The following is a 72,089-nucleotide window of genomic DNA, read 5'->3' on the forward strand; positions in this document are numbered from 1 at the left end:
CAGTATGAAGCTCTAATAACATTAATATCCAGTATGAAGTTCCAATAACATTAATATCCAGTATGAAGCTCTAATAACATTAATATCCAGTATGAAGCTCTAATATCATTAATATCCAGTATGAAGCTCTAATAACACTAATATCCAATACTTTATACTTGTTTTGTATATCATTTAATCTTAGGCCAAAATCTAGGTGATGGGATCTCAACATCTCTGAAGCACCTTGAATCATTCTGCCTTCTGTTTCTGCCTTCTTTTTTCATTTATACACCATGAACATCATGAGAGAACACTCTTTTGATGACCAATAACTGACCAGGTCTCATCATCATCATTATGTTGAATGTCCTTAGCTATGATTACAAATTGTTAATGCATTATTATTTTAATCTCTAATTCTCCAACACTCATAACCTGCTTCTGCAGTGTTTCCAAGTTAAAACAATCTAAACAAACCCCCAAAGTTCCACTATACTTGCTTTTCTTTTTGTAACTGACCTCCTGTTGAATAAAAAGTCATGAGTCTGTTGGAATATTTGGAGGAAGTGCATCTTTGAAAAACAGCTGCAAAAAGAATGCAGTACAGTTTTGTTCCCTAATTAAAGGTACTGAAGACACACCCACAGTGTAGCTGCAGGTGTTAAAAAACACCTGAACTATTTACAAGTTTCTGCCCTGGAGCTCTAAAGCTTTGGAAATTATTAATCGAGATGATACTGGTCATACTGAAGAGACTATCAACACAGACTGGAAACTGAAATAAAAGTGTCTTTATTGTAATTATATTCAGGTATGAGTATTCTTAAATTTATATTCCAAATATATTTGGCACATATTGACATATATGACAACTAATTTTTGGTTATCCACACACTATAGTCAGCAAACTTCCCTTGACAGTAGATCTCTTTAATATCTGTATTTTAATTCATTTCTTTTAATAAATTATTGTAATGCTCTTGACACAGCTGATGAAGTATAGCATCTACGTGCAGAAAGAAACCATACACTATTCATGTGAGGTGAGTAAGGAGGAAACCCTTACTGTCAAAAAAGAAATAAGAACAAAACTAAAGAGTCCAGAGAACACCTTACCCAAGCCCAGGACATCTGGAACAATGTGCATACACCGCTCAAAGAATTCTGCATGAAAGAGTAGGGAACACTTTCCCAGTTGATTTCAGAGACTGGTAGATCATTAGGAAACATCGAACTATAAATTGCATTTCTATTAATGACATTTTATAAATGGTAATTAAAGACACTTCATCAGATTTATTGATTTAGCTTCACATGGAGCACCTCTGGCTTACTGAGTCATTTGATAAGTAAGATAAAATGTAGTGTTTAGAAACATGTAAGCATTTGGTTCAGTCCAGTTCAGTCTAGAGGGTTTAGTATGTTATCTCTCTAGGCCTAACAACACCCTCAAGGCTATCACAGCTTTATATTCTTATTTCCTCATTTCTGACAACAATGAAGACACAGTCCACCGTACTTTGTTCTGAAGCATCTGAAACATTTTTTCAGAAGCAGTTCCGGAACATTGAGGAAACTTCAGACTTTAATTTGTTTTATTTGCAAGCTCACTTGAAAAAAACCCACATAAAAACCTTCAGAATTCAAATGTCCAATACATGGCTGGTGGTACAACACCATACTTCTCAAGCTAACCCTAATAGAAACAGAGAGATGGCTAGTTATAGTGGCACAAACTATTCTCCATTACCCTGGTAGGGTCAGGTCACCCTTTACTTTATTAAATACAATTTAGTAGTTTATCAGGGATGTGTTCTTTGTTTAATAAATCCTGAATTAGACACTTCTAAACACTTTATTAATTACTGGAGGTCTGTAGTGTGAAAATGTATTAGTTAATAATACACAATAAACAATCTGAGCATTAATTATTACTTTGTGTTATCTGTGTTCTTTACGTTATGTTGTCACTACATGAGTTAGTTTGCCTGATTCAGAATCAGTCTCGATTAAGGGTGCTTTGGTAAAAAAAAAAAAAAAAAATCTCTTTGATATCAGTATGAGTTCAGTTGGTCAGGGTTGTTTAATGGACAGGTGCTGTAGGTTATACTAAACACTAATTACAGACTAAATGATCACCACCCCACCATTCCCTATCAACCTACTCATCCACAAAGTCGTCGGTGGAGCACCACCATCATTCCAGAGAGCACAATTCTTCCAATGCTCCACAGCTCCATGCTGGGGGGCGTTATACCCCTTTTGCCCACACCTGGCATTAGGCAGCATGGTGCCAATAGGTTCATATTGATCTGCTCAAGGACAGTGCAGATCCAACAGCCCAACAGTCCAACAGTCCAACAGTAGATCACAAGCCCTTTCTAATGATTCTTACAAAGGACCGTACAATGCCCATCCCCCATCCAGGATCACCAACATTATGACCACTCAGGTACGAGCTTTCAGGGGGGCTTGTCAGCCTAGGCTCCCTTTTAGACATGACACTGGCTGTCAAGCTGCCAAGGAATGTTTCCACACTGACTGGCTCTTTGACTCTCAGTCGTAGTGACATACATGGTGACAGAAGAGCAAGCAATTAAAACTGACAAGTAGGAACACGCCTAGCATTTCAGGTAAAGTCTCTTGATTGTAGAACAGATTGAAACGCTGCCAATGAGATCAAAGACGTAGATTGATATGGAGTAATGTTTTACATAAAAACAGAATGTAAACAAACATCAAACAAAGAATGGTATATAAACGGGCTTACTGATTAGTCAGAAATCTGTGGTTTTAAGCAGAAGTAGAATAAGTAATAATTATTAACAACTGCACAATACTCTTGAGCAAAGCCCTTAACCCTGCTCCAGGGGTGCTGTAGCATGGCTTTCTACGCTGGGATAGACAAAGAGATGATTTGGGGCAGTCATGGCCCAACAGATGTGGTCCCTGTGAATCCAGTTCTCTTATCTGTTCTCTCTGGAAACCTGGCTAGCTACCACATAAGACCAGCTGAATGCAACATATGAGAACGCCAGAATGGAACATTATGTTTCTAGGCAGGAAGATTGCTACCAAGTTTCTGCAACTTTCGGCCTTTGAGGTTCCTCTGTTTTGGAGGTTTGTTACAAAATGAAAAAGTGGTCATTTTTATATGGAGGTATGTGCTCAGTTTGTGAATATGTAGTTATGTATTTGTTTACTTTGTCATTGTTGTTATTTAGGCTACTTTATTTATTTATGTATGTATCATTTTCCAGAGACAATGCACAATCAACATTTTAGTTTCTTTGTCAATGTAAATGTGCCAGAGTAAGCTAAAATTGTGCAAAATGCATCTGCAGGTTATTACAGAATAAAGGCAATAAGCACTACAACAACAATAAAATAAAATAAATAAATAAATAAATAAATAAATAAATAAATAAATAAATAAATAAATTGTGTACCATTCAGTTGTTCTGTTACAAATATATGTGCATGGACATGGATTTGTAGCAGATGTATTTGTATACATGGACATTTGTGTTGTCTTTTTCAGGATCTAATATATTTAATAATGCATTCTGTATATACATAAACTATATGGAACCAGGATTTATGTCAGTGTAGCAGACTAATACAGTAAATACTAGAAATAATACTAGACTCCATGAGAAGAACTTTGGAGATGTTCTAATGATGAACACAGTGATGGAGAACCACCACCACTTTCTGTCAGAGTGTTATTATTAGTGTTTATTTCTAAAATCAGTGTTTTACTGAGCAGATAAACACTTACTGATCAGACAGGGGGTTACAACGTTTACTGTTTAGTACTGCATATTGTCAGTAAACAACTTTGCATAAGAAATCTGAACTGTATAGCAGACAATATTTTTTTTTCTGTCCATAAAGATGAATGTTTGACATTCTACCGTCTCACTCATATTTTAAATATGAAACCAAGTTGTTAAGCAACAGATATATTTTTCATGACTGACGGTATTCTCCCCAGGGCATGCTGTTCTGGATCTTCTGGAACATCAGCTTAGCCATTTTCAATTCACACTTCACACTCATGACTTCACAGATAATGCGAGCAGTACTGGGAGCGTGAAGGAATGTGCTTCCTTCATGTCATGTGAGGCTGTGTAAGCTGATCGTACCTCCACCTCATGCACACACACTTTTACTTACTGGAACTCTGCACTTACCAAAGACTTCTTCCCACCCACACTACACCTAAATTCACACATATCCAGTGTCTATGTGTGAACAGTAATCTATACATTTTAGATTACATATTAAACCTGTACATTTTAACCTGTGTCTAGTGCAGAGTGTGTGGAAAGTTTATGTATAGTGTGTGTATAGTGGGTGGGTAGTGTTAATACGTTAATGTGTGAATATTCTGTATTTCATTTTGTGCATATTATATTTTGTAAGGTAGATTTCCACTCACCTTTACATCTGTATTAATGTGATGTCATAATAAAACTGATTTGATTGATTTGTGTTTGGGGAACCGAACATATCAACCATTTCCTATCCCTGCTGTTCAGGGATAATGTTATTTAGGAGTTTGGAATTAAAGTAAAACGCAAGGATCTTTTATCAGAATGGGACACTCCACTGCTTAGATTTGGGCAGACACCAGCAACCACAAGCATGGATTTTTTAGTCACTTTAGAATCTTTTAAAACCCATTGTAATATTAATTTAATGTTGTTTCTATATTACACCTTTTCTATATTCCATTTTTTTTTTTTAAATATTATTGGAGGAAATTGTATGTTGCATGTAAATTTTATTTAGATCACATATGAAAAATTAATCAGGAATAAAATGTCTAATTGAGTATTGGATTAATTAAAGAATTAGAAAAAAATCTTCATGATCAAACATTAAGAAGCATCACAATAAAATAAATACTGATTATAAATTATAGATTATGAACTAGCAATTATTACTAAATAATTATGAACATACAGAAAACAGAAATTGGTTAAAAGTTCAAATCTAATGAGTATGGAAAATTGAAGTAAAATTAGAGTGCAATGTATTAATTCTTAAAGAACAGTGATATGTAATGAGTAATTATAATATTCTCGTGTTTACAGCATCCAGTATGAGTAATCACAACAAGAACCGGTGCTGTGTGTGTGTGTGTGTGTGTGTGTGTGTGTGTGTGTGTGTGTGTGTGTGTGTGTGTGTGTGATGGTTATCGTTGCAAGTGCAGTGTGATGGTCATCAGTCCTACACACACAGATATGAACCACAGTCCTGAACCACGATGAACACCTGATCCTGAAACACACACACACACACACACACACACACACACACACATTTGCATCATGTCAGTTGAATGGACTGCAGTCATTACAGTAGTGATACAGAGATGGTGTGTGCTGTAGTAAAGTGCTGAAGTTAAGCAGTGTTACAGTTCTGATAGGAGGAATATAATAACTGTTCCAGTAATGATGATGAGCAGAGAGAACAGTGTGGATCCAGTAATCTCAGTCATCAGCTTCTCAGACGGACTCTTTAGATGGACAGTGTCTTACCCTTTGATGTGGTGGCGACTGTTTGGCTGGTCTGTGTGGATGTGATGTCAGTGACGGCTGCAGAGGTGGTGGGGTCGTCTTTGCCCCCGATCAGTCCGAGGTTCAGGGTCGCCAATTGAGACTTGTACTGCTGATCCACCCAGGACCTAACCTCTGTGGAGTTCTCAAACAGCTTCAGATCAGGCAGATTCACCCCCAGTAGATTACGCACTGTGCTCACATTCAGAGCCTGAAACATACAGAGGTATATACAGTGTTACCCAATCCACAATACCAGCCACTATGTGTAACTGTCTCCAGGAATTCTAGTTCTCAGGTCCTGGACCCATCAGATCAAAACACCCACTGACTTCAGCTATTATACATATTACTGTATTCAGGGTGGAGTCACTGTAAGTTATCTGATTTTGCACTTGGCACTTAAAACCACTTAAACTAATGAGTTCTAGTGGGTTCCTGGCTCATGTTATCTGGAGATTGCAAGATCGATCCTTGTCACAGCTATTCATCATCCTGTAAGAATCTCATTCACCCTAACGGCGTCACTCAATTATTTCATTTCTAACCACCTCCACTCTACCTTTAACTGTTTTACTCTTATTTTATTTTATTTCTTTAAACATATAAAACATATTTATTTAATAATTATTATATGAGTAGGTAGGTGAAGTGTACCATCAAGGAATGTTCCAGTGATGCCAAAAGGCCATCACCAGTTCTGCAACCTTTTAAAATCTGATCAGCACCAGCTAACGTATGACTGCTCTGAGGTGTTCCCACCTAACGCTATCTTTTAGTATTTTTGAACAGATAAAGAACCAAGCAAAAGTCTCTGAATATCTCTTTTGATTTATGTTCTGCTTTTTACTGTCTGAGTGAAAGTTCAGACTAGGGAGTTCGACAGTCAAACAGGTGAGGCAGCTTCTTGGCTTAGCCAGCTACTACAGAAGATTTATCAAGGGTTATTCCAGAAGTGGTAGAACCACTGACTGCCCTGAATGTGTCTTCCACACAAAGAGCATTTGTTCATGACTGCTTTACTGGAATATCCTGACTTTGTCCCATTTGTAGAGAAATGTGCAATTATTTCATACCGTGAGCACAGCAGGATTCAAACTCCTGAAGGTGTTGATGTCCATGCTGATTTTCTTGTATATCCTCTAATGGTGCTCCACCTGAACACAGACAGATGCAGAAACACAGGGCTTTTTTCATTTGGGAAGATGTACATGAAAATGGACTTTAACAATACAATCCAATCCAGCCCAGGTCATTAGTGTTGGACCTCCTTCCGAGAGGCATACAAAGCCCTCCCTCAACCTCAGTTCGGCAAATCAGATCACTGCCAGCATGCTACAAACTGGCCACCATTGTCCCTGGGCCAAACACAGTCAGCATCACCTGCGTCAATGACTGACCCTATCATTAACAAGTGCTTTGGATTGAGAGGCTGGTTAGAGACTTCATCTGCTCCTCATTACCTGCCACCATGGACCCACTGCAGTTTGCATACAGACACCTTAAATACCAAAATGTGTAATTTATTAACGTTTATTAAATATGGTATGCCAGATGGCCAGTCCACCCCTGGGCGGAACAGATCCACTAATGATGCTACTGCCCTGACTCTGCATACTACCCTCTCCCACCTGGACCAGAACACCTATGTGAGGAAGCTGTTTGTGGACTACAGCTCAGTGTTCAACACCATCATTCCCCCAAGGCTTGATACCAAGCTCCGGGATCTGAGTCTGAACAGCTCTCTGTGCAGCTGGATACTGAACTTCTTCACGGGACGACAGCAGGTGGTAAGAATGGGCAGCATCACGTCCTCCTCACTGACCCTCAACACCAGAGCCCCCAGGGATGTGAGCTCAGCCCTCTACACCTATACTTCAGGAAACATGACAGAGAACACACCCCTATCTCTATCAATGGGACCACTGTGGAGAGCATAAGCAGCTTCAAGTTCCTTGGTGTTCACATTATTGAGGAACTAACATGGACAGAACACACCACATGGGTGGTGAAGAAAGCGTGTGAACTAGTTTTTGACCATTGCTGCCTGACAGCATAAGGCAATTTTTGGGTTTGTAGGCCAGCGTCAGGGTTTTCAGTCCGATAGGATGCCAGTGAAGGGAATGCAGCAGTGAAGTGACATTGCTGAAGTCCAGACAGGGCCTCATCCAGAGATGCGTCAAACTTTTGGAAGAAAAGCTTCCAAATTGCCCTGCTGTAGGTTATTTGGCTTGCCAGCTTACACGTCATCACTGTGACTAGATCACTGGAGGACAGAGCTTTGACCTTAAAACACAAGAGCATGTTAGCAAAGACACAAAGACAACTGTGAGTAATTACGCAGCTGACAACATGCTGTGTAACAGAGATGAATGCAAAGAGGCGTTTTGCAGCTGGTTCATAGAAGCCTTACCAATGAGCAGGCGTATTCAGAGATGCTGAAGTTGCAGAGCAGTGCAGAGGCATTTCCAAATGAGGCTTAAGTCTCAGGTGGAGGACTGTGGAGAATAAAATCCCATTATATCACCTGTTGTACATTTCAGACGGCTACACTTTGATATCCATTTAAAACATCAAGACTTACCGGGTAACACCTTGACAAACATCTTGTTCTGTAAAAAACAACAAACTCATCAGGAAAATAAACATCAGCCTACTGAGAAGTGTTTTTGCAACACATGATCTTGATGGTCAGAACTACAAAGGAAGTAATCTTTTTATGACTTACCATCAAAAACTGTCTCCTTGCACTGAAAAAACACAAACAGAGGGTTAGAAAGCATGTTAGCAAGCATTAGTAGTTTTCATGTACAGTCAGAAGACAAGGAAGTTCCTTCCAGAAGATTACTTACCACACCAACAGGGAAGGGAGCCGTGCAATCTAGAGAGGAGGAAGGAAAATACGGCATTCAGTGGATGGGAGGGGGAATGCTAAAAACACAATTGAATGTTTTCGGATCTTGTGATCCTCGCAAACCTTTTGGCAAAGTCTGGCTTAGCATTTCTCTGCTCAATCTGAGTTTCTGTTTTAGGTAGAGTGGAAGAACTTCCAGGCTCATATCCATGCCCTTCAAACTGTTCAACAGAAAAGATTTAGTTAGTCCTTTCTTGTCTCCGCACATATGAGCCAGTACATGTTTCAAGACTAGTCCAAGTGAAGGAAACCCAATCAGTCACTCACATTGCCTTATAGGAGTCACAGCTGAGGTTCCCGGGAATCACATGGAGCCAGGAAGGTTGGAAACTGGCCAGTAGAACCAAGAGATTCTCTTGGAACCACAACTCATACTGACTTGCTTGAAAGACGTAGTAAGGAGTAAGGACTGTCAAAGTCAGGTTCAGGATTGTGTCTCTCACAGCTGCATTGTCAATGAAGTCAATGTTTTCCTAGAGAGGAGGCCATTAACAGGTTTAAAACTAATATAATAACATCATTGCATGGCTGTTATCTGCACTGTGCTGCAGTGGTGGCCAATGCCACGAGTACTTTTCAAAGACAAACAGCTAACCTCTTTGGTGACGTTGACGAACATCTCAAAGAATGTATATAATTCCTCCTGTTCTGAAGATGACAGGATCCCCATCATCACTTCCTTCACCAGTGTCTCATTCTCTAGTATCAGTTTTGCTTTTTGGTCTGAAGACAGGGAGTCTAGAACTTCCAGCTGTGAACAATTTTTATAATTTTAATTAAATGTTTCATTTTTAAAGTTTTTAAACATCCAAAGTTTAAAATGAAGACAAGCCTTGCTCACCACTGAGAAATTCCCATTAAGATTCTTTATTTCTTCCCACAAAGCAAAAATTGAGAAATTGCCAAAGTTTTTTATAAGCCAGTTTTCAGTTGTTGTGTTTCCAGAGACACAGCCTGAAAATTTGAGTCAGAACATTAATATTCATATACGGAATAATTATTATTTATATGTGAATGATTTGTGTTTTAAATGTTGAATAAAAAGTGACTTGTGCTTATTCTATTATTACTTCGACATTCTTATTTTTCTTCACACCTGAGTTCCTGGAGAGAAATGCGAGGATGAAATTAGTGTAGATGGATATTTGCTGCTCCTTGCTCATCAGAGTGACTTGCTGACTTAGAGTTCTGACACTGCAGAACAGAAAAACAAATGTTAAATGGTGTAGGTACTTCTTTAAAGTCATTAGTTATACACACATGTAAAATATTTCCCAAAGGTACAGTTTGGTAGTGTGGACCATTCCATGAGCTTATGTAGGGCTTAATAGGGCTAGGATTGAATAGGGCAATAAAAGTCTGTAAGAACTTGGAGAACCTGTGTTCAGGTGGTTTATGCTTTGTGGTAGATGGCCAGACCCAGGCTACAGAGCTAAGACTGAGAGATATGACTGAGTTAAAGGTAGGTGGCAGTGTGGTAGTGGGATGTGAAAATGTTTTTGTGAAGGTAGAGATGCAGTCTATAGGTTGTTAGACTGAGAGAGCAGGGGCTTAATGCATGTCCCTCTTAGAATTTAGTTCGTCCTTCAACTAATAATCTTCATAGATGTTAGGTAACTACGCTTAGCTGTAGGATCCATTTAGAATTTTGACTATTTCTAAAATGGGGCTTCTGTTGTAAGAGCAGCAAGAGTAGACCTGCAGTGATTTTTCTGCAATGTCCCCTGAAACCTTTACCAGAAAAAAGAAGTAGACAGAGTTCAGAACGCGATCCATCACCCAAACTCAGGTTCTGCTAAGTGCTGTACTGGAGGGCACCTCAAACCTGGTTTCCAACTCCAGTCCAAAAAGATAGCAAAACAAGTGTGTGTGTGTGTGTGTTTATTTGCATGTATGCATGTGTAGTATGTTTGCATGTATAGCTGCATATGCTTACATTTCCTGATAGCTCTCACAGGTAAACTCCTTCTTGCTCAGTTCTGACATGAAGTTGTCATTAATGACTGGCAGCAGTGGGAGGAGCCTAATGCACACCCACATCTGTATGAATTCGGCACTCTTCAGATTTTCAGGATTCAGAGAGCCTAAAGCTCCACTCATGGAGGCCAGATCAGCTGCAGATGGATTCACACCCTGAAACAGAAAAGAACTGAAATGACCTTTTATGTTGTGACTTTGAGTTCTGACTGCTTCAACAGATCACATCTTTTTAGCTTCACTGCATCTCTTACAACTCAATATTTCTGTCTTTTTCACTGCAGGTGTTTTACAATCATCTCCAACCCAGCAGTGAACGCTTCAATGTGCATGTATTTGTCATGTATTTGTATTTGTCATGTGCACTGTACAGCGAAATGTGTCCTCCGCATTTAACCCATCTGCTAGTGAACACACTTACACACACATGTGTTAGGGGCAGTGAGTACACATACACACACACACACACACACACACACACAGAGCGGTGGGCAGCCAACTCCAGCGCCCGGGGAGCAGAGAGGGTAAAGGGCCTTGCTCAAGGGCCCAACAGTGGCAGCTTGCCGAGCCCGGGAATCGAACCCACAACCCTGTTATTGATATCAAAGCGCTCTAACCGCTGAGCAACCACTGCCCCAATGTGCTTTATCTGTGGAACATCTAACCAATCATCACATCTTTATAACCTGTTATCCCCACAACTCCACAGAAAGGGCGAAATATGGTTTGGAGAGAGTGTTAACTGGTGGAGACTTGAGCTATACAGGAACACTGAGCCACTTGCAACAATTATAATCAAGGTGAAGAACAGAGAATAATAAAAATGTGTTTTCTTACGAGTTGAGTGAGAACATTTAGAGTTGAGGTAATGATTTGCCAAAGTTCTTTTTGGATGGTGTTGAATTTTTCATGGGGGTAGCTAGCAGTGTTTGCCGCCACACATTGTAAATGCCCCATTATATTGTCCACTGCATTTACAATCTAAATATAAAAACACACACATTAACAAACATGGAAGACTTGGAGTTTCTAATCCACACTGTGACATAAGACACTGAGGGGAGATTGGAGTTCAACCCGACATGTTTGGCTTTACTTAACAGCAGTCAGTCTGAACATCTGCTTTATTAACTACACTGTAATTACCCTGTAAACTCCAGCACCTACTGTTCATTTTCACTTAGAACAGAAACCAGGGTGGGGTTAGTCTGGTGAAGCCATTTAGTTCAACATAATTATGTATACGTGCATATGTGCAAATTTTTTGAAAAATTTATTCAGATAACACTATATAAAAACTGTTAAATCAATTAAAAAGGGCTTTTAAAACTTTCAAAACATGAGCCTAACTCAACTTCTGTGCTGTGATGTTTTTTTTTTCCAGTCAGGCTGTGGCTGAATGGACTTTCAGAACCTGAAACTAACCCAAGACTGTTTAAAACAGTCTGTAAAAAATCTTATTAGATACTGAATTTAACAAATCATCTAATGGATTATATTCCTCATAACTACAACTTAAGACCATTGTAGAAGAATTTACCAGATTCAGCTTTCAGTTTTCAGTTGAATAATTTTAATTTGTTGCTCTTTAGGTTTGAGGGTGAATGATTCAATGTCCCCTGTTAGTTGATGCCTGTGTGTGTGAGGGAGGAAGAGAGCAAAAGCCAGAGATCTTACCTTTGAACCAGCGTATGTCACGTTGCCAAGACTGCAAATAACTTGAGTGGAATTGGTGGTGGAATTGGTTGTGGTGGAAATGATGGTGGTTCTATTTAAAAATAAAAAAATAGTAAGATGTAGCTAAAAACACACATTTTTATTCTAATATGTGAGAAATGTCAAGGTTAGGTTTCCTGTAGAGGATTTATTCACAGGCATTGAAAATCATTCAATTTGATTAATTTGTGAGGTTTTTGTTTGAATTGTTTAATTAAATATGTGATTGTAAAGTGTGGAGAAGGGGTTTGCTACCCTTGCCATATAGAGATACTGTAAATATACAATATCAGTCAAAAAATATGGACACACCTGGTTGAACATTTGAACCATATGCTAGAATCACCATATTTTTAGGTTAAAAAAGAGGACACTTGGGACACACAGGTATCCACTGTAGTTAGGGTGTCATGGCTATGGGGATTGTAAATTGAATGGAAAGGAGGTGATTGGTTCAAATAGGCTATTAAGGCGATTTACTGGTCATGCTAAATGAGTAAATGTTTACGTATTCGGATACTGTAGCTGCAGGGAAAAAGGTATTTGAGAGGTATTTCCACACTCACACACTCACACACACACACACACACACACACAGCTACAGTCCTACATATTACCTACTGGCCTACCGAAACCCCAACAAGCCCTGACATCCTAACTATGTTGGATGCCTGTGTGTCCCAGGTGTCCTCTTTCATTAACCTAAAAATATGATCACCTTGGCATTTGGATCAAATGATTTTAAGATGATGATCAACACACATTCAACCACATGTCCAAACCTTTGACTGATACTGTATATAAGTGGTTGGTGTGGTGCAACAGATAACACCACTACCTGCCAGTGAGTCTCACTATGTGGGAGACTGGGTTTCGATTTCCGGTCTGGGTGAAATACCGTAAATGTAAATGTAAATACTGTTTTTTCCCCCATTCTCCACACTATACACAATCGAATCGAAGGCCTTACAACTATAGCAAAGAGTTTGAATAAACCATTTTTCTAAAGTTAATTATTTTATTTGATCTAAACAGTTTTCCCTAAAAAAACACACAATCTTTTTTATTTTTCTTACATATTTATAAATAAATGTATTTAGAACAAATGTGTTTGGTTTATTTAGGATTTCTTTTCTAGTATTTGAACTTTTACTATTTAAAAAGTAACAAAATAATATAGTTACTGTATCTGTTAAAAGTGTTAATTAATTTGTAATTATCCAAGCAATATCACTTTTAGGCAGTGAACTGACACAAGACACAATCACAATAAAAAAGATATCAGAAAAGGAAGGAGATTAAAAAAACCCACCCATTGTCCAGACTGCATGGTTCCGCTGTTGTTGCCCGAAGAGAGGGTAAAATAATATGTAGTTAATATGTATACAGCACTGTAAACAATTAATAATAATAATAATAATAATAATAATAATAATAATGAAACAGTGATTAGTTACACTGTTCAGTGGTTTAAGCTCTGTAAATGATAAGACACGCAACTATTTTACTTTATTTTACACAGTCCTGGTTTCCTATCAGTATTATTTCACCCCAGTATCTAAACACCTTAAAAACACACACCTACAGGTTCAGCTCTGCTCTACCCACTGGTTCCAGTATAGAGACACTGTGTTTATAAATTGGGAGCACCTCAAATATATTACATATACAGAGTGTGTGTAGAGTTTGCAGATGCAGTGCTTACCTGGTGGATCTGATGCTGTAGTATGTGCAGGGAGGGGCTGGGCAGGGCTGGGCTACAGTGGGACAGTATCAGTCAGTCCGCCCTGCTGGATCTCCTCACCCTCAGGCCTTTCCTATCAGTACTCACTCAACAGCACCGCCCACTTTGACTTTTACAGCTGTTTTACAATCCCAGAAGTTTCTCACTGCTACTGCTGCAGCTTCCATGATCATTACATTGATGATTCTTTACTGCTGAGCTCTGTTCTGATTTCTGCAATGAATAACTGAGCGATAGCTGATTTGCTCATTCTCTTCAGATCTCTTGAGCGTAATAAACTTACAATCATTTGTATTGCAATGATATAATCATTTATTGCAACAGGTAATTTATTGGTACAGGTAAGGAGAGTGTCTCCTTACATTTTATCTTTTAAAACTGAAAACCTAAGGAAACAAAAATGATTATAAAATCTCATGACTGAAATGTGAGAGGCTTTAACAACCCAGTCCAACAGGTGTGAACACCCATCTCTCCTTCAACCTTCAACCTACCGCCTAGCGCTAGTGCTAATGCTAATGCTAAGGAGGCACTGTGGGAACTGCACAGGGGCATCAGCGATCTGCAGACCAAACATCCAGACAGACTGTTCATTGTCGCCGGAGATTTCAACCATGCAAATCTCCAGTCAGTCCTCCCTAAATTCCATCAACATGTGGACTTTGCCATGAGAGGAGCGAACGCGCTGGACCTTGTTTACACAAACATCCCCAGCGCGTACCGGGCCGAGCCCCGCCCCCACCTCGCGTTCTCGGACCACATGTCTGTGTATCTGACTCCAGCATACACACCCCTCATCAGACGCTCCAGACCAGTTCAGAAGCAGGTGAAAACCTGGCCGGCAGGAGCCATCTCTGCCCTTCAGGACTGTTTTGAGTGCACTGCATGGGACATGTTTAGGGAGGCTGCGACTGAAGGCGACTCTGTTAACTTGGAGGAGTACACAGCATCAGTCACTGGCTACATCAGTAAGTGTATTGATGATGTCACTGTCTCCAAGACCATCACCACACGCCCAAATCAGAAGCCGTGGATGACTCCTGAGGTGCGTGCGCTACTGAGGACCCGCGACTCGGCCTTCAGAGTGGGTGACAAGGCGGCCCTGAGGAAAGCAAGAGCCAAATTGTCACGAGCCATCCGAGAGGCAAAGCGCGCACACGCCCAGAGAATCCACAACCACTTTAAGGACACCGGTGACACACGGCGCATGTGGCAGGGCATCCAGGAAATCACAAACTACAGGACAATGCCCCCGTCCTGTGACAGTGATGCCTTCCTCCCCGATGCCCTGAACGACTTTTATGCACGGTTTGAGGCACAGAACAACACGTTGGTGAGAAAGACCACACTCAAGCCGGATGAGCAGGTGTTGTGCCTGACTGCAGTGGACGTGAGGAAAACTGCGCAGAGTCAACCCACGGAAAGCTGCAGGACCAGACAACATCCCCGGCAGAGTGCTCAGAGAGTGTGCAGACCAGTTGACAGATGTTCTCACGGACATCTTCAACGTCTCCCTGCGCAGCTCCACTGTCCCAACGTGCCTCAAGACCACCACCATCGTCCCCGTGCCGAAGAAGTCCACGGTGTCCTGCCTCAATGACTACCGTCCCGTAGCTCTCACGCCCATCATCATGAAGTGCTTCGAGAGGTTAGTCATGAGGAACATCAAGAACCAACTGCCCTCTTCATTGGACCCCCTGCAATTTGCATATCGTCCCAACCGCTCCACGGACGATGCCATCACCACCACCCTTCATCTCTCCCTTACCCACCTGGAGAAGAAGGACACCTACGTCAGAATGCTGTTCATAGACTTCAGTTCAGCATTCAACACCATCATCCCACAGAACCTCACCAGGAAGTTAAGCCTGCTGGGCCTCAACACCCCCCTCTGCAACTGGATCCTGGACTTCCTGACAGGAAGGCCCCAGTTAGTCCGGTTCGGGGACAGCAGCTCCAGCACCATCACCATGAACACTGGGGCACCTCAGGGCAGTGTACTGAGTCCTCTGCTGTTCACCCTGCTGACTCATGACTGTGTTGCGAAACACAGTTATAACAGCATCATAAAGTTCGCCGATGATACAACTGTGCTGGGTCTCATCAGCAAAGGCGACGAGTCAGCATACAGAGAGGAGGTGCAACAGCTGACAGACTGGTGTACAGTCAACAACCTTCACTGGAATGTAGAGAAGACCAAGGAAATGGTTGTTGACTTCAGGAAATCAAGACCGGACCACTCTCCGCTTAACATCAACGGCTCCTCTGTGGAGATCGTTAAGAGCACCAAGTTCCTTGGTGTCCACCTAGCGGAGAACCTCACCTGGTCCCTGAACACCAGCTCTACAGCCAAGAAAGCCCAACAGCGTCTCTACTTCCTCCGGAAGCTGAGAAAGGCCCGTCTCCCTCCGCCCATCCTCACCCTCTTCTATAGGGGAACCATAGAGAGCATCCTGAGCAGCTGCATCACTGCCTGGTTTGGGACCTGCACAGCCTCTGACCGCAAGTCCCTCCAACGCATTGTGAGGACAGCTGAGAAGATCATCGGAGTCTCTCTCCCCTCCGTCATGGACATTTACACCACCCGCTGCATCCGCAAAGCAACCAGCATTGTGGTTGACTCCACCCACCCTTCACACAGACTGTTCTCCCTCCTGCCATCAGGAAGAAGGTACCGCAGCATCCGGTCCAACACGACCAGACTCTGCAACAGCTTCTTCCCCCAAGCCATCAGACTCCTCAACACAACTCAACTTCTCACCTGATATCTTTCTGGTACATGTACACTCTCCCTCTCTCTCTCTCTCCAACCATTTACCCCAGATAACATGGGAAGCATTTTTTGCACAAGCATTTGCACTAATAACTTTACTACCTCACTGGACTCTATTTATTGCACAACTTGCACACTACCGTCATTATTTATTATCCTCTGTCTGTACTGTGTTGTGTTGTCTGTCCGCACTTGTTTGTTTGTGTTGCACTTGTGTCTTGTATGCACTGTCTATGTTGCACCATGGTCCTGGAGGAACGTTGTTTCGTTTCACTGTGTTCTCTGTATGTAGTTGAAATGACAATAAACCCACTTGACTTGACTTGACTTGACCTCAAACATTAAATGTTTTTCTGCATTTCTATCATGCTAAACTACACAGACAGGAGCTCTCACATGATGTCACAGGGCGTCAGGTTACACCAGGTCCACTGTTTAGATGTGCTGTATGACCTGTAAAATTCCAAACATAATGATGTTATTATCCCTAACACGTCACTCCAGCCCAGTCCATCCAGCAAGTGATTTTGGCACCTATTTACTTGTGACATGTTCGTACACTTGCTGTCAGCCCATTAACAACAAACAGAAATGACTAAGACTATCAGGCATCCACAACTATTCTGGTACATCAGCTAACAGATGCCCGTGCCTGGGACCACGGGTGGATGGCTGTGGCATCACAAAGGATTTCCTGATGAGTTTCCTCACTCAGCAGTGGAAGCAAAGTTCCCACAAATCTGGGACTTACTGCATTAACGAAAATGATAAAATCTCATCTGACAGCAACTGTCAGATCTGTCCTATAAAGCCTATAATTTAACTGAATATCAATTAAGTGAAACTGAACTCTAAGCTATTACTGCCGTTTGAAGCTGGTAGCTTCTCTGTTTGATTGACCTCCGTTTGAATGATCTCATTGGATTGACCAATGCACAGTATAGACAGGAAAGTCCAAGGTGTAAGAGGCTTGGTAAGGGGTTCGTAAGGGGTTGACGTATCCTATATTATTGTTGTAGTACTTGAGTCCAGTCTCGGCTTTGTTTTGTTCTCAGGGTACGGTGGAAATTGTTGTTGAGACCAGCCAAGTCCAGTGCATATGTCTAAGTTAACAGTACTAAGGGAACTTTTTTCTATGATTTTTGAACCATTTTCAGTCAGATTTAAGAGAGAACAAATCAACCTGCTGAACAGCACAACCCTACTGCCTCCATTAAAGCCACCATACCCTGGGTAGTGAATGCATTGCACAGTGCCACTTAGCATCACATAGTGTAGCATTTCATAGCAGGCCTGTACTCCACAGAATGTGTTGCAACAAGAGTGCCAATAAAAACCAGGTCTAAGCCGAGGCTAATTTCTCACGTTTGGTCTGAGTTTGCTACCCTTTCTAAGGCTCACTTTGTTCAAGGTGAAAAAGACCAGGATACTAAAGTTAGATGAGCTAACAGAACTTTAGCATTTGCCTGTTTAAATCTCTGCATACATTTTAGCCATGCTATCTACTACAGCTTTCTTTGGCCTGGATTTAACTTGAATTTACTGTAGTAATGCAAAATGCTGACTGGAGCACTGAACAGTGATGACAGTTGTTGAGTGCTAAACACACTGGTATATATATTTCAAATTAGAGTTTAACCGTGTGTAGTTGGTAGTCTGGTAACAAAGTTTTGTGTCTGATTGGTGGGCTGGTAACCTGCAACCATACTCAGAGAATGGAGGATTATGGGAGTTGTTGTGATTGGACTTGTTGGAGCAGTGGAGGACAGGGAAGCATGGCAATAAATAAAAATGGATGGAATGGATATTGTTGCTTCACTATTCAACACAGAAAACACTGTACCAACCGTGCAGCATGGTGGTTTTGCCATCAGAGGTACCTGATAAACTGCATAATGTGGAGGGAGTAAAGAAGGAGGAGGGCTAAGTTCCTATTTTGGTTCTATAAAAGATCACTGATAAATCACTGAAAGCCCACTATTGCTATGACATTCATGTCCATGATGAGTGTCTGTAAATGTCTAACCGCAACTTTACCTTTTCAACATTTCATCACTCCAGAACCAGAACAAGCCCTGTGGCATTTTCTTCATCATATTACAACAGATCAGAGCTTTCACAATATCAACACTTAAGTTTTTACTGCAGTACTCGGGTCAGATCACTGGATGTTTCCTCTGACGTCCCAAAACAGGTCTTAAAACAATACCTGAACATTTTAACTATTCATGCTTTTTTTTTTTACTCTCAGTGCAGGAGCTGATATTACAGGTCCTATTGACATGACATGTCTGATAACTGTGGGGGCCCCCGACTGCCCCAGTTTAAACACTTATGCACTTTACAACCCCCTAATCAAACCTGTAATATGTAAAATCCACCACATTTCAACTCAGTTTAAAGGCAAGCTGCAGGTTTGGAACCTAATTGAAAAAAAAGAATATTTGACCCAACTCATTGGGCTCCTTTTCTAGTTCTGACCAAACTAGAACCTGAACAATTCCCCCCAAGGCTACTATAGCTTCTCAGTTTGCTTCATGACTCTTCTCATTTCAGTCCTACACAGAGGTTTGCATTGCATACAAGTTCATTTCAAACTTAATTTGAAGAAGCATTTAAGGAGTCTGCCAGAGCATAGAATCAACAAGAAAAGTAAAGTATTCAACAAAGAATGCCAAGCATTCGGAAGAAGTGGCTGGTGAACCTCAACCACAATACAATTCATTCCATCTAATCTATAAAAAAAGGTTGTGTAAGATTAAGATCAGGTGATAGACCCGGGATTAAATGTATTGACATGTTAATGGTTTATGGAGATTCATGTAAACACCATTACTAGCCTGCATCCTCCATACACTACCGTTCACATCAGTCTGAAACAAGAAGAGCCGAGAATCATCAGAACAGTCAGGCCCAGTCTAAGTAAATCATATTATAAACATGTTTGGTTTTTTGAGACTTCTGCAACATCAGTGTGATTAATTTATTGTCATGAAATTATTACAAATGATACCACAGTTAGTTCCGACTCTGCAATGTGATTGGCTGAGAGATGTCCTAGGATTTCCAATATTGCACAATAATGGAGCTCTGCTCAGTGGCAGTAGGTACAGAAGCTTGAAGACCAGAACCAGTCAGGTCAGAGACAGCTTCTATCCTCAAGCAATCAGGCTGCTGAATGAACCATAGTTGTGGACTGTGGACCTCATCTGTACCATCACACCCCCCCCACACACACACACACTCTGCACCCTGCACTTACTACTGAAACCCTATGCACAGTCACACTCCACCCACAAAGACCTAACCCCCACCCACCCACCCACACTACACCTGAACTCACACCCATCCAGTGCCTTCTGTAAATAATGTACATTTAACAGCTTTTACCAGTGCAGCAGTGTGAATAGAGAGAGTGTATGGTGTGTGTATAGTGTGTATAATGAGTGTGTGTGTGTGTGTATGTACAGTATAAGTTAATGTGTAAATATTCAGTATACCTATTTGTAAATTTGTATTCTTTTTTTTGGGGACAATGCACCCAAGTTTTTCCCTCACCTTTACACCTGTGTAATGTGACGTGACAATAAAAGTGATTTGATTTGATTTGGTCACGTAACCTAGCAACAACACCAGCACTTACAAGACAAAAACACCAGTCGTAACAGTAGAGTTCAACTGGATTTCTATTAGATGACAACATCTGTTTTGATGCTAAGCGCTTTCCCAGCTAAGCTAAGTACAGTAAACACTGTGTGTTTAACAGATCAATACTAGACATGTTGCTAGATAGCATACATTGTGTGATTTGAGACAGGGTAAGTGTGTTTGGCCATGGGATTATTATAATCTGCAACATCACCTGACCGTAATGACTATTCTGACTGAAGGGTACAGTCTGCTGATCAGACTGCCGAGTCTTGTTTAGCAGTGGGTGACTGTTAGAATAGGTGACCTCATTAATAAAAAAAAATGTCTTCTTTATCTTAAAATTAAAGCAAATAAATCTGTGGTGTAATCACAAAAACACACTCGAGGTTCACACTAGAACAAGAGATATTGGCACTGGTGCATGCGGCCTCATGTCTATGTCTGCAGTACACTAGTGCCAGTATCTCACATTATTGCATTCCATCTTATTGCTTAATTGTAAAAATAATACCAATGATATATAATAAACTGCATTGAAGGAGTGATGAAGTCACTAACTGAAGTTATGAAGACATTTAAACATTCTTTGATGTATAAGGAACTGGTTATTTAGGGCCACAGAGCACTTGCAGCTTTATTGTGAGATGCTATCCAATAGTTTCTGTTCAATTATTAGTATCCAATCATAAATATCCATATTAAATAATGGATGAGAAGTCATTTTCATTGTATTTTCATTTCAAAAAAACAATATATATATATTTTACAATCAGTGCATGGATTTTATTTTTTTCCACAATAAATTAGCACATTAGCCACTGCCACCCAAATGTAGAGTAATGATATATAACATCCTAACCAACCTGCTGATGCCAGCTATACATCATAAGCTAGAAATATTTAAACATGCGGTCAAATGGACCCTGAATGTTTTGACTTTCAGTAGGTCAGTAGACAGAACATAAACAAAGCAATTGAGTATTTATTGTAGTTCCAAAATGTGATCCTCATCCTAGTAAAGATAAGACTGTGCTTTAGTTTGACGTTTAGTTTTTTAGTGTTTATTAAAAATATATATTTATATGTATTATTATTATTATTATTATTATTATTATTATTAAGCTTTCTGCATTTTTAGATTAAAATGTTTTTTAATTTGTGCAGATCAACATTTTTCATGAACCATTTATATTTTAAAACAGATAGTTCAAATATAACTAACTGTGGTCAGCAAAGTACTAGATAACTCCACTGGAAGGCACAGTTAGCTAACATTTGGCTATATCTAACACCACATCTAACCCTGTGAGTTTAACATACAGCATACCGAGGGCTAAACCGGTTCTTTGTGGGGCTTCTGAGAAACAAAGAAATGCAGTCCATCAGGTGCTATAATTCAACCTCTCCCAAATCTCATGTTTCTACACTGACTCACACTCTCTCACACATGCTCACTCTCTGTGACAGAAGGGTATGCAATTATAACTGACAAACAGAAAAACATCCCATACTTGGGTGGAGCCTCATCTGGATCTGAACAAACAAAAGACAGTCTGTCCCTCACTGGATTGTTCTGTTTTTATGGCATCACCCATGAGCTCAAACAAGCGAATGCAGAGATTATTTTCCCTCAGCATGACATAAAAACAGGACATACATAAAGAAAAAAAACCTTGACCAGGCTTTGAGAATGTCCTTCACATGTGTTGTATAATGTGTGATACTTATGTGCTTTAGGCCTTAAGAATGTTCCTCAAATTATCTAATCAAGTCACTTCTAGTTTCACATACAAACATTTGAAGGTAAGTGAACATCCTAGGTACATAATCCCTCATAGTTCATAAATATATATTTAATAAATATACTATACTTGACACACATTACAAATGTCTAATAATGTATAGGATATACAGACAAAGACAACCACAAACAACGATTAGTGTTTGAATTTGACATCCACCTTTAACTGATCCATGTAGTGAACAGACACACACACACACACTAGTGATCAAACACACACAGTAGACAGTGAGCACACATGCCCTGGGTGGTGGGCAGCTGTCACTGCAGCGCCTGGGGAGCAGGGTTAAGGGTCTTGTTTAGAGGCCCAACAGTGACAATGTGGCTATCTGATGCTATCTCAAAACCAACTGGTTCTGGGCTTCATGCTTATTGTCCCTCCTGCTGTTTGGAGGAGTTGTTTCATGCATGCACTAATTAATGCGGTACCGCCCTAGCAACATTCACCACATTTAATGTTTACATACACATAAATTAGGGGCATGTAAAGATAGCCAAGTATGTTGTTTTAAAAACATCTGGCCAGAATCCTTCAAAATGCCAAAAACATAATTAACACTTACCTGAGCACTTAAAACTTCACCCCTGAAACAATGGTTTTCAAACACTTTTCAGAAATTGCTTCAATGGCCTATAATTGGAATATTTAACTGTGAAACTTAATACAGTGTGGCATGTCCCTCTGGAAACATTGCCACCATGACCAAGTAGGTGGCATAGCTCAGAGACAACACAGATTAAGTTTTCAAGTGACAAACAAACCATCTTTATTTAACCAAAACCAACCAACAGCACCCAAAGATGAATGTCATGACAAGATCAGGCATTTTTTTTTGGGGGGGGGGGGGTGCAACAGAAGTGACAACACATCTTTAACAAATATTTCCTGCTAAAAATATACATACACCCATTTAGATTATTAACTCACATGTGTTAATGTTCCAAAATGTCTTAACTTGCCAAGAACTCCAAACTTCCTGTTTGTGATCATGATGGTAAGCTACAGCAGGTAGCGTCTCTGTGGCACATAAAATCAAAGAGGAATCTGAGAAGGATAATTGTAAATTTACACCAGCCAAGAACGTCTCTTGGCCATTTCTAAACACCTGTAGATGCCAAGATCATCAGTTCTAACAAAATGGTTGTTAAAGGTGATGCATTTAACAAGACAAACACTGTACCCACTGTTAAGCATGGTGGTCGGGCTGTTTTGCTGCCAGTGAAACTGTCAGGACAATAATGCCAAACGAAAAAAGTAGTTGCATGATGATTTTATTGAAATCAAAAGTAAAGTTTTAATAATTAAGTGTAGATTATTAGGATTACAACATTTAATTACTGGTATAATATAATCAGATTCATTTATAAATTTAAATATTGGTTTTAAGATAGTTCCACCCCAGTATTCATAATTAGTACAAAATAATTTCAAAAATGAATTAACATCATGATGAAATAAATATAAATAATTCACAAATATTAGTAGTCATTGTTGATTATTAACCCAGAAAAGATTTAGGTAAATGGCTAATGCATCTGGAAAACTTAAGTTAAATTACAATGTAATGTTTTTCATACTTTCAAACAGAGATACATTAATATTAATGAAAATGAATGTGTTTACAGCATCCAGTATGAGTAATCACAACTGGAACTGGTGCTGTGTGTGTATGTGTGTGTGTGTATGTGTGTGTGTTTGTGTGTGATGGTTATCGTTGCAAGTGCAGTGTGATGGTCATCAGTCCTACACACACAGAGATGAACCACAGTCCTGAACCACGATGAACACCTGATCCTGAAACACACACACACACACACACACACACACACACATTTGCATCATGTCAGTTGAATGGACTGCAGTCATTACAGTAGTGATACAGAGATGGTGTGTGCTGTAGTAAAGTGCTGAAGTTAAGCAGTGTTATGGTTCTGATAGGAGGAATATAATAACTGTTCCAGTAATAATGATGAGCAGAGAGAACAGTGTGGATCCTGTAATCTCAGTCATCAGCTTCTTAGATGGACTCTTTAGATGGACAGGGTCTTACCCTTTGATGTGGTGGCGACTGTTTGGCTGGTCTGTGTGGATGTGATGCCAGTGACGGCTGCAGAGGTGGTGGGGTCGTCTTTGCCCCAGATTAGTCCGAGGTTCAGGGTCGCCAATTCAGACTTGTACTGCTGATCCACCCAGGACCTAACCTCTGTGGAGTTCTCAAACAGCTTCAGATCAGGCAGATTCACCCCCAGTAGATCACGCACTGTGCTCACATTCAGAGCCTGAAACACACAGAGAACACACAGGCATTAATTCACTATGTCACAACTAACAAACTTACTTATGAGGATTGAAAATGGTTAGCTTTATGGGTGTTTGGTAGTTTAATAGATATTGAGTGCATAAAGGTGGAAAAAGTATTTAAATAAAATTTTGGATGTGCTAACTGGATGCGGTTTCTGGGTGTCTCCATAATGTCTCTGCAGCATTTGATAGAGTAAACCACAAGATCTTCCTGTTCACCCTTACCAATCAGGGAATCACCAGCTCTTCATGGCAGGGTTCACATCATACCTGAAGAGTAGCTTTTTGAGTGAACTTGGTGGGATTCCATTTACATCTGCTTTATGTAAACTCTCCAGTGGTGTCCCACAAGACACTGTGCCTGGTCCTCTTCTGATTACACTTACCTCATACTTTCGTTCCTACTCATATCTCAGCATGTTTCAGTGACATCTCATCATGGATGAGAGCCAATCACCTGAAACCCATCCCCAGCAAGACTGAGACTGGTGAAAACCAGAGGTGGAGATGGTGAAAACCTTCAAATTCCTAGGCGTTTACATTAGTGAATTTCTCCACTGCGGGACTAATAAAGGACTATCTTATCTTAGTGACAATCTCACCTGGTCACACAACACGCACCACATCGTCTGGGAGTCCCAGCAGTGGTTGTATTTTCTGGGAAAGCTGAGGAAATTTGGCATGTCAGCCAAAATTCTCAGCAACTTCTACAGGAGTACGATCGGGAGCGTTCTCACCAGCTCCATCATGGTCTGGTACAGAAACGGCACCGCTCAAGACAGGAATGCTCTCTAGTGTGTGTGATCAACACTGCACAGTCCATTTCCGCAGCAGCCTTCCCCTCACTGCAGGATAACTACAGGGCCAGGGTCATCAAGTGGGTCCACAGCATTATCAGGGACTGAACACACCCTCAACACAGCCTCTTCACAGTTCTACCACCGGGCCTACGCTACAGGAGTGTGAGGTCCAGGACAGCCAGACTGACAAACTGTTTTTATCCACAAGCTGTCGGGCTCATAAACACCCCCCCCCCATTCCACTCTGAACTGGCTGAACTCTGACATGCAACTATTAATAAAATATACTGTCTACATATATCACTGCTACTGTTGTACAAATTCTGTTTACTTTTGTACTTGCACAATGCACATGCATTTTACACATGCACATGCAACTCTACTCGCACAAGTCGCATATGCAAACATATATATATATATATATATATATATATATATATATATATATATATATATATATATATATATATATATATATAATATTTTTATAATATATTATATATTTTTATAATATATTTATAACTTTATATTGATATGTATACGATTTAAGAATTTAAGGTAAGAATTAATATAAGAACTTAATTGTACAGAGTAACTGCTTGTTTCTGTTGTGCACATGTTGTGCAAACTCTTATAACCTCCCTGAAACTACAGGTTGTCATCACAATCATACCATCTTGATAATTCTTTGGTCACTCCAGCTGCAGAAGCACAAAGCTTTTTAACATTTGTGATTTATGTTGTAAAACTGATTCAGTCAGTCAGGGTTTTTTTTTTTTTTTCTTTTCTATGGCTTGCAAAACTTACTAAGTACACTTCTCTACTGTATTGTCTTCAATTGGGTCCTGTTGCTGCCCATCAGATTAAAAACCATGACTCTGGCCCTGGTCAAATCCTGATCCATACCAAGAGCCTTTCAAGCTTCAAGTATGGCTCTGCTTGACCCGCCATCCTTCAAGACGTATGGAAGACCTAGACCTTTCTCTGTCCTGGAGCCGAGGTGGTGGAACCAACTTCGCCTGAATGTTGGTACAGTTGAGTCGCTGACTGATCCTGTCTGTCAAGAGCTCTTAATTCAAAACTAATGTTGTACTTGTAATTTACTTGTGCACTTAATGTCTTTCTTGACATTCATATTATTCTTAGAAATCAGACATAGTGTTTGACTGTAGCTATTGGACATTATGCTTTGTATGTAAGTATTAGTAGCTACTGACTTTTTATAGAATCTTCCTCTTGGTGGTCACAGCGAAAGCTTACCCAGGCTAAAGAACAACCTTCAGACATTTGGGTTAGTTGCAATGCATTTGGACAATCAGAGAACATCAACCCCAGTGAGGTAAAAACTGAGTCAATTTCTTGGTTCTAGCCAAGAAGGATTATCTACGGTTATACCAAAGTGAACCACCAAATGATCTGAAGGTGTGTCTGTCACTCAAAAAGCATTTGATAGTGACTCCTTTATGTACATTTCCAGATCTTAGGAGAAAATTCAATTCAGTTGTTGTCACTGTATCTCTAGTTCATACCGTGATCACATCAGGGTTCAGACTCATGAAGGTGGTGATGTCCATGCTGATGTTCTGAGTAGAAAGAGCTTGTATATCCTCTAAATGAGCTCCACCTAAACACAGAAGTACATATACACTCTATTTATGGCTGTAATGGAAAGTTTACATACAGTTTACATAAGAATTTTATTATTATGATAATATTGGACTGTTCTTTCTCTTATTGAGACAATAGAGTCTCTACAAATAGACTTTTTGTATCGTCACAGGACAGGGGGCGAGCCCAAGTACAGAGCTCTCAGTTTATGAAATTTGTTTGTTATTTATTTATTAATTGGACAATGAATATGTATAACAAATGAGGATTTAGGAAAGAAAAAGCACGAGGTAAGGTGGAGAAATCACCCCAAGAAGTAGCAGGGAAGAGGGTGGGAACAGCAAACATGGGATGACATTAGTACATTAGTACAAGTGATATCAAGCATAAAACCACTTTCACTTTGAAGGGGAAAGCACTCTTTCTAATAAAATGCTAGTGTAAACTAAAGTAAAGAGTGTCAACTGAGCTCCTTTTAGTTCTGCTCACACTTATCACTTATATTGGCTTTCAGTTTGGGTACCAACTTAACTTTTCTGCTAAAAACTTCAGATCTTTTCTCTCCCTCTCTTTGTGTCAGTTTTCCTTTCCTTTGATGTTTATTTGTTTGTCAATCACAATATCACTTTTCTTTTTTTACTTACCATACCAGTTAGCCCTCTACAAAGATGCAATGTTGGGTGGCTGTTTGGCCTGAGCTTTTTTGCAGAGCTCAGCAGGTGTGAGCAGTCAGCACTGAATAATGCTGGGGTTTCGGGGAAATGGAAGCTAGAAGCTGCTCAAGGCAATTCTCCTTGTATTGCGCCCAATCTCCCTACTGGTGGGTGGTGGTGCCAGCCTTACAGGTATTTTATGTTACTGTCACTGCATGTGGTGCAGAATGACAATTTGGAAAGTGCAATTTATGTTGACTTGTCATTGGGAGTGGTGTTGAGGTACTGACACTGAAGGTGGTATTGAATTATTATAACCAACAATTACTATCTTTGTCACTAACCAACTATCTTTGAAGGTTCTATGCAGAATATTTTCCAAAAGGTTTTCTATATGACGACTGATTTTACCAAGCAAAGTTAATAAAATTAATAAATAAATCTGTTTTTGCATTACCCAGGTAAGTGCAGATGAGTTGGTAGTATGTTGTGGAGTCGCTGCGTTTGCTGCTGAATGAGGATTTGGCGGTGTTGTACAGAGCTGATTTCTGATCGATGGAACATGAGGATATATTCAAAGGGTTTGCTTTCCTGCAAAAAGGAAAGAGAATTAAAACTTCAGACTGAGTGTTTATTAGACAAGCCTCAAACTCCATCTAGACGAAATACAAACATTAGCCATAGCATAATAATTGTGTAAACACATTGCAGTGTTTGTGGGTAAAGTTAGCTAATTAGCAAAATTTCTAGCAAAAGAGCTCACCTTGAAAAGATTTAGCCTCACTATGTGAGTGTGTTATTTGGATCTGTTTACTTACCGCAGGCTGTTCACAGTGATGGTCTTGAGGACACTGACATCCAAAGAACAGACGTAGGAGCCGACTACATTTAGTTCAGCAGTTCCCAGAGTGTTCCTCTCCACACTGAGATACTTCATGATCACTGCTTTACTCTACAACACACACACACACACACACACACATTATTCATTTCAACAAACTTATACAACAAACCAGCAGCTCTGAAAATATCGTTTCATATTGTTCTTAGACCTACCTAATGTTTTTTGTGTGAAGTAAAGCCTGGTGTAGTACTTGTAGTAATATTTTAACATTACATTTTAGCATTTGACATATTACCTGATCTGAGGTCCAGTCTCCATTATTTGGGTCCATCAAAAAGGACAGAGTGTCAATTTTGGTGATGTTCCAATTGTTGATGTCACTAACAGTTGCCATACGGGATGTGGAACCCAGTAGTTGCACCACACTGTCTGAAAGTCCTGATGAGTACAACTGAAAGACACATGTATGTCAATAATTTAAAAAACAAATGCTATTTCTCAAATACACAAACCCACACGCATACACTCACCAACCTCATTCACAATGTATTATTAGTGATGACAGTGCTCTGCTGTAATACTGACCTGTTTAAACTTGTTCAGAATGATGGTCTGGAAGCTGGTATCCACCACTTTATCAGTGATGGCTGCCACATTGTCCCTGAGGACAGCGATCTCCAGACAGGAATCAAACTCAGAAGAGTCATAGCCAAAGGGAAATGAGGGATCTGCAATTGTAGCCTCAGTGATGTTGCCTATTGTGCATGCTGTCAGACACAGAAACAGGACAGGAACTCACTTATAGAAGTGACAAAAAACATACACAGTTCCACTGATGTACTACACACTGGTTCTGACATTGGAGGCCAGGTGAAATGCTCCAGGTGGCCAATGAGAGATGACCTGAGTTGTCTATAAATAGAAATAATATGAGCCCATCACATAACACACTTTTTCCTCTATTTAAAGGAGACCCTGACTTAACCTCAAATCAGTCCCTACTCTGGTTTATCAAGCTAAAAAAAACATCTTCTAGACCTGTACAGGTAAATAATTAGGCCCTGAGTTTGTGAGACAGTCCTTGTGGGCAGAAAAAGTCAATTGCTCCAGCTGATCAATCACCAAACTGCACCCCTTGCTACACCATTAGCTTCCAGTTCCTATCAGTATGATAGTAACCTAAGTACATTTCTACCTTGTGCTTCATAGTTTTCAAGTTAAAACCAATCACATAATTGATGCTGATGGGCTATGTCATTTCCCTACTCACAAACAGGAGCCTAGCCTGGGTTATAGCAAAATGGGCACAGATGGATGTTTAATTATCAATATGTGGGCAAGAGGCTAAAACCTGACTACCCCAGCTCTTCTAGAGACAGAAAATGTATACAGGAAGTCAAACAAATATACTTGAAGTCAAACAAAAGGCATTCACTTTAAGGGCACATTCCTGTGCCCGCAAATGCTCCACAGGGAATCATGTTGACAAGGCCCCATTGGAGAGCCAGATTTTCTTATGAAGAACTACAATGACTCAAGAAACCTCTGATGCCTCTGTTAGTATCTAGTGCACTGAGACGAATATTCCCAACCCTGGATACTTTAAATGCAAAAGTGTCTGGTAGACTGCTGTATCTGGTTGACCAACATAGAACATTATTGGTTGACTCACTGTAGCTAATTAGAGCTGGATCAAAACCTCAGAAACATGGGCATGATGCCTATTGTTTAATCAGCCTGTCTGTGTTTATATTTATTATGTAGTTCACTGATATCTGTGTCAGTGAATATATTTTGTTTCAACATCACAACATCTTCTGATTAAACTCTCCAATGGTGTCTGTATGTCAGTGTGTTTGTGTTTATTTTGTAGTACCTGTTTTTGCACGTCCTCTGATTTTGAAATTGAAGTTGAATTCTGTAAAGAATTTCTTTTGTTTTGACATCGGGATCTTTTGATTTTTCAGGTCAGGAATGAAAGACTTCAAAAATGTTGTCTTTGTGGTCTTCAACAGAAATGCACACATAATGAATTAAATTAAACACTTATCTTACAATCTTACAATTCAAGAATAACTTTACGAAAACATAAGATCATCAAAGGACAAAGACTACACAAATTCATAATAAAAACAATAAATAAAATAATTTAATTTGCATACAGAAGTAAAATTGGCCCAGAAGTCCCGTTTCAGGTAGAGGGGAAAAAGGCCTATTTGTCCCAGAGTGTCCAGATTCCACACTGACTGATTACTGTGGAAAAACACAATGGCATTTTGTATTGCTGGAACTGATTATTTTGTTCTACAGCTATGTATCATAAGTACAACACACATAAAATAGAACATCGTTCTTACCCATACTGAGTTTTTCCAGAGAACAGCAGTGTCTGTACAGCGGTGATCTGAGAGTCAGAAAGGTCTCCACAGTTCTTCAGTTTCTCCAGGATGAGTGGGTCAGAGTTCTGGATGTAGGAGGAGTCCAGTGTGCAGATCATATTACCCAGAACCTCCACCTGATCCTTAGTCAGACTCGTACCAGATATACCCTACAAGAACACAATGTGAGACAGAGTGAGAGAGTGTGCTTGAGAAAATATACAGAAACCAGTAATAAAGTTTTAATAAAGTTTATTTAGTCAAGAGACCAAAAGACTATGTCTATTAGGTATGAGCAAGCAACCTACAACAATAAAAAGCAATTAAGACACTGCACAGTGTCTTAATGTCTTTACATTACGGGGCAGTGGTGGCTCAGCGGTTAGAGCGCCGGTAGAGGGTTGTGGGTTCGATTCCCGGGCTCGGCAAGCTGTTGGGCCCTTGAGCAAGGCCCTTTACCCTCTCTGCTCCCCGGGCGCTGGAGTTGGCTGCCCACCGCTCTGGGTGTGTGTGTGTACTCACTGCCCCTAACACACGTGTGTGTGAGTGTGTGTTCACTACCAGATGGGTTAAATGCGGAGGACCCATTTCACTGTACAGTGACAAATACGTGCACCTTTACCTTTATAATGTCGGATGCTTATAATATTGTTATTTGCCTGAATGGTATAGCTGTTGCTGCAGGACGAAGAGTTTTGACAAGAAATTTACCAGACAATCCGTTGCGCTCTTGAACAAGATGGACGGCCGTTTGAGGACGCTGGAAGGAATTGAGAAATCTGCTGCACCCAGAGCACTGAAATACAACCTGCAGTTCTCCTTTGGCACCTTATCATAACTAAAACACACAAATACACATAAATAAACAGGACAGAAGAGACAGAAAACATCAACCGGAGCTAGGATGGTAGTTGCCTGTTTTGAATGAAGTGTTTGTGTGTTTGTTTGATACACACCTGTAGTACAGAAGCATGTCTGAAGGTAATTCAGTGAAGTTCAGAGTTGAGTAATCTTTTACATAGTTGTACATGCAGGTCAACTGCAACACAGAATACATAATAAGAGCTGTTGGTGGGTTTGTTATATGCTCCAGTTAGCAGGGCCTATAGCCTCAAGCTGCAGGCTCCAAAATGAATAGTCAAATAGCTGCTCATTAGGAGATCACAAGTTTCATTACCAGCAGTACCAAAGGCATCCAGTGTCAGTGTCTATTAGATCCTTTTCAGAAAGAAGGAGAAAGCCTGATTGCTTTCGTTAACCTTTGCTATAACTGTCTGTAAACCTACCCACAGACTGCAGTTTAAGGGGTGGTTGGCACATAGTGCCTTTATCACTCACATTAGAACATCCAGATAAAGAAGACTGTAAAAAATATGTCTATACATTTGAGTGAATTCAGATTAACACAGAACACCAGCTGAGTTGAAGTACCTGAGACTCTTTCAGCAAGACCTTGTTTCTGCCTGTACGTGGTCTACAGGCGCTCACCAGCTGTTTGACCTTCTGCTGCGATAGAGTCTGAACAGAACTGCAGGTGAAACCCTGCAGTAGTGACTCAGACAGCCTGCAGGGGGAGACAAACATGCAAATTCAACATCTAAACACCCCTTTACATCTTAAAACCCCAAACATGCCCATTTACTATATAAGCAACTTTCCAGCACTAAAACAAACATGCAAGTACACTGTCATCTTATAGCTGACATGAGCACAGCAGTTACTGAGATTGAATAATATAGCCTTTCTGTTAATAGAGTATTTAGCAATGCCTGTGTGTTGAGGAGTCTAATGTCTTTGGGGAGGAAGCTTTTGAGGAGTCTGGCAGTAATGGCCCAGGTGAAGAGAGACTCTGATGATCTTCTAGGCCGTCCTTGTTATCTGATGTATGGTCAGAGACCTTGCAATTACCAAGACATTTAACTGTTCAGATTCCCTACCAGTTGCTTAGGAACGCTGAGGAATGGTGTTGAATGCTAAAATGCTGTCTTTATTGATATCATCACTCCTTTGAGCAGTTTAGTCAATACACAGACTATAGTGGGTTGCGTGATGGGGCAGATTTTTTTTTCTGATGTGCTCCTCATGACAGTGGTGGTCTAGAAGCATTTAGGGATGACCACACAGTTCACAGTTATTAAAGATGTCTGTGATAACAGCTGTTAGCTGGTCAGTACATGCTTTCAGCACTCAGCCAGGTATGCTGTCTAGTCCAGCAGCCTTCCATGGGTTGACTCTATGTAGAGTCCTTTGCATACAGGCTGTGGTCAGGCAGAGTACCTGTTGTTGGAAGGAGGGGTGGTCAACCCGGTCATCATGCTTTTCTGTGCTTCAAACCAAGTGTAGAAGTTGCTCAGCACATCAGGAAGGGAGGCATCACTATTACAAGCAGGTGGAGGTGTCTTGTAGTTTGTGATGACCTGGATGCCCTGCCAAATGCACTGCATGTTGGCTTTGCCTCTCTAATGGCTCTCCCTAGCCTGAAAGCTTTAACTTGGGTTCATTGTAGCACATACACCTATGCAGTCAAGCATGGCTTCTGGCTATGTTAGAGATTGTAATGTCCCAGTAAGTGTGCTCAAAACAGTCCCGGGGATAAGAGATCTAGGGATCTTCTATGGGCCACATTTTAACAGTTTGGTATTCCTTGGACATCTCTCAGGCCTGATTTGCTAATTGAGGTCTAAGACCTTATCAAATAAAACATTACCCTTTGCTCATGTGTGCCCAAACTTTTGCATAAGTCACACTGATGATTTAGATTTTCTTTTTTTTGGGTTAAGTTTAACTGTAATATTATGAAAGAGTAACTGTGCATTTGCTGAAAATATAGTGATTTATATTGCAGTTTGATTATTAAGGATTAGTGTAATTTACATGTGCTTTTTGCATTACACTTATATTGCTTGCATACACATGTTATGTGTAAGAGAGAGTGTGTGTTCAACTCACTCCTCTGTATTGTCACTGGCACTGGCTACTGGACCGAACAACACCACAGCCTGGTGAAAAAGCAAAGAAACAAAATGCATTTACAGATTTAATTAATTTGTTTAATTTTTACATGTGTGTGTGTGTGTGTGTTGTGTGTGTGTGTGTGTGTTCTGTTACCTGTTCTTGTCTCCAGTTCTTCTTGTTGATGAGTGAAACATTAACAGAGGTTGGAGATGACAGCAGTACAGGTGGGATATACGCTGCCAGCGCATCCGGAACGTTCTCCACCACTTTGGTCTGATCTACAGAGACCAGCTGGAAAAAAGATGGGGACATATCCAATTTAGCTGTGGAACAATCTTCCAATCAGTGTTCAGTACTCAGACCCAGTCTCCACAGTCTATACCTCTAGGTTGGGTTTACTGACATTAATATTACTGTCTAAACTTTGTTGTACCATCTTGTGTCACCCATCACCTCAAACTTCTCTCTGCCACCCTCCTGTCTGGGTTGATGCTAGTGTGTATACTATAACTGTATGTGTGTGTGTGTGTGTGTGTGTGTGTGTGATTACCTGCTGGACGTATGTCTCTTGTACAATCACTGGTGCTGTCAGAATGTTGTTGATGAATGCTGGATTCTGAGATACAGTCAGAAGCTCAGAGGGTGGGATGCTGGAGATGGTTTCTGAGGGAACTCCTCGGATAAGTGTACCCAGAGTCACCAGAGAAGAGGCACTGTTGATCTGTAAATTCAGATTCAATATTCAATATCAGCTTTAATTTAAGGCATTAGGTGAAGAGTTGGATTTAGAAACAAATAAAATAAAATACATTATGACACATCACAATTAGTTTCCCCTAACATCTCAACCAGTGGAAGCACCCACAATCACAAACCACTAATGTTTTATGTTAAGGGTTGCAAACACTGCAATAAATCCAAATGTACACTCACATTGAAGCCTGCACTAGTGATGCTCTGGATGATGGCATTGGTCTGACCCTGGTTCCAGCCTGTGATGATGCTGAGTGTGGTCACAGTGTTGTTAATGATACTGGGGGTAGCAGCAGTTAACTGGCCCTCAGTCAGTCCAATGCTCTGGTTTCCAAGTGTCTGGATGGTGGATGTGGATATTGTGGGGAGCTTTGCCACCAGAGTTGCTCTCACCTGAGAGAAGAGAAGGATTATAGGTAACTCCCTCTGTTACATCATTACAGAACAGAGAAGATACTGATCACTTCAGTTGGTGCGGAGATCCTCACCACAGCCGCGCTGACCGCGCTCGGCCTCGCCAGGAAACTGTGGAGAAACCGGCGCAGGGGCAGACGAGCGGCGCGCTCGTGCGTCTGAGGCGGCGCGGGGCTCGCATACCTCTACCGTCATTATTCATTACTCAGCAACAAAACTGAGGAACTACTTCTGCTCAACCAAACCAACAAGGACTTCTCTGCTGCTTCTGCGCTCTGCTTCACGGAGACCTGGCTGACCGAGCTGACCCCGGACAGCGCGCTGCACCTCCCGGGCTTCCAGCTGCACAGGGCGGACAGAGACGCGGAGCGCAGCGGCAAGAGCAGAGGAGGAGGAATCTGCTTCTACATCAACGAGCGCTGGTGTAGAGACACTACGGTACTGTTAAAATCCTGCTCCCCTCATCTGGAGTCTCTGTTCATAACCTGTAGGCCGTTCTACTCGCCCAGAGAGTTCAGCTCGTTCATCCTAGCCGGCACCTACATTGCGCCAAGCGCGTGCACGAGTGACGCGCTGAAACAGCTGGCGGAACAGATCACGAAGGTGGAGCGGGAGTTCCCGGACTCACTCCTCATCATTCTGGGGGATTTGAACAGTGTGAACCTCACGAAGGAGATGCCCAAATACAGACAACACATCGCGTGTCCAACACGAGAAGGCAACACACTGGACAAGTGCTACACCTGTATCAAGAATGCCTATCGCGCGGTCACGCGCGCAGCTGTCGGGCTCTCCGATCACAGCCTCGTTCACCTCATTCCAACCTACCGGCAGAAACTCAAAACCAACAAGCCGGTCATCACAACAGTGAAGAGGTGGACCAGTGGAGACATTGAGAAGCTGCAGGGCTGCTTCGAATCCACAGACTGGGCTGTGTTTGAGGAGGCGACAGACGGCCTGGACACTGTGACGTCATACATCAGTTTCTGTGAAGACAGCTGTATCTCAACTAAATCACAGGTGAAATACAGTAACAACAAACCCTGGTTTACTGCTGAACTCAAACAGCTTCGGAGGGAAAAGGAGGAAACGTTCAGGAGTGGAGATAGAACTGTCTTTAAGGAGGCCAAATACAGACTGGAGAAAGGGATTAGAGCTGCGAAGAGCAAGTACTCAGAGCAGCTGAACAGACACATCACTGCTAACGACCCATCTTCAGCCTGGAAAGGCCTTCAGCAATTATTTATTATTCTCTGGTCTGTACTGTGTTGTGGTGTCTGTCTGCACTTGTTTGTTTGTGTTGCACTTGTGTCTTGTGTGCACTGCCTATGTTGCACCATGGTCCTGGAGGAACGTTGTTTCGTTTCACTGTGTACTCTGTATGTAGTTGAAATGACCATAAAACCAACTTGACTTGACTTGACTTGAGCTTCTCACTGGTCACAAGGTGAGAAAGACCCCCTCCTCCTGAACGACTGACACCTCACCAACGACCTGAATGAGTTCTACTGCAGATTTGAACTCACAAAAGACAATCAGACCGTCTACCACCCATCACCCCCCTCCACCTCCACCCCCACACTGGCCCTCTCACCTCTGCCTCCTGCTCATCTCTGCATCCACCTGCAGGATGTTCACAGGCTCTTCAGCAGACAGAAGGTGAGGAAAGCCCCCGGGCCCGACTCAGTCTCTCCATCCACCCTAAAACACTGCTGTGACCAACTAGCTCCAGTGTTTACAGACATTTTTAACAGATCACTGGAACTCTGCTCTGTTCCAGCCTGCTTCAAAACCTCCATGATCATTCCAGTTCCCAAGAAATCCACCATCACCGGACAGAATGACTACAGGCCTGTCGCCCTGACCTCTGTAGTCATGAAGGTCTTTGAACGCCTGATCCTAGTCCACCTGAAGTCCATCACAGACCCCCTGCTGGACCCCTTGCGGTTTGCGTACTGAGCAAACAGGTCTGTCGATGATGTGGTCAACCTGACCCTGCACTTTATCCTGCAACATCTCGACAGCCATGGAAACTATGCTAGGGTTTTGTTTGTGGACTTTAGCTCGGCCTTTAACACTGTTGTGCCGCAGCTTCTTCAGGCCAAGCTCTCCCAGCTGTCAGTGCCAGACTCCATGTGTCGGTGGATCGTGGATTTTCTGACAGACAGGAGACAGCAGGTGCGGCTGGGGAAGCACAATTCAGACCTCCGGACACTCAGTACTGGAGTCCCTCAGGGTTGTGTTCTTTCACCCCTTCTCTTCAGCCTCTACACTAATGACTGTGTCTCCAAAGATCCAGCTGTAAAGATCCTGAAATTTGCAGATGACTCCACTCTGGTGGGCCTCATAGCCAACGATGATGAGTCTGCTTACAGAAAGGAAATTGAGCAGCTGGTGTCCTGGTGCAGCAACAACCACCTGCTGCTAAACACAGAAAAGACTGTAGAGATGGTGGTGGACTTCCGACGCAATCCACCCACCCTTCCCCCCCTTCACATCAACAACACTGCAGTATCCATGGTGGAGTCACTCAAGTTCCTGGGCACCACCATCTCCAGAGACTTGAAATGGGAGAAAAACACCATCTCCCTCATCAAGAAAGCTCAACAAAGAATGTTCTGGGAAATCCTGGTGGGAAATCCTTACTCCAGACCCGGTCCTTGGAGGAATCACTGTCTCCGTGTTTAGTTTGTTCTTTCTGCTTTCTATCACTTTCTAGCGCTTTTCCTCGTAACTGCTTTTAGATTGTGTTTACAGTCCACAGGTTTATTAAAAAAGCGGAGTACCCCACAACAACCTTATTTCGGTGCCTAAATCAGCTGAAAGCGGTAAGTTTGTATGTTATTATGGCTGTTGCTGGACTTTTTGAGTGTGAGAAGTGTGGCATGTTTAGTCTAGACCCTTTTCCCACTGCTAGTGATAATGATAGTGTTTGCACTAAATGTGAGTTAGTTAGCTCTCTGGTGGAAAAGGTGGACCAGTTAGAGGTGGAGCATCATGGGGTTACTGAAGGATAGAGAGCAAGAGTTGCCCCCCGTTGCCTCAGGGAGAGCTAGCACCCCCCCCACTCCGGCGTTAGAGCCTCACAGCGGGGCGAATGGGTGACGTCTCGGCGGCATAGCCGGAAAGCTAAGGCTAATGCTAGCGCTAAGGCCGAAGCTAGCCCACCGGAACACCACGCTCCCCCCCCGCTCAGCGAAACACCCGCTGAGGAGCCTGTTCACAGTACTCTGGTCATAGGAGACTCTATTGTTCGACACGTGAAGATAGCTAGTCCTTTAGGGGCTCCAGCAGTGACCGTTAGCTGTTTACCGGGAGCCAGAGCGCCGGACATTAGCGGCAACCTTAAGCGGCTAGCAAACAGGAGATATTCGAGGATAGTGATTCATGTAGGGGCCAATGATATCCGTCTGCGGCAGTCAGAAATAACTAAGGATAATATTAAAGAGGTGGTTAAACTGGCCCAGACGATGTCCGATGCCGTAATTTGCTCTGGTCCCATCCCAATGAGGCGCGGCGCTGAGTCCTACAGCCGACTCACAGCGCTGAACCGCTGGATGTCCAAGTGGTGTTCCGAAAATCATGTGGGCTTCATAGATAACTGGTCAAAGTTTGAGGGCAAGCCTGGTTTTTTAGGTAGGGATGGTGTCCACCCCACGCTGGAGGGTGCTGCCTTACTTTCGTGCAGCATAGCGCATAGTCTGCTAGTTAGTCGCAGAGGAGTGTAAAGGACTGCTGACAATCCAGAGCCGAGACCAGGCCGCAGACAGACAGGCTAAACCCACCGTCTGCGAGCTGCTTTGAGGCTCTGAGGAGTCACCCAGGTTTCACCGTATTGAGACTGTGTCTGTGCCCCGAATTAAAACCAAACAGAGAACATCTAGATCAGCTCGTTTTAATACTTTAATCAGTGTTAAAATCTCTCATTTCAACGATAACACCAGCACCTCAGACCTAAAGCTCGGTCTACTTAACATTAGATCACTAACCTCAAAAGCAGTGATCGTGAATGAAATTATATGTGATCAGAAACTAGATGTTTTCTGCCTAACCGAAACCTGGATTAGACCTGATCAATATATAGCTCTAAATGAAGCCCCCCCACAGGCTATAAATATGTACATAGCCCTAGATTATCAGGCAGAGGAGGTGGAGTATGTATAATCTATCAGAATACACTAGAGATTATTCAAAAACACTGTAACACCTTCACTTCTTTTGAGCTTATCTACATTAATATATCAAATCCAGCCACAAATAAAAATGTTTTCTCACTGATTAATATTTATAGGCCTCCAGGGCCCTACTCTGAATTTTTAAAAGAATTTAGTGATTTTGCTGCAGACTTGGCAGTGTGCAGCAACAAAGTTATAATAGTAGGAGATTTTAATATTCACTTTGAAAAAGCAGACGATCCATTAACAAAGGCGTTTGTATCAATTTTAGATTCTGTCGGCATTATACAAAACATAACTGGACCCACACATTACTGTAATCATACCCTAGATTTAGTCCTGACCCTGGGTGTTAGCATTGATCAGCTAAATATTCTACCTCAAAGCTCAGTGATATCAGATCATTATCTAATCTCCTTTGAGCTACATCTAAGGCAAAATGTAAATTCTTCTCCCCAACACTGCCTAAAGCGCACAATAACACCAATGACAGCTGTACAGTTTACTAAAAATCTCCCACCCCTATCGACCTTAGCTTACACTCCGTCAGACCAAACGGAGCTCGTCAAATTAACAAACGATCTAGAGAATACCCTCCGATCAACCTTAGACAAAGTAGCACCGTTCAAAAATAAAATGATGAGGCAAAAAAGGCTTGCACCGTGGTACAGTGATCAAACTCGTACCTTAAAACAAACAGTGCGGAAACTAGAGCGTAAATGGCGGACGACCAAACTAGAGGTGTTCCACTCTGCGTGGAAGGACGGCCTTAGTCAGCATAGAAAGACTCTCATTAAAGCTCGCTCAGCATATCTGGCCTCGCTGATCGAGAAAAACAAAAACAATCCCAGAGTTCTTTTTACTGAGATCTCTAAACTTACTAAAAGCCAGGCAGATACTCAACCCCAGATCCCAACATCTTTAACTAGTCATGTTTTTATGGACTATTTTAATAATAAAATAGAAAATATTAGACAACAAATCCAACCCTGCTTATTAAATCAAACATGGCCGTCACCTGATGTAGTTGCTTTAGAACAAAACTTAGTTGTAGAACAAAGGCTGGAAGCCTTCTACCCACTTCCACAGCCAGAACTAGAAAAAATTATATCCTCAGCTAATTGTACAACATGTACACTCGACCCGATTCTCTCTAAATTGCTAAAAGAAATTCTCCCAATTATAATCGGACCTCTTTTAACAATTGTAAATTCATCCCTTAGCCTTGGGCATGTACCCCAAACCCTTAAAATAATCAAAAAAACAAATCTTGATCCTAGCGTATTATCTAATTATAGACCCATCTCAAACTTAACATTCGTATCTAAGATATTAGAAAAAGCTGTGGCCCAACAACTCTGCTTATACCTGAGTAAAAATGACATGTATGAGAAATTCCAGTCTGGATTTAGACTCAATCACAGCACAGAGACAGCCCTAGTGAAGATTACGAATGATCTCCTTCTTGCCTCTGATCAAGGCTACGTATCTTTATTAGTCCTACTAGACCTCAGTGCAGCCTTTGATACAATAGATCATTCTATATTACTAGAAAGATTAGAGAAAATGGTTGGAATCACAGGGACAGCCCTATCATGGTTCCAATCATATCTAACGGGACGCTTCCAATTTGTAAAGATAAATGATTTATCTTCAAACTACACAGAAGTAAGATATGGAGTTCCGCAAGGCTCAATTTTAAGACCACTATTATTTACATTATACATGTTACCACTGGGCTCAGTTATAAGCAGACATGGCGTTAATTTCCACTTCTATGCAGATGACACACAGCTCTATATATCAGCCAAACCTGACGATAAATTTAGACTACAGAAAATGGAGGACTGTGTAAAGGATATAAAACTCTGGATGTCACATAACTTCCTTCTCCTTAACAGTGACAAAACCGAAGTTCTCCTTTTAGGTCCAAAAGACTCTAGAACTAAACTCTCAGACTTAATGTTAGACTTGGCAGATTCTCCCATCATTCCTGGTTTAGCAGCTAAAAATCTTGGCGTCACATTCGACTCAGATTTATCATTTGAGCAACATATAGCTAATATTAGTAGAACAGCCTTTATGCAGCTTAGGAACATCTCCAAACTAAGAAACTCCTTATCACTACAAGACGCAGAAAAGCTAGTACATGCTTTTATTACCTCAAGGCTAGATTACTGTAATGCGTTACTGTCAGGTTGTTCCAGCAGAAACCTCAATAAACTTCAGCTGGTGCAAAATGCTGCAGCCAGGGTCCTTACTAAAACTAGAAAATTTGACCATATCAGTCCAGTTCTATCAGCACTTCATTGGCTCCCAGTTAAATTCCGTATTGAATACAAAATTCTTTTATTAACATATAAAGCCCTACATGGCCTCGCTCCTGAGTACCTGCAGGATCTTATAGTATATTACGAACCATCAAGACTACTTAGATCTCAGGGTGCTGGCCTCTTACGCGTTCCCAAAATTCTGAAAACCTCAGCAGGGGGAAGAGCCTTTTCCTATAAAGCCCCCCAGCTCTGGAATAACCTTCCAGATAATGTTCGGGACTCAGACACAGTCTCAATCTTTAAATCTAAACTGAAAACTTATATGTTTAGTTTAGCTTTTGGTAATTAATGTTTCTTAGATAAGGGCTGCAGGTCCAGGGGTTCGCGGACCCAGGGAATTGTAGTACTCTGAGATGCTGGAGCTGTCGTCTCGCTGCTTACACGCGATCACTCAGGTTTGTTGACGGTGGAGCAGATAGATGCTGGTGTTCTCAGGGTACGCCCGTGTCCGTGTTACCTTCTGGCTCTCTCCTTTTAATTATGCTGTGATAATCAGACCTGCCGGAGTCATCAGACATACCCAGATGCTGATGATCAACATTCTCTGCACTCCATAAAATTCCTCTTAGAACTAACTTCTCTCTCTTTACCTTCCCCGAGTAAATGGCCACCCAGCCCGATCTGCAGGAAGATTGCCCGCTGAGGTCCCCTCTACCTGCATCTAACCAGCTGCCACCTACCAGTCCAGCCAGCGGGTCCCCCCCAACCCGCCACCACCCATGGCTCACCCGCCAGCCGCTGCTGCCTGTTTGGTGGCCGTGCTGAAACCTAGATGGACTCGTGCCTGTCTGACACTATTAATATCACAACTATTAACTTTCTGTTGTATCTGCTTTGGTCATTTTTATCATTAATGTTTAAAACAGTCTGGCCAGAGGAGGATGGGTCCCCCTTGTGAGTCTTGGTTCCTCCCAAGGTTTCTTCCTCCAGCTCTGAGGGAGTTTTTCCTTGCCACTGTCGCCGTTGGCTTGCTCACGGGGGTCTTTGACGCTTCATGTTATTTCTTCTTTCTTCTCTGTCTCTGTTCTTTATTAAGTAATAATTATGTAAAGCTGCTTTGTGACGACAACAGTTGTAAAAAGCGCTATACAAATAAATTTGACTTGACTTGACTTGACTTCTTCTTGAGACAGCTCAAGAAATTCTACCTGCCACAGAACCTGATGATCCAGTTCTACACAGCGATCATCGAGTCCATTATCACAGCCTCCATAACTATCTGGTTTGGTTCCTCCACCTCACAAGAAAGAACCAAACTCCAGCGCATCATCAGGACAGCAGAGAGGATAATTGGATGTATCCTGCCATCACTTCAGCAGATCTACACCAGCAGGGTGAGGAAGCGGGCTGGCAAGATTACATCTTACCCCTCACATTGGACACCTCCTCTTCCAGACACTCCCCTCTGGTAGAAGACTGTGATCCATAAAAACCAGCACAACACGCCATGCTAACAGCTTCTTCCCCAGAGCTGTAGCGCTCCTCAACCACATAAAACATCAAAACATAAAACTGAACTGTACCAAACCGGACTGAACAGCTATTTTGCACTCTGCCTATTTGCACTATGACTATTTGCACACCTGTACAGATGTACTTTTCTGTAAATATATTTTCAGCTCTTTATTACCTTAAGTACTTTTTACTTTTTTAATTTATCCCCTACCCTATTTATTGTTTAGTGTCATTTTCCTTTAGTTTAAGACTGTGTTCTGTGTTTTTTGTTACTTGTCATACGTGTTGCTCTCACCAAGACAAATTCCTTGTATGTGTAACATACTTGGTAAAAAAAAAGAGAGATTCTGAGATTCTGATTCACTTAGATTATTGGACAAGAATATTAGGTCATTTACCTCTGGACTGATTTGAGGGCAGAACTGGTTCATGCTCAACAGAATATTCTGACTTTCTGTAGCTCCAAGAGAAACAAAGGTAGATCGAGGAGCTCCACACAGAAGCACACCTGGCAACCTACACAAAAAACACAGGCAATCAGATACACATCTAAACAAACAAACAGATACAGTATATAGAACATCTAGTGTGTAGTGTGTTACCTGAGGGGGTTGTAGTCAGGATTCTGGATGTAGAGCTGTGTGCTGTAGTATTTAGTGTGTAGTGTGTAGTGTGTTACCTGAGGGGGTTGTAGTCAGGATTCTGGATGTAGAGCTGTGAGCTGTAGTATTTAGTGTGTATTGTGTTAGCTGAGGGGGTTGTAGTCAGGATTCTGGATGTAGAGCTGTGAGCTGTAGTATTTAGTGTGTAGTGTGTAGTGTGTTACCTGAGGGGGTTGTAGTCAGGATTCTGGATGTATAACTGTGAGCTGTAGTATTTAGTGTGTAGTGAGTTACCTGAGGGGGTTGTAGTCAGGATTCTGGATGTAGAGCTGTGAGCTGTAGTATTTAGTGTGAAGTGTGTAGTGTGTTATCTGATGGGGTTGTAGTCAGGATTCTGGATGTAGAGCTGTGAAATGTAGTATTTAGTGTGTAGTGTGTAGTGTGTTACCTGAGGGGGTTGTAGTCAGGATTCTGGATGTAGAGCTGTGAGCTGTAGTATTTAGTGTTTAATGTGTAGTGTGTTACCTGAGGGGGTTGTAGTCAGGATTCTGGATGTAGAGCTGTGAGATGTAGTATTTAGTGTGTAGTGTGTTACCTGAGGGGGTTGTAGTCAGGTTTCTGGATGTAGAGCTGTGAGCTGTAGTATTTAGTGTGTAGTGTGTTACCTGAGGGGGTTGTAGTCAGGATTCTGGATGTAGTTCTGTAGTATTTAGTGTGTAGTGTGTTACCTGAGGGGGTTGTAGTCAGAATTCTGGATGTAGAGCTGTGAGCTGTAGTATTTAGTGTGTAGTGTATTACCTGAGGGGGTTGTAGTCAGGATTCTGGATGTAGAGCTGTGAGCTGTAGTATTTAGTGTGTAGTGTGTAGTGTGTTACCTGAGGGGGTTGTAGTCAGGTTTCTGGATGTAGAGCTGTGAGCTGTAGTATTTAGTGTGTAGTGTGTAGTGTCTTACCTGAGGGGGTTGTAGTCAGGTTTCTGGATGTAGAGCTGTGAGCTGTAGTATTTGATGACGTTGGCAGGAATTCCTGTGTTGTTAAACAGCTGGATATTCTGAGAGTTTTCCAGGAACACACCGATCTACACAACACAATCAAACCTCAGTAAACTGGGAGAACAGATGTGTATAGGTGTGTATTAGTGTGTGTATAAGTGTGTGTTTGTATAAGTGTGTTTGGGTGAGTGTTACCTTGCTCTCTGATACAAAGGACTGGAGGTCAGTGAGGGTGATGAAGGTGATGAAGACTCCAATGTTGTCGGCGAACCAGGCAGTGGAGTTCAGAAGGGGATCAGAGGAGTTATAGCAGCGAGGAGATCCATCTACAAGGTTCACACATACACACACATAAACCACAGAAACACACACATGTATACACACTTACTAAATGTGTAGAGTCTCCAGAGCACAGATGAACATACAGAGGGAGAGACAGAACAAGATCAACATAGCTGTGCTTACCACTGCTGTTCAGATATGTCTTTATAGAGCTGTAGACATCAGCTGGGGTGAAATCAGTGGCTGAGAAATTATAGTTCTTCCCCAGGACTGAAACCCTGATCATAAAAATAATAACAATCAATTAGAAAGATCATTCAGACAGAAAGATCAAACAGAAAGATCATTATTAACCATGATACAACAGTTTATCACTACTCCAAACAGAGACTCACATTTTCCTGAATGACAGGCAGGAGGCGCCGCTGAGCTGAGTGGAGCTGATGAGCTGAGAGCTGAGGAAGGGCAGGTACTGAACCAGTCTGACATTAAACCACTGATCCACCTCATCCTGAGACGACACACTGAGAGCACCAGACCACACACACCCCAACATCTGCCTGCCCACAGCTGCAGACACAACCGGCTCCTGCACAGAGATCCAGAGGGAGGAAGCAGAGGTCCAGAGAGGAATGGAGAGAAACAGAAAAGAGAGCTTTAAACATGGATTACTGCATTAAATCCATCTGAAAGAGTCAAACTGAGGGAGAAACAGCAGGACTGAATGGATGGAGAAGACTGAGAGTGAAGGTAGAGGGAGAAAGGTGAGATGAGCACAGGTGTACCGTCTGCAGGTACTGGTTGGTGCTGTTGTAGTTGTTGAGGAGCGTGCAGAGATCTGACCCGTTCCTGACTGTGTTGGACCCTTTCAGAAACTCCCTCAGTTCTCCTGGAGAGATGGAGCCCAACAGCTACAGAACAGAGAGGAGATCAACACACTCACTATAGAGAGAGGGGTGTGTGGATAAACGCTCACTATTGGACTGACTGGTTTACTCATGGGCTGGTTAGGAACAGTGCTACTGAAGGACTGTAGGCTGGATTAATGACTGGCTCAGTGACTGTGTGACTGGCTGACTCTGAAACTTGCTTTTTCCTCTCAGGTTTAAAGCAGCAGTACCTCTTGCTGTCGGCTGGCTGGGATGATGGACAGAAGGCCGCTCAGGTCAGGAAATCCAAAACTGAGGAAGGAGGTCCTGAGGAAGACAAAGAAGCTCCCGCCGCTGTAGCAACGCAGACCATTCGGTTCTGTAGAGCAAAAACAGCAAATAAACAAATCAACCAAACAAAACAATGTTTCTATTTATTTATTTATTTATTTATTTATTTAATAGTGAGCATGAGGGAGTGTGTGTTATACCTGTGAGGAGCTGCTGGATGTTGCTGTAGATCTGAACCTGTATGTCGTTGCTGAAAGCTGATCTCAGAGAGTCCAACTTGCTGACTCTGTTACAGCACAGGAAATAGTTCATCACAGCCGTGCTACACAAAGCTCAACACACAAGACTCCACACCTCCTCCCTCTCTTCCCCTCTTTATATGATCCCACATTAAACACTCAGCAACACTAGAAGTGTCTCTTACGCTGTCTGGCTGGTGTTGCAGGTCCGGTTTCTGATAATGTTGAAGTACGGTGTTACATCTGCAGAGGAGAGGCTGGAGAGGAAGGGTCCGAGCCGAACATCCACCCACTGCAGAACCTCTGAATCAGACACTGCTGCAGAGGACAGACCCTCTCTCAGCATAACGGCCTGGAGGAACGCTCCCTTCACCTCAGGGGAGTGCAGGGACTCGTTTTTCTTAACACAGAGAGATTTAGAGGTAACAAGAGGTTAAAATAACATGCACTGCATATATAGGATCTCAGTTTCCTGTTTAAAGGCAGCTTTACAGACTTTATTCTCCATTTCAGTTTTTATTCATGTTTGTTTGTTTGTTTGTCCCAGATTGCTTATGAACTTGTTCACTCAGGTTTGCTGATGGTAGGGCGGAGGGGCACTGATTTCTCTGGGAACCTTCATGTTTGTGCTTCTATCTGACTCTATTTTCACCCAGGCTATTGACTAATATCAAAGCCATTTACACCCCACCAGTGTGCTTCACTCATCTATCTTTTACTCATTAGAGAGAATAATAAAACATCTACATTTAACAGAAAAAGACAGACTGAATTCATTAACTGTAAGAAATGGATGAGTTTTGAATGAGCATCTGCTGTTCATTATATCAGAAAATCTATGACAGCAATGAAGCAGAGAAAGGGTAAGTACCAGGATGTTGGGAGTGAGGATGTTGAAGAAGGAGTCAAACTGGTTTGGATTAATTGCTGCCATCACAGTGTTAACATCCTGAGGACCTCGGAGTCGAGAGGGTTCGGAGCACAGTTCTGCCAACTGGGCTGGAGTTAGAACTTCTGCTGCATTCACCTGAGAGAGAGAGCTACTATTAAACCAACCCCTGAACACAAGACAGTCATGCTTTTCTAATCTACTGTGTCTCAACAGAACAGTCATCAGAAGGTGCTGAGGTAAGTTTTGGGGAACTCACTCCATTGAAGTCTCTCTTCAGCCTGATGAAATCAGAGAATGAGGCCACACTTCTGAATCGGCCAAAATTCTTCACCAGCCAGTCAGAGTCATTGCTCACTGACTGCACACAGGACTGACCTAAAACCACAGGGTGTGTTACACAGACCACTAACTCATACACACAAACAAAAACACACCCAGGATCCTAAACAATAACAGGACAGCCAGGAACCGAATCTCTGCATTAAGTCAGTGTGACTTATTTAACAAGCTAACACACATTCTTCTAAAGGTAGGACTGCTCAGTTAGAGTAACACTGCTTTACATACCTGACAGGTCAGCTCTGGAGAGGAAGGGAAGGATGAAATCTGAGACGATGGACAGTTTCTTCTCTTCCATAAGAGGTTCTTGAGAACTAAAAGCCTCCACCCTAATTTTGAAGGGACGAGATCAGAAGTGGTGATATATTGTTTGCTTTTCCTCATAAGCATCATTTCATACATTTCAGTCTCCATACTTACACAGCCTGGTAGGACTGGCAGCTGAAGCTCTTGGAACTGAGACTGGAGAGGAAGTCTGAAGACACTGATGACAAAAATGGTCTGAGCCTGATCTGGAACCACTTGGTAATGAATGCAACATCCGTAAGCTGAGCAGCGCTGAAGTTGTTGACCTTCACCTCACCAATGGCATCAAGAACATGAGGGTCAGGCACACTGAAGTTGAGGGTCTGTGAGAGAAAGTGGGTGTTTCAATGTTCAGTATCAATCAAATGTTGAGCTGGTATTAATCTGTTACTCAGAGTTATCTACCATGTTGGAGTATGCATCCAGAGCTTCCTCCAGAGGTGCTGAAAATCTTTGGAAGAAAAGGGTCCAAGTTGCTTTGGATTCACTGATGTTGCTTGATAATTTACATGATAGAAGAGTGGTGAGATCTCTGGAAGACAGGACTGCAGCCTTGAAAGAAAGAAAAACAAGTAGAAAAAGTTGATGAAGTAGAAAAATCCCTACATTTGAGATATTTTACATCTGGCTAATGAAAGACTTACTGATGAACAGGCATAATCAGAGATAGGGAAGTTACAGACCACTGCTGAGGTCTCTCCAGACAGGAGCTGAGACTCAAGTGGACGACTGTTGGGGAAACAATGTAACATTAAACATTTTATATCTTTCATAATTTTTAATATTTTGTCGTAATTGTTTTTTTTTTTGTTAAAAACCAAAGCTCACCTGTCTACACGTTCACAAGACCTAGATGTGTCAATAGCAGTGGTGGTAGTAGCAGACACTGTGGTGGTGTGAAGAGCAGCTGTGGTGGTGTCAACAGCAGTTGTGGTGGTTTCAACATTAGCTGTGGTGGGGTCAACAGCATCTGTGGTGGTGTCAACATTAGTTGTGGTGGTGTCAACAGCAGCTATGTTGGTGTCAACAGCAGATGAGGTGGTGTCAGCAGCAGTGGTGGTGGTGTCATCAGCAGCAGTGGTGGTCGTGTGAACAGCAGCAGTGGTGTTGTAAACAGCAGCTGTGGTGGTGTCACCAGCAGTTGTGGTGTGGACATCATTAGTTGTGGTGGTGTCAAGAGCAGCTGTGGTGGTCTCAACAGCAGTTGAGGTGGTGCCATCAGCAGCTGTGGTGGTGTCGACAGCAGCTGTAGTGGTGTCATCAGCAGCTGTGTTGGGGTCAACAGCAGTTGTGGTGGTGTCATCAGCAGCAGTGGTGGTCGTGTCAACAGCAGTTGTATTGGTGTCATCAACAGCTGTGGTGGTGTCAACAGTAGGTGTGGTGGTGTGAAGAGCAGCTGTGGTGGTGTCACGAGCAGCTGTGGTGGTGTCGACAGCAGCTGTGGTGGTGTCGACAGCAGCTGTGGTGGTGTCGACAGCAGCTGTGGTGGTGTCATCACCAGCTGTGGTGGTGTGACCAGCAGTTGTGGTTGTTTCAACAGTACGTGTGGTGGTGTGAAGAGCAGCTGTAGTGGTGTCATCAGCAGCTGTGGTGGTGTCACCAGCAGCTGTGATGGTGTCAACATTAGTTGTGGTGGTGCCAACATTAGTTGTGGTGGTGCCAACATTAGTTTTGATGGTGTCAACAGCAGTTGAGGTGGTGTCAACATTAGTTGTGGTGATGTCAACATTAGTTGTGGTGGTGTCAACAGCAGCAGTGGTGGTCGTGTGAACAGCAGTTGTGGTGGTGTCATCAGCAGCTGTGGTGGTGTGACCAGCAGTTGTGGTTGTTTCAACAGCAGTCGTGGTGATGTCAACAGTAGGTGTGGTGGTGTGAAGAGCAGCTGTAGTGGTGTCATCAGCAGCTGTGGTGGTGTCACCAGCAGCTGTGGTGGTGTCAACATTAGTTGTGGTGGTGTCAACAGCAGCTGAGGTGGTGTCAGCAGCAGTGGTGTCATCAGCAGCAGTGGTGGTCGTGTGAACAGCAGCAGTGGTGGTGTAAACAGCAGCTGTGGTGGTGTCACCAGCAGTTGTGGTGTTGACAACATTAGTTGTGGTGGTGTCAAGAGCAGCTGTGGTGGTGTCAACAGCAGTTGAGATGATGTCAACAGTAGGTGTGGTGGTGTGAAGAGCAGCTGTAGTGGTGTCATCAGCAGCTGTGGTGGTGTCACCAGCAGTTGAGGTGGTGTCAACATTAGTTGTGGTTGTGTCAACAGCAGCTGTGGTGGTGTCAACATTAGTTGTGGTGGTGTCAACAGCAGCTGTTGTGGTGTCAACAGCAGTTGAGGTGGTGTAAGCAGCAGTGGTGTCATCAGCAGCAGTGGTGGTCGTGTGAACAGCAGCAGTGCTGTTGTAAACAGCAGCTGTGGTGGTGTCACCAGCAGTTGTGGTATTGACAACATTAGTTGTGGTGGTGTCAAGAGCAGCTGTGGTGGTGTCAATGGCAGTTGAGGTGGTGTCAACATTAGTTGTGGTGGTGTCAACATTAGTTGTGGTGGTGTCAACAGCAGTTGAGGTGGTGTCAACATTGGTTGTGGTGATGTCAACAGCAGTGGTGGTGGTGTAATCAGCAGCAGTGGTGGTCGTGTGAACAGCAGCAGTGGTGGTGTAAACAGCAGCTGTGGTGGTGTCAACAGCAGTTGAGGTGGTGTCATTAGCAGCTGTGGTGGTGTCATCAGCTGTTGTGGTTCTTTCAACAGCAGCTGTGGTGGTGTCATCATCAGTTGTGGTTGTTTCAACAGCAGCTGTGGTGGTGTCACCAGCAGTTGTGGTGGTGTGGACAGCAGCTGTGGTGGTGTCAACAGCAGTTGTAGTGGTGTCAACAGCAGTGGTGGTGTCATCTGCAGCTGTGGTGGCGTGACCAGCAGTTGTGGATGTTTCAACAGCAGCCGTGGTGATGTCAACAGTAGGTGTGGTGGTGTGAAGAGCAGCTGTAGTGGTGTCATCAGCAGCTGTGGTGGTGTCAACAGCAGTTGAGGTGGTGTCAATAGCAGTTGAGGTGGTGTCAACATTAGCTGTGGTGGTGTCAACAGCAGATGTGGTGGTGTCAAAAGCAGCAGTTGTAGTGGTGTCAACAGCAGTTGTGGTGGTGTCAACAGCAGTTGAGGTGGTGTCAACATTAGTTGTGGTTGTGTCAACAGCAGCTGTGGTGGTGTCAACATTAGTTGTGGTGGTGTCAACAGCAGTGGTGGTGGTGTCATCTGCAGCTGTGGTGGCGTGACCCGCAGTTGTGGATGTTTCAACAGCAGCCGTGGTGGTGTCAACAGCAGTTGAGTTGGTGTCAACATTAGTTGTGGTGGTGTTATCAGCAGCTGTGGTGGCGTGACCAGCAGTTGTGGATGTTTCAACAGCAGCCGTGGTGGTGTCAACAGCAGTGGTGGTGGTGTCAACAGCAGTTGAGGTGGTGTCAACAGCAGTTGAGGTGGTGTCAACATTAGTTGTGGTGGTGTCAACATTAGTTGTGGTGGTGTCAACAGCAGCTGTGGTGGTGTTAACAGCAGCTGTGGTGGTGTTAACAGCAGCTGTTGTGGTATCAACAGCGGGTGTGGTGGTGTCAACAGTGGGTGTGGTGGTGTGAGCAGCAGCTGTGGTGGTGTCAAAAGCAGCTGTGGTGGTTTCAGCAGGAGTGGTGGTGGTTTCAGCAGCAGTGGTGGTGGATTCAGCAGCAGTGGTGGTGGATTCAGCAGCAGTGGTGGTGGTGTCAATTTCTGTTGTGGAGGTATCACCTGCAGTGGTGGTGGTGTGAACAGCAGTAGTTGTAGTTTCAAAAGCAGTGGTGGTAGTTTCAGCAGCAGTTGTGGTGGTGTCAGTTGCAGTGGTGGTGGTTTCAGCAGCAGTGGTGGATGCTTCAGCAGCAGTGGTAGTAATTTCAGAAGCAGTGGTGGTGGTGTCAATTTCTGTTGTGGTGCTGTCAACTGCAATGGTGGTGGTGAGAACAGCAGTAGGTGTAGTTTGAAAAGCAGTGGTGGTAGTTTCAGCAGCAGTGGTGGTGTTGTCAATTGCAGTGGTAGTGGTTCCAAAAGCAGTGGTGGTGGTGTCAACTGCAGTGGTAGTGGTGTGAACAACAGTAGTCGTGGTGGTGGTTACAGCAGCAGTGGTGGTTTTAACTGCAGTGGTGGTGGTTTCAAAAGAAGTGGTGGTGGTTTCAGAAGCAGCTGTGGTGGTGTCACCAGCAGCTGTGGTGGTGTCAACATTAGTTGTGGTGGTGTCAACAGCAGCTGAGGTGGTGTCAGCAGCAGTGGTGTCATCAGCAGCAGTGGTGGTCGTGTGAACAGCAGCAGTGGTGGTGTAAACAGCAGCTGTGGTGGTGTCACCAGCAGTTGTGGTGTTGACAACATTAGTTGTGGTGGTGTCAAGAGCAGCTGTGGTGGTGTCAACAGCAGTTGAGATGATGTCAACAGTAGGTGTGGTGGTGTGAAGAGCAGCTGTAGTGGTGTCATCAGCAGCTGTGGTGGTGTCACCAGCAGTTGAGGTGGTGTCAACATTAGTTGTGGTTGTGTCAACAGCAGCTGTGGTGGTGTCAACATTAGTTGTGGTGGTGTCAACAGCAGCTGTTGTGGTGTCAACAGCAGTTGAGGTGGTGTAAGCAGCAGTGGTGTCATCAGCAGCAGTGGTGGTCGTGTGAACAGCAGCAGTGCTGTTGTAAACAGCAGCTGTGGTGGTGTCACCAGCAGTTGTGGTATTGACAACATTAGTTGTGGTGGTGTCAAGAGCAGCTGTGGTGGTGTCAATGGCAGTTGAGGTGGTGTCAACATTAGTTGTGGTGGTGTCAACATTAGTTGTGGTGGTGTCAACAGCAGTTGAGGTGGTGTCAACATTGGTTGTGGTGATGTCAACAGCAGTGGTGGTGGTGTAATCAGCAGCAGTGGTGGTCGTGTGAACAGCAGCAGTGGTGGTGTAAACAGCAGCTGTGGTGGTGTCAACAGCAGTTGAGGTGGTGTCATTAGCAGCTGTGGTGGTGTCATCAGCTGTTCTGGTTCTTTCAACAGCAGCTGTGGTGGTGTCATCATCAGTTGTGGTTGTTTCAACAGCAGCTATGGTGGTGTCACCAGCAGTTGTGGTGGCGTGACCAGCAGTTGTGGATGTTTCAACAGCAGCCGTGGTGGTGTCAACAGCAGTGGTGGTGGTGTCAACAGCAGTTGAGGTGGTGTCAACAGCAGTTGAGGTGGTGTCAACATTAGTTGTGGTGGTGTCAACATTAGTTGTGGTGGTGTCAACAGCAGCTGTGGTGGTGTTAACAGCAGCTGTGGTGGTGTTAACAGCAGCTGTTGTGGTATCAACAGCGGGTGTGGTGGTGTCAACAGTGGGTGTGGTGGTGTGAGCAGCAGCTGTGGTGGTGTCAAAAGCAGCTGTGGTGGTTTCAGCAGGAGTGGTGGTGGTTTCAGCAGCAGTGGTGGTGGATTCAGCAGCAGTGGTGGTGGATTCAGCAGCAGTGGTGGTGGTGTCAATTTCTGTTGTGGAGGTATCACCTGCAGTGGTGGTGGTGTGAACAGCAGTAGTTGTAGTTTCAAAAGCAGTGGTGGTAGTTTCAGCAGCAGTTGTGGTGGTGTCAGTTGCAGTGGTGGTGGTTTCAGCAGCAGTGGTGGATGTTTCAGCAGCAGTGGTAGTAATTTCAGAAGCAGTGGTGGTGGTGTCAATTTCTGTTGTGGTGCTGTCAACTGCAATGGTGGTGGTGAGAACAGCAGTAGGTGTAGTTTGAAAAGCAGTGGTGGTAGTTTCAGCAGCAGTGGTGGTGGTGTCAATTGCAGTGGTAGTGGTTCCAAAAGCAGTGGTGGTGGTGTCAACTGCAGTGGTAGTGGTGTGAACAACAGTAGTCGTGGTGGTGGTTACAGCAGCAGTGGTGGTTTTAACTGCAGTGGTGGTGGTTTCAAAAGAAGTGGTGGTGGTTTCAGAAGCAGCTGTGGTGGTGTCACCAGCAGCTGTGGTGGTGTCAACATTAGTTGTGGTGGTGTCAACAGCAGCTGAGGTGGTGTCAGCAGCAGTGGTGTCATCAGCAGCAGTGGTGGTCGTGTGAACAGCAGCAGTGGTGGTGTAAACAGCAGCTGTGGTGGTGTCACCAGCAGTTGTGGTGTTGACAACATTAGTTGTGGTGGTGTCAAGAGCAGCTGTGGTGGTGTCAACAGCAGTTGAGATGATGTCAACAGTAGGTGTGGTGGTGTGAAGAGCAGCTGTAGTGGTGTCATCAGCAGCTGTGGTGGTGTCACCAGCAGTTGAGGTGGTGTCAACATTAGTTGTGGTTGTGTCAACAGCAGCTGTGGTGGTGTCAACATTAGTTGTGGTGGTGTCAACAGCAGCTGTTGTGGTGTCAACAGCAGTTGAGGTGGTGTAAGCAGCAGTGGTGTCATCAGCAGCAGTGGTGGTCGTGTGAACAGCAGCAGTGCTGTTGTAAACAGCAGCTGTGGTGGTGTCACCAGCAGTTGTGGTATTGACAACATTAGTTGTGGTGGTGTCAAGAGCAGCTGTGGTGGTGTCAACGGCAGTTGAGGTGGTGTCAACATTAGTTGTGGTGGTGTCAACATTAGTTGTGGTGGTGTGAACAGCAGTTGAGGTGGTGTCAACATTGGTTGTGGTGATGTCAACAGCAGTGGTGGTGGTGTAATCAGCAGCAGTGGTGGTCGTGTGAACAGCAGCAGTGGTGGTGTAAACAGCAGCTGTGGTGGTGTCAACAGCAGTTGAGGTGGTGTCATTAGCAGCTGTGGTGGTGTCATCAGCTGTTGTGGTTCTTTCAACAGCAGCTGTGGTGGTGTCATCATCAGTTGTGGTTGTTTCAACAGCAGCTGTGGTGGTGTCACCAGCAGTTGTGGTGGTGTGAACAGCAGCTGTGGTGGTGTCAACAGCAGTTGTAGTGGTGTCAACAGCAGTGGTGGTGTCATCTGCAGCTGTGGTGGTGTCATCAGCAGTTGTGGTTGTTTCAACAGCAGCTGTGGTGGTGTCATCATCAGTTGTGGTTGTTTCAACAGCAGCTGTGGTGGTGTCACCAGCAGTTGTGGTGGTGTGGACAGCAGCTGTGGTGGTGTCAACAGCAGTTGTAGTGGTGTCAACAGCAGTGGTGGTGTCATCTGCAGCTGTGGTGGCGTGACCAGCAGTTGTGGATGTTTCAACAGCAGCCGGGGTGATGTCAACAGTAGGTGTGGTGGTGTGAAGAGCAGCTGTAGTGGTGTCATCAGCAGCTGTGGTGGTGTCAACAGCAGTTGAGGTGGTGTCAATAGCAGTTGAGGTGGTGTCAACATTAGCTGTGGTGGTGTCAACAGCAGATGTGGTGGTGTCAAAAGCAGCAGTTGTAGTGGTGTCAACAGCAGTTGTGGTGGTGTCAACAGCAGTTGAGGTGGTGTCAACATTAGTTGTGGTTGTGTCAACAGCAGCTGTGGTGGTGTCAACATTAGTTGTGGTGGTGTCAACAGCAGTGGTGGTGGTGTCATCTGCAGCTGTGGTGGCGTGACCCGCAGTTGTGGATGTTTCAACAGCAGCCGTGGTGGTGTCAACAGCAGTTGAGTTGGTGTCAACATTAGTTGTGGTGGTGTTATCAGCAGCTGTGGTGGCGTGACCAGCAGTTGTGGATGTTTCAACAGCAGCCGTGGTGGTGTCAACAGCAGTGGTGGTGGTGTCAACAGCAGTTGAGGTGGTGTCAAAAGCAGTTGAGGTGGTGTCAACATTAGTTGTGGTGGTGTCAAAAGCAGCTGTGGTGGTGTTAACAGCAGCTGTGGTGGTGTTAACAGCAGCTGTTGTGGTATCAACAGCGGGTGTGGTGGTGTCAACAATGGGTGTGGTGGTGTGAGCAGCTGCTGTGGTGGTGTCAAAAGCAGCTGTGGTGGTTTCAGCAGGAGTGGTGGTGGTTTCAGCAGCAGTGGTGGTGGTTTCAGCAGCAGTGGTGGTGGATTCAGCAGCAGTGGTGGTGGATTCAGCAGCAGTGGTGGTGGTGTCAATTTCTGTTGTGGAGGTATCACCTGCAGTGGTGGTGGTGTGAACAGCAGTAGTTGTAGTTTCAAAAGCAGTGGTGGTAGTTTCAGCAGCAGTTGTGGTGGTGTCAGTTGCAGTGGTGGTGGTTTCAGCAGCAGTGGTGGATGCTTCAGCAGCAGTGGTAGTAATTTCAGAAGCAGTGGTGGTGGTGTCAATTTCTGTTGTGGTGCTGTCAACTGCAATGGTGGTGGTGAGAACAGCAGTAGGTGTTGTTTGAAAAGCAGTGGTGGTAGTTTCAGCAGCAGTGGTGGTGGTGTCAATTGCAGTGGTAGTGGTTCCAAAAGCAGTGGTGGTGGTGTCAACTGCCTTGGCGGTGGTGTCAATTGCTGTTGTTGTGGTGTCAGTTGTTGTTGTGGTGGTGCCAACTGCAGTGGTAGTGGTGTGAACAACAGTAGTCGTGGTGGTGGTTACAGCAGCAGTGGTGGTTTTAACTGCAGTGGTGATGGTTTCAAAAGAAGTGGTGGTGGTTTCAGAAGCAGTTGTTGTGGTGTCAATATCTGTTGTGGTGGTGTCAACTGCCATGGCATTGGTTTGAACAGCAGTATTCGTGGTGGTGGTTACAGCAGCAGTGGTGGTTTCAACTTCTGTGGTGGTGGTTTCAGCAGCAGTGGTGTTTGTGTCAACTGCAGTGGTGGTGGTTTCAGCAGCAGTGGTGGTGGTTTCAAAAGAAGCGGTGGTGGTACCAGCAGCATTGGTAGTGGTTTCAAAAGCAGTGTTGGTGGTGTCAATTTCTGTTGTGGTGGTGTCAACTGCAGTGGTGGTTTCAAAAGAAGCGGTGGTGGTACCAGCAGCAGTGGTAGTGGTTTCAAAAGCAGTGTTGGTGGTGTCAATTTCTGTTGTGGTGGTGTCAACTGCAGTGGTGTTGGTTTCAGCAGCAGTGGATGTGTTGTCAAGCGCAGTGGAGGAAAAAACTGCAGTGGTGGTGGTTTCTGCAGCAGTGGTGGATGCTTCAGCAGCAGTGGTAGTGATTTCAGAAGCAGTGGTGGTGGTGTCAATTGCTGTTGTGGTGCTGTCAACTGCAATGGTGGTGATGAGAACAGCAGTAGGTGTAGTTTGAAAAGCAGTGGTGGTTGTGTCAATTGCAGTGGTGGTGGTTTCAGCAGCAGTGGTGGTGGTGTCAATTTCTGTTGTGGTGGTGTCATTTGCAGTGGTGGTGGTTTCAGCAGCAGTGGTGGTGGTTTCAGAAGCAGTGGTGGTGGTGTCAATTTCTGTTGTGGTGGTGTGAACAGCAGTAGTCGTGGTGGTTTCAGCAGCAGTGGTGGTGGTTTCAGCAGCAGTGGTGGTGGTTTCAGCAGCAGTGGTGGTGGTTTGAACAGAAGTGCTGGTGGTAGCAGCAGCAGTGTTAGTGGTTTCAAAAGCAGTGGTGGTAGTTTCAGCAGCAGTGGTGGTGGTTTGAACTCCTGTAGTGGTGGCTTCAGCAGCAGTGGTGGTGGTGTCAAAAGCAGTGGTGGTGGTGTGAACTGTAGTGGTGGTGGTTTCAACAGCAGTGGTGATGGTGTCAACTGTAGTGGTGATGGTTTTAGCAGCAGTGGTGTTGGTGCCACTTGCAGTGGTGGTGGTGTCAAGTGCATTGGAGGTTTCAACATTAGTAGTGGTGGTGTCAACTGCAGTGGTGGTGTCATTAGGAGTGGTGGTGTCACTAGGAGTGGTGTTTTCAGTAGGAGTGGTGTAGTCAGTAGGAGTGGTGGTGGTGTCAGTAGGAGTGGTGGTGGTGTCACTTGGTGTAAGGGTGGTGTCAGTGTCGGTAATGAAACTGCTGGTGATCGGAGCAGATGTAGAGCTGGTGATGTCGTTTATACCCCGAACCAGGCCGATATTCAGGGTGTTCAGTTCAGACTGTTTCTGCTGAGTCTCCCAGTCCTGAACTACTGTAGAGTCCTGAAACAGCTTCAGATCTGCAATGTTCACCCCCATCAGATCCTGCACTTCACTCACACTCAGGTTCTGGAACACAAACACTTTCGGCTCAAAACTCCCATATCAGGAGATTTTATTTCCGATTCAATTTTAGTAAAAAAAAAATTTCATACCATGATAACATCAGTGTTCAGACTGAGGAAGGTGCTGATGTCCATGCTGATGTTCTGAGTAGAGAGAGCTCTTATATCTTCCAGTGGAGCTCCACCTATACACACACACAAACCAGTAACATGATGAAACTGGGTTTTCAAACATTAAGAGAAACTCAAAAGACCTGCTGTTCCAGCTTGGAATCTAGCCCACCTGCCTTAAACACAGTTAGATAGATCTGATCTGTGCAATAAACAAAATTTAACCCCCACTGGGGTATATTTATCTGGCTTTGAGCCAACTGTTCTTCTGCTTTTGGGTTAATAGAGGTGTATAAAGGTATAGGGTCAATGTTGTAGTTCTCGAGTCTGGTCTTGGGCTAGAGATCATTAACACCCGGTCTCTGTCTCGGGGTGAGGTGCACTCAGAAATGGTTAGTTAAAAATTAGTAATGAATTATTAGTTAACTGAAATACATTTTTCTGTGATCTTTGAATAAGTCAGGTTTAAGGCTAAATAATCAATGAGCTGAACAGTTGAACTCTCTATTGTTTCCTTTTAAGCCACCATAGAAGCAATAAAATAGTCACTGTACTATGATGTAACCTTACTCTTAAATCAACCCTAAACCCTTACCTGAACCTAAACATTAAAGGTAGGGTTAGGGTTAGGGTAAGGGTTAGGAGAAGGGTTACATTCAACAGACAATCATTTACATTCAGCTTAGAGTTCAGTTGCAATTAAGATACATTAAGTGTTATTAAGGGTTTTAGCCACATCTGGGCTCAGTATTGGCTCAGCTATTGAAAGTCTTGGTCTTGACACAAACTCACCTCTAATGGCCTAGAGTACAACACTAGTAAAGGTATATCACTATGTGTGTGTGTTTATAGATGTGTGTGTTACCCAGGTAAGTTCTCATGAGTAGGTAGAATGCTATGGGGTTGCTGCGCTTGCTGCTGTATGAGGATTTGGCGACGTTGTACAGAGCTGATTTCTGAGCAATAGAGCATGAGGATATACTCAAAGGATCTGCGGTTCTGCACAAAGACAAACAAACACTGCATGAGTTCTCCACCTAAACAACATGGACTAGACCACACTCCGTATACAGCGTACTGGCATACCCAGCTAAATCCTGTGCTTTTGGTATGTATATCTGCAGGTATCTTTAAGTGAGTGCATGCTTGTGTACTTACTCCAGACTAGCAGCAGCGATGTTCTCGAGGACACTGACGTCCAAAGAACAGACATTGGGTCCAATTGCATTTAGTTCAGTGGTTCCCAGAGTGTTTCCCTCCACACTGAGATACTTCATAATCACTGCTTTACTCTACAACACACACACATTCACAGATGATGCAAACAGAGTGTATGAGAAACACACATTTCAGATACTTCCTCCATGCTACTAGCACCACCTTGTGTTTTTTGTGAAGTCAGTCAGCAAATATCGTCAGCTGATATTATTGGTTATATTTTAGTCCACAGTAAAATACTTAAATTGCAGTACTTCACATAAACATTCTTAGACACATTACCTGCTCTGAAGTCCACTCTCCATTATATGCGTCCATCAAAAAGGACAGTGTGTCAGTTGTGGTGATGCTCCACTTGTTGATGTCACTAATATTGGCTACACGGGATGTGGAGCCCAGTAGCTGTACTACTCTCTCTGGAAGGCCGGATGGGTACAGCTAAAAACACACAAACATATAATCAGTTCAAACACCTGATAAAACAATGTGGACATCATCTACAATACCAGGAGATGTTCCAGTAACACACATATTCACTGACCTGGTTCAGTTTGTCCAGAATGACCATCTGCATGCTGGTGTCCACCACTTTGTCAGTGACAGCTGCCAGGTTATCACTCAGGACTGTGATGTCCAGACACAAGTCAAACTGGGTGGAGTCGTAGTCATAAGGAAATGATTCATCCTCGATCGTCACGGATGTGATGTTGCCAAAAGTACACTCTGAAGAACCCATAACATAATTAATAATCTAATAAAATAATTATGCATGTGTTATACACACCCATACACTAAAAACACATGACCACAGCATAGTTACACAGCTAATTCTGGATACCTGCAGAACGTCTGTATCTTCCAAATGTGGACGCTAGGTGTAGACTTCTCAGCTTTCTCTTTGGGGTCTTCTTCATCCTCAGGAATGGCAAGAATGACCTGAGATATATTTTCCTTATGGACTGAAACACACACAGAAATATTTAAAAAATATTTAAAAATACACCAACCCATCTCATTAACATATGCTATGGCAATAAACAAGCATATATAATATATAAATATATGTAAAAAAGAAAATGAAAGAAACATACAAAACTAAATTTTCCCCAGAAATCTTGTTTGAAGTAGAGGGGTAGGGTTCCCAGCTTCTGCAGAGTTTTCAGATTCCATGCTGTGGGATAACTGAGGAGAAACAAGGCCAGTGAACCACATGGCAATTTACATAATGCATTTAGACCCTACATCTTTTTTACGAGGGTCAGACTCTACACTCAGCACTGATCCCAACAGAACACATACACACACAATTCAACTCTACACACTTACAGACAATTTCCACTCCCATGAGCAATTAAGAGTCAATGTGCAATTATCTGTAAATAATCTGGTAATAATATAGTGTTTCAGACTTTTATTATTAACATATATCCTGGTTATTGATCTACCTCTTTTTGTAAACTGAGTGTTGCTATCCCTGCGTATGTCTTATATACTCTCTGCAAACTGGAATTAATCAGACTATCACACCTCTTTGAACGGCACCATACTGAGGAATGTTATAATTCTGAGAACAGGGATAATGCTCAGTAGTGTGTAAGTATCTGTTCTAAATCCTTGTATGATTTTAAAATGGAAGATGTTACTTCTGGTTATTACATGTATATAGTGATCCTCTATGGTCTGGTCAAAGCACCATCATGCATACGTATGTCTTAATGTTCCAAAGACTATTTTTTATCTATTAAGGAAACCGTGACTATAAAGGAGGAAAGCATTCACAGGGTTTTTCAGACTGTTCACTTTCCACAAATCTACTAGATGTTTCAGATGTTGTAGATTCTGCATAAGAAAGATGTGGGCAATTAACTGGAGCGAGTACACACACCGTAGGTTTACACCAAACTGAACCTTAAAAGTGTTTAAAACACAAGGACTCTTCACTTCTGGCTAAGATGACAATATAGTGAGGAGGTTTCTGTCTGCTTCATCTGGCAAACATTGCTTTTTCATTCATCCATCCATACAGTTCATGTTTTCTTAAATCCACCTCAATACCAAGCAGCATTTGAAGGTGCAAGTACCTGTCACTGTACATTTGACCACTAGGGGCAGTGAGCACACACACACACCCAGAGTAAAGGGCCTTGCTCAAGGGCCCAACAGTGGCAGCTTGCCGAGCCCGGGAATCAAACCCACAACCCTGTTATCGATATCCCGGCGCTCTAACCACTGAGCACCACTGCCGCCACTGTGTAATAACATTTCAGTGTGCTGCATGTTATATGTAACCTCTTTTAAAGTAATGATTCTGACACCTTGCATAAAATCCATTTTCTTTAGCTACATATCACAAATACCTCTCGATTAACATCGTTCTCACCCATAAGAAGTGTTTCCAGAGAACAGCAGTGTCTGTACAGCGGTGATCTGAGAGTCAGAAAGGTCTCCACAGTTCTTCAGTTTCTCCAGAATGAGTGGGTCAGAGTTCTGGATGTAGGAGGAGTCCAGAGTGCAGACCATGTTACCCAGAACCTCCACCTGATCCTCAGTCAGACTCGTACCAGATATACCCTAAAGAACACAGACCATGGATGTGTGTGAGGCTGAGTGAAAGAGTGGGAGTTAGTGTGTAGAGTGTGTTTTACAAGGTATCAGTGTGTGTGTGTGTGTGTGTGTGTGAGTCTTTATTTAGGATAGTTTTTTGGATGCATATCAGTGAGAGTGAATATGTAAGTGTGTTACCAGGCAGTTCAGAGCATTCCTGAACAAGATGGACTGTCTGTTGAGAACGCTGGAGAAAACCGAGAAATCTGCTCCACCCAGAGCACTGAAGTACGACCTGCAGTCCTTCTGCACCTTCTCATAGCTGCAACACACACACACACACACACATACACACACACACACACACACACACATATATATATATATATATATATATATATATATATATATATATATATATATATATATATATATATATATGGCATCCTCTGGTTTACAGTGAACATGCTTAACACTATAAAGAGTGGCTTAGAGGGAGTCATTGATATTGTATTTGTGCAAATATGTGTGTTCTATATGTGTGTGTGTGTGTGTGTGTGTGTTTTAGTTACACACCTGTAGTACAGGAGCATTTCAGAAGGTACATCAGTGAAGCTCAGAGTTGCGTCGTCTTTCACATAGTTGTACATGCAGGTCAGCTGTAACACAGAACACCAACCATTACACCAGAGTTACATCAGCTTTACTCTTTCATTTCATAATAATGGAACTTTATAATGATATAGTTCATAATAATCCAGGACTGTATCTACCTGAGGCTCTTTCAAGATGAGCTTGTTCCTGCCTGAATGTGGTCTACAGGCTTTGACCAGCTCTATGACCTTCTGTGGTGTCAGAGTCTGAAGTGAGCTGCAGGTTAATCCCTGCAGTACTGACTCTGACAGCCTGCAGGGGGAGACAAATCAGTAACGTTCAGCCATTCATTCATAAAGATCCAGTTCTGGAGAGCAGAACAACCAGTATTATTTGGGAGCAGAATTATTCTGAGTTAGTCAGGATAATTTTAGTCAGGGAAGAAGAGGTGGAACACTATTTTAACATGATGATAAATGTTATTGCGGTAATGTTGGAATATCATTATATACATTGAGTGTCATAAAAATGTACAAAGTTGTAAATATCATTTCAAATATCATGCTTAAAAGTCAAGTAAGTCAAGGCATCTCTCTAAGTAAGGGTAATCAGAATTAGAGTTGAAGGCAGGGTAGTCTTCTCGATCAGTGGTGTTCAGTGAGAATTAGAGATGTTCAGAATCAGGCTCATATAGAGTTAAGATTACTGGAGTTTAGTGTTAGGTTCAGATTTAGGGTCAGAGATAGTCAGGGATAGTGAAGTTTAGCCAGGATTAGTCATGGTCAGGGATGGTGAAGGGTTGGGGTTAGTGAAAGTTAGTGATGGGCAGTCAGAGACAGGGTTTATCAGGGTTAGTCAGGATCAGAGTCAGTTAGAGTAGAGTACATTACAGCTATGTACTGTGGACTGTGTTAGAACTGTAAGTAATAAATCTCTGATTGTGGAACTCACTCTTCTGTATCCTCTGTGGCTCGAGAAACTGCTCCAAACAGCACACCAGCCTGGTAAATAAAAACACACACAAACAAAGCAAATCTAATCAGTCAGAGAGCCGCATGACCAGGTTCAGTCGGGGACAGTCAGGGACAGACTTGTGGTTTCTACAGGTTAGTAGTTGGACTGAATGGGGAGGTGAGTCATCTGTTACCTGTGTCTGAGTCCAGCTCTTCTTATTGATCAGCGAAACATCAACAGATGTCAGGTTCGTCAGTAGAACAGGTGGGACATATGCTGCCAGCTTATCTGGAACGTTCTCCACCACTTTGGTCTTGTCCACAGAGACAATCTAGAACAAAGAGTAGAGGAAGAACCTCTGATGTTGCTCTGCTGTGTTCATTTGTTTTACAGTGAAATCTGGTGTAATATGGGATTATCTATGTACCTGGTTCTGGTGTGTGTGTGTGTGTGTGTGTGTGTGTGTGTGATTACCTTCTGAACATATGAATGTTGTACAATCACTGGTGCTGTCAGAATGTTGTTGATGAATGTTGGATTCTGGGATACAGTCAGAAGCTGAGAGGCTGGGATGCGGTTGATGGTCGCAGAAGAAACACCGCTGACGAGTGTGCCCAGAGTCACCAGAGAAGAGGCACTGTTGATCTGTCAATCATCCAATGAGACAATAGATTTGGTAATTATGTAAATTACCTAGTAGGAAGCATGTTAACCTGCTGTCAAAGGTCCACAGAACAACAACAACTGATACATTAATGCTGCATCTCGTAATCCGGTGTGTTTAATAATCTGAAGACCAGCAGGTTTGTGCAGATGTCTGATAAATATTCATGTAAAAAAAACATTCTTAGTAAAGTAATACAAATGTAGTAGAAGTTCTCTTGGCTAGATCAGTTATAAATTATCCAGGTAATCTGTGTGCTGTGTTCACTCACATTGAAGCCTGCAGTAGTGATGCTCTGGATGAGGGTATTGGCCTGACCCTGATTCCAGCCTATGATGGTGCTGAGGATGGGCAGAGTGCTGTTAATGACACTGGGGTTAGCAGTGCTAATCTGACCCTCTGTCAGACCAATGCTCTGGTTTCCCAGTGTCTGGATGGTGGATGTAGATAAAGTGGGGAAGTTTGAGACTAGTGCTGCTGAGACCTGTGAGAAAAAAGGTGGTAAATTATTGCAGTGAAAGTAAGAGATAAGATAGAGCAAAGACAATTATATACTTATATAGAGACACATGTCTTTGCAAATGGTTTTCCCACTGATCCACTAATGTATTTGTTTTTATTTGGAACGACTGAATGGTTGCTACCTTTTTTGAAACATTTGAGACTTACTGATCAGGTAATAGATTACTTGATCAATGAAATACCTCTGGATCAATTTCACTGCATAATTTATTGATGCTCTCCAGGACGGTCTTGCTGTTTTCAGCTCCAAGAGACAGAAAGGCAGATCCAGGAGCTCCACACAAGAGCACACCTGGCAACCTACACACACAAACAACACAAAACAGGAAAGGAAAATGTGAGAAGAGGAATTTCAAAGGTGTATTATGAATTTATTATACATGTTTTACTGAGTCAGGGTGATGTGCATTGCTAAGCTTAACTGAGTTCAGTTGATTTCAGCTTACAATTAAATCTGATAATTATTGAATTGTTTAACTCCATTCTACTTTAGATTTTCCTGTTTTAGTTTAGGTTTTGATTATTTTCTTATTATAATACTAAGCAGATTTTCTCTGTAGCATTACACTTATATGTCTTATGTCTAGCTGTAATAAGTGAGCTTGTTTAGCTAAAGGTTTCTAGGATTGAAACAAGAATTTCAATTCAGGGAGAACTATTAGATTGTAGTCAGGATTCTGGATGTAGAGCTGTGAGCTGTAGTATTTAGTGTGTAGTGTGTTATCTGAGGGGGTTATAGTCAGGATTCTGGATGTAGAGCTGTGAGCTGTAGTATTTAGTGTGTAGTGTGTAGTGTGTTACCTGAGGGGGTTGTAGCCAGGATTCTGGATGTAGAGCTGTGAGCTGTAATATTTAGTGTGTATTGTGTTAACTGAGGGGGTTGTAGTCAGGATTCTGGATGTAGAGCTGTGAGCTGTAGTATTTAGTGTGTAGTGTGTAGTGAGTTATCTGAGGGGGTTGTAGTCAGGATTCTGGATGTAGAGCTGTGATCTGTAGTATTTAGTGTGTAGTGTGTTATCTGAGGGGGTTGTAGTCAGGATTCTGGATGTAGAGCTGTGATCTGTAGTATTTAGTGTGTAGTGTGTAGTGTGTTACCTGAGGGGGTTGTAGTCAGGATTCTGGATGTAGAGCTGTGATCTGTAGTATTTAGTGTGTAGTGTGTTATCTGAGGGGGTTGTAGTCAGGATTCTGGATGTAGAGCTGTGAGCTGTAGTATTTAGTGTGTTATCTGAGGGGGTTGTAGTCAGGATTCTGGATGTAGAGCTGTGATCTGTAGTATTTAGTGTGTAGTGTGATACCTGAGGGGGTTGTAGTCAGGATTCTGGATGTAGAGCTGTGAGCTGTAGTATTTAGTGTGTTATCTGAGGGGGTTGTAGTCAGGATTCTGGATGTAGAGCTGTGATCTGTAGTATTTAGTGTGTAGTGTGATACCTGAGGGGGTTGTAGTCAGGATTCTGGATGTAGAGCTGTGAGCTGTAGTATTTAGTGTGTAGTGTGTAGTGAGTTATCTGAGGGGGTTGTAGTCAGGATTCTGGATGTAGAGCTGTGATCTGTAGTATTTAGTGTGTAGTGTGATACCTGAGGGGGTTGTAGTCAGGATTCTGGATGTAGAGCTGTGATCTGTAGTATTTAGTGTGTAGTGTGTAGTGTGTTACCTGAGGGGGTTGTAGTCAGGATTCTGGATGTAGAGCTGTGATCTGTAGTATTTAGTGTGTAGTGTGTTATCTGAGGGGGTTGTAGTCAGGATTCTGGATGTAGAGCTGTGAGCTGTAGTATTTAGTGTGTTATCTGAGGGGGTTGTAGTCAGGATTCTGGATGTAGAGCTGTGATCTGTAGTATTTAGTGTGTAGTGTGATACCTGAGGGGGTTGTAGTCAGGATTCTGGATGTAGAGCTGTGAGCTGTAGTATTTAGTGTGTTATCTGAGGGGGTTGTAGTCAGGATTCTGGATGTAGAGCTGTGATCTGTAGTATTTAGTGTGTAGTGTGATACCTGAGGGGGTTGTAGTCAGGATTCTGGATGTAGAGCTGTGATCTGTAGTATTTAGTGTGTAGTGTGTTATCTGAGGGGGTTGTAGTCAGGATTCTGGATGTAGAGCTATGAGCTGTATTATTTAGTGTGTAGTGTGTAGTGTGTTACCTGAGGGGGTTGTAGTCAGGATTCTGGATGTAGAGCTGTGAGCTGTAGTATTTAGTGTGTAGTGTATTAGCTGAGGGGGTTGTAGTCAGGATTCTGGATGTAGAGCTGTGAGCTGTAGTATTTGGTGTGTAGTGTGTAGTGTGTTACCTGAGGGGGTTGTAGTCAGGTTTCTGGATGTAGAGCTGTGAGCTGTAGTATTTAGTGTGTAGTGTGTAGTGTGTTACCTGAGGGGGTTGTAGTCAGGTTTCTGGATGTAGAGCTGTGAGCTGTAGTATTTAGTGTGTAGTGTGTAGTGTGTTACCTGAGGGGGTTGTAGTCAGGATTCTGGATGTAGAGCTGTGAGCTGTAGTATTTAGTGTGTAGTGTGTAGTGTGTTACCTGAGGGGGTTGTAGTCAGGTTTCTGGATGTAGAGCTGTGAGCTGTAGTATTTGGTGACGTTGGCTGGAATTCCTGTGTTGTTAAACAGCTGGAGATTCTGAGAGTTTTCCAGGAACACACCGATCTACACAACACAATCAAACCTCAGTAAACTGGGAAATCAGATGTGTGTGAGTGTGTTTGTGTGTGTGTGTGTGTGTGTGTGTGTGTGTGTGAGTGTTACCTTGCTCTCTGATACAAAGGACTGGAGGTCAGTGAGGGTGATGAAGGTGATGAAGACTCCAATGTTGTCGGCGAACCAGGCAGTGGAGTTCAGAAGGGGATCGGAGGAGTTATAGCAGCGAGGAGATCCATCTACAAGGTTCACACATACACACACTTAAACCACAGAAACACACACATATATACACTTACTAAATGTCTTCAGAGCACAGATGAACATACAGAGGGAGAGACAGAACGAGATCAACATAGCTGGGCTTACCACTGCTGTTCAGATACGCCTTTATAGAGCTGTAGACATCAGCTGGGGTGAAATCAGTGGCTGAGAAATTATAGTTCTTCCCCAGGACTGAAACCCTGATCATAAAAATAATAACAATCAATTATTTTACAACAGAAAGATCATTATTAACCATGATACAACAGTTTATCACTACTCCAAACAGAGACTCACGTTTTCCTAAATGACAGGCAGGAGGCGCCGCTGAGCTGAGTGGAGCTGATGAGCTGAGAGCTGAGGAAGGGCAGGTACTGAACCAGTCTGACATTAAACCACTGATCCACCTCATCCTGAGACGACACACTGAGAGCACCAGACCACACACACCCCAACGTCTGCCTGCCCACAGCTGCAGACACAACCGGCTCCTGCACAGAGATCCAGAGGGAGGAAGCAGAGGTCCAGAGAGGAATGGAGAGAGACAGAAAAGAGAGCTTTAAACATGGATTACTGCATTAAATCCATCTGAAAGAGTCAAACTGAGGGAGAAACAGCAGGACTGAATGGATGGAGAAGACTGAGAGTGAAGGTAGAGGGAGAAAGGTGAGATGAGCACAGGTGTACCGTCTGCAGGTACTGGTTGGTGCTGTTGTAGTTGTTGAGGAGCGTGCAGAGATCTGACCCGTTCCTGACTGTGTTGGACCCTTTCAGAAACTCCCTCAGTTCTCCTGGAGAGATGGAGCCCAACAGCTACAGAACAGAGAGGAGATCAACACACTCACTATAGAGAGAGGGGTGTGTGGATAAAAGCTCACTATTGGACTGACTGGTTTACTCATGGGCTGGTTAGGAACAGTGCTACTGAAGGACTGTAGGCTGGATTAATGACTGGCTCAGTGACTGTGTGACTGGCTGACTCTGAAACTTGCTTTTTCCTCTCAGGTTTAAAGCAGCAGTACCTCTTGCTGTCGGCTGGCTGGGATGATGGACAGAAGGCCGCTCAGGTCAGGAAATCCAAAACTGAGGAAGGAGGTCCTGAGGAAGACAAAAAAGCTCCCGCCGCTGTAGCAACGCAGACCATTCGGTTCTGTAGAGCAAAAAGAGAGAACAATTAAATCACCATTATCAAAACCATACACCTTATCTCACACAATGAACTGTGTAACACAACACAATACCTTCACTGGACTTGTAAAGAAGATAGTCTTGTATGAAACTGAAGATCTGTTCAGTCTGTGTGACTGAGAGGTCACTGTACACATTATTAAATGCTTTTACTCTGAAAATACAAAGAAAAGAAAAAGTGAAAAATCTGAAATTGTACTGATAGCAAAATAGAAATAAAAAATAAAAAATTTTGAAATAGGAAATATTTTAATGGAACATTTAGGATATTCACAGTCTACACTACATTCTCTATTGCATACTGAATCCCATCTGCAAAAGTTAATGAAAATGTCAATCTTACATTTCTTTATATGAGTCACAGCTAATGTTCCTGGGGATGACTGACAGGACGTATGGATCAATCCAACGAAGGAAGAGATGGAGATAGGTCTGGAACCACAAGGAAAAGTCTTTTGGACTGAACGTCTGGAAGCGGGGCATTAGCGCCAGCATTGTCATGTTCAGAATGGTGTCTGACACTGATAGAGGAATACTGGTCACATTCATCTGAAACACAGAGGATTATGAGAAATCACTCCGATGAAGGAGATTTAAGCTCAACATAAATATCTGAAACATACAGAGTATAAAAACACTTTATATATAAATATATAAATTTAACTGAAAACAAACCTTTTCAGCCACGTGGACAAAAGTCTTAAAGAACATTGAGAGCTGCTCCACTTCTGAAGAAGACAGGAACCCGATCATCACCTCCTTCACCAGCGTCTCGTTCTCTAGAGCCCCACTGTTTGGATCTAGTATCAGCTCTGCTTTCTGTGCTGGAGAAAGGGAGTCCAGAACTGCCACCTAAAAGGAATCAAAGAAGGACATTGCACTGAAGGCATATTGTAATCCTGTAGTTGCGATGCTATCATTTGACGCAAATCCATCACCCCCCAGTGCTGTATAAAAGCTTTACATACCAATTTCTAGATATCAGACATCGAGCGCCTTACCACAGAGATGTTTAAGTCTTTGAGGTCAAAGTAGTCTGCCGTTGTCCAGAACAGGCCCAAGTTGGCAGTCAGCCAGTCAGCATCACTGTGGATATCCTTTCGGCAAACTGTTGGGACATGGAACAAAAACCAATGAGAACAATGGTGCAGGTCTGGATCATATTATAAGGCCATTACATCCAAGATACCCTTGTTGCGAGGGAAACGCATGCCCGGCGGCAGAAGTGTGCAAAGTGCCATCTACCTGGTGTGTTTAGCTGTGCAGCAAGATCCTTCAGGAATTTCACTAGAACATCTGTTATTTCCTCCCTCCTGCTGGCAGTCATTTCAGAGAACACGTTGCTTATTCCAGAAACACTGCAAGATAAGAAGATTTTCTTTGATGAGAAACTGACTTGTCCATGGCTCCTCAAAAGCAACTCCAAAGATCCCACTGCGTTGCCATGAATGTTGGATAAAATCGGTGAATTACAGTTTTGCAACTACAGACTCACATCACTCTGTAGTTAGTGCAGTTGGTGTTGGTGATGGCCATCACTAGCATCTCTGCAGTGAAACTGGGAAGAACAGGGACCAGCTTGACGTCAAACCACTCCACCCAGTCAGAGGTCTCAAACTGTGGAAACTCCATGCTGATAATCTGGAAGGTTCTATTCATCATCACATCTCTCACAGCAGGGACAATGGTAAAGTTAGCCTGAAGAGAAACAGGGCAACAGGAGGGAATGGTGGCTCAAGCCAGTGTCTCATGTCAAGTCACAGATGGCGACTCACTGCAGGTAGTTTAAGTGTGTCACTTACCTTCTGATCAGTGAGGGCTGTGAAAAATTCATCCAGGTTCTTGAAAGCATCGCCTTTCTCTAGTCGGTCAAACACTACGTGCATCTGACTTGTGCTGTTCAGTGTTCCAGAGGTCAGAGTGAGTTCAGCTGCTTGGCTTGGGGTCAGCAGTTCCAAAGATCCAAACTGCAACATGACACAAAGACCAGCCGTCAGCGCCTGCGGCCGATAGATAACGTCAAACCTGCAACCGGCGTATCATTGCTGCAAGCCTGATGTTACTCACGCTGGAGAAATCTGCATTTAGAACTTCAAGCTCTTCCAAGGTTGCATACTTCAAGAACTTGCCAAAGTTCTTTACTAGCCAGTCGCTGCTGCCAGAAGTTCTGGAAACACACCCGGGATCTAAAATAACAACAGAACAGCCAGGAAAGGAATCAGAACATTACCATAGTGACCATGCTTTATTGCATGAAATGGACCAGCAGTTTAACTTTTGAAGATTCAATACAATGAAAGATGCTGTAGACGGGAGCACAGCTCATTTGTTTAAACTGAACTTCTTTAAGTACCTGACAGGTCATCTCTTGAGAGGAAAGGATAGATGAAATAACTAAAGATGGACCATTTCCGCTCCTCTTCCAGGACATCTTGAGTGCTAAGGGCCTCCACTCTAAATTGGATGAGAAGAGATCAGATGTCGCCATGGTTTATATGCTCTTTCTTCACAAACTTCATGCCATACGTCCCAAATGAAGAGTCCCAAATTTCCACTCTCCATACTTACACAACTTGGTAGGTCTGACAGTTGAAGTTCTTGGAACTGAGACAGGTGAGGAAGTCTGCGGACACTGATGGCAAAAATGGTCTGAGCCTGATTTGGAACCACTCCTCCATGAACCTGGTGTCTGTAAGCTGTGTCACGCTGAAGTTGTTGACCTTTACCTCAGCGATGGCATTAAGAACATGTGGGTCAGGCAGACTGATGTTGAGGGTCTGTAAGAGAAAGTGGCTGTTTCAATGTACAGTTCCAACCAAATGTGCTTACTTTTAATTGCACTACAACTCAGAGTTTCTTACCATGTTGGAGAATGCATCCAGTGCTTCCTCCAGAGCTGCTTCAAACTTTTGGAAGAAGAGCTTCCAAATCACCCTGCTGTGGTTCATGCCACTGGCCAGATTGCATGTCATCACTGTGACCAGATCACTGGAGGACAGAGCTTCAACCTTCGAACACAACAGTAACGTGGAAGCAAAGACAGGAAGAGACATTTGATGTGGTTTGGGGACTGACAACATGCTGCCTATCAGAGATGAAAGCAAAGAGGCGTTTTGCTACTGGTTCATAAAGGCCTTACTGATGAACAGGCGTATTCAGAGATGCTGAAGTTGCAGAGCTGTGCAGAGACATTTCCAAAGGAGGCTTGAGTCTGAGGTGGAGGACTGTGGAGCATAAAATTTTATTATATCACCTGTAATACAATTCAGAAGGCTGTAGTTTTTGATCATTTCAAAAAAGAAAACAAGACTCACCTGCCAACACCTTGACAAATGCTTTGTTCTGCCAAAAGAAAGCAAATTGCTCAAAATTCAACATCAGTCTACTCAATAGCATCTTGGTAATTCACAGCATATGATCTGAAAGGTCGGAAATATTGAGAAGATAAACATTTCATAACTTACCCTCTACCACTGTCTCCTTGCACTGAAAAAAAACAATACAGGAAGATAAAGCATGTTAGCAAACGGTAATACTCTTCTGTGCCTTTGGCCATCTACAGTCATTAGACAATGCAATTCTTTACAGAGCATTACTTACCACACTAACAGGGAAGGGAGCTCTGCAACCTACAGAGGAGCAAAGAAAATACATCACTCATTGGATGGAGGGGACAACGCTAAAAAGACACTCAACTGCTCATGGAATTTCAGATCCCCACATACCTTTGGGCAAAGCCTGGCTCAGCGTCTCTCTGCTTGATCTGAGTTCCTCTTCAAGCTCCAGTGGAAGAACTTTCAGACTCATATCCAGGCCCTTCAAACTGTGTTAAACAGAAGACAACCAGTTTCTTTACTT

At 43.0% G+C, this 72,089-nt stretch overlaps 1 protein-coding gene and 2 long non-coding RNA genes across 3 annotated transcripts; 2 read left to right on the plus strand and 1 right to left on the minus strand.

Moving 5' to 3' along the window:
• Positions 1-23,834: 23,834 nt before the first annotated feature.
• On the minus strand, positions 23,835-59,605 carry LOC140535619 (uncharacterized). The gene is made up of 40 exons (XM_072657015.1): positions 59,411-59,605; positions 59,152-59,307; positions 58,810-58,943; positions 58,517-58,650; positions 57,631-57,725; positions 57,241-57,544; positions 48,742-49,002; positions 48,435-48,576; positions 48,252-48,335; positions 48,012-48,168; positions 47,721-47,929; positions 47,529-47,629; positions 47,218-47,336; positions 46,941-47,096; positions 46,255-46,469; positions 46,031-46,116; positions 45,791-45,918; positions 45,456-45,581; positions 45,066-45,259; positions 44,854-44,948; positions 44,584-44,714; positions 44,350-44,474; positions 43,194-43,311; positions 34,599-34,811; positions 34,216-34,386; positions 33,819-33,956; positions 33,660-33,709; positions 32,142-32,274; positions 31,667-31,749; positions 31,422-31,548; positions 30,690-30,880; positions 30,495-30,585; positions 30,209-30,338; positions 28,918-29,099; positions 28,628-28,783; positions 28,307-28,440; positions 27,946-28,079; positions 26,757-26,851; positions 24,177-24,405; positions 23,835-23,914 (listed from the first exon to the last, which is right to left on the minus strand). The coding sequence occupies exons 1-40, from the start codon at positions 59,603-59,605 to the stop codon at positions 23,835-23,837; spliced, it is 5,802 nt and encodes a 1,933-aa protein (XP_072513116.1).
• On the plus strand, positions 37,216-42,969 carry LOC140535877 (uncharacterized). Its single transcript, XR_011977557.1, has 2 exons — positions 37,216-37,660; positions 41,640-42,969. It is a non-coding gene; the product is annotated as an uncharacterized lncRNA (long non-coding RNA).
• Positions 59,606-67,622: 8,017 nt separating the features above from the next.
• LOC140535429 (uncharacterized) lies at positions 67,623-68,101 on the plus strand. The gene is made up of 3 exons (XR_011977541.1): positions 67,623-67,709; positions 67,818-67,901; positions 68,049-68,101. It is a non-coding gene; the product is annotated as an uncharacterized lncRNA (long non-coding RNA).
• The last annotated feature ends 3,988 nt before the right edge of the window (positions 68,102-72,089 follow it).

The sequence above is a fragment of the Salminus brasiliensis genome, chromosome 15 (assembly GCF_030463535.1).
Source record: "Salminus brasiliensis chromosome 15, fSalBra1.hap2, whole genome shotgun sequence".
Classification (NCBI taxonomy): Eukaryota; Metazoa; Chordata; class Actinopteri; order Characiformes; family Bryconidae; genus Salminus; species Salminus brasiliensis.

Coding starts and splice junctions, on each gene's coding strand:
- LOC140535619 (XM_072657015.1), bottom strand. CDS start 59,605: ATGGGTTCTTCAGAGTGTACTTTTGGCAACATCACATCCGTGACGATC. Junction 48,169..48,251: donor TCTGATTATGCCTGTTCATC/AGTAAGTCTTTC, acceptor ACTTGTTTTTCT/TTCTTTCAAGGCTGCAGTCC. Junction 33,710..33,818: donor AGAACTGGAGACAAGAACAG/GTAACAGAACAC, acceptor CTTTTTCACCAG/GCTGTGGTGTTGTTCGGTCC.